Source organism: Cyclospora cayetanensis, unplaced genomic scaffold (genome assembly GCF_002999335.1).
Source record: "Cyclospora cayetanensis isolate NF1_C8 unplaced genomic scaffold, CcayRef3 CcayRef3_contig_32, whole genome shotgun sequence".
Taxonomy (NCBI): Eukaryota; Apicomplexa; class Conoidasida; order Eucoccidiorida; family Eimeriidae; genus Cyclospora; species Cyclospora cayetanensis.
In genome coordinates, this window is record NW_020312281.1 from 5,952 (window position 1) to 74,345 (window position 68,394).

General features: G+C 48.6%; 8 protein-coding genes across 8 annotated transcripts in view; 2 read left to right on the top strand and 6 right to left on the bottom strand.

Annotated features, from left to right (window-relative positions):
- The window catches only part of LOC34622222, a gene marked incomplete at its 3' end in the record, with an annotated part of 5,579 nt that extends 3,850 nt beyond the window's left edge, over positions 1–1,729 (bottom strand). The window contains exons 1-2 of the mRNA XM_026333926.1: positions 1,152–1,729; positions 176–334 (exon numbers count right to left, since the gene is read on the bottom strand). Coding sequence (XP_026189711.1) covers positions 176–334; positions 1,152–1,729 — 737 coding nt within the window. The remainder of the gene's footprint in view (positions 1–175; positions 335–1,151) is intronic.
- Positions 1,730–9,303: 7,574 nt separating this feature from the next.
- Positions 9,304–11,001, top strand: LOC34622221 (CDP-diacylglycerol--serine O-phosphatidyltransferase 2). The gene has a single exon (XM_022735395.2). It carries the CDS (start codon positions 9,304–9,306, stop codon positions 10,999–11,001), a length of 1,698 nt encoding a protein of 565 aa, XP_022590091.2.
- Positions 11,002–14,698: 3,697 nt separating this feature from the next.
- Positions 14,699–18,802, bottom strand: LOC34622220. The gene is made up of 4 exons (XM_022735394.2): positions 17,355–18,802; positions 15,837–16,247; positions 15,374–15,604; positions 14,699–15,227 (listed from the first exon to the last, which is right to left on the bottom strand). Exons 1-4 carry the CDS (start codon positions 18,800–18,802, stop codon positions 14,699–14,701), a joined length of 2,619 nt encoding a protein of 872 aa, XP_022590090.1.
- Positions 18,803–25,918: 7,116 nt separating this feature from the next.
- Positions 25,919–28,418, top strand: LOC34618671 (calcium/calmodulin-dependent protein kinase type I). The gene is made up of 8 exons (XM_022731989.2): positions 25,919–26,401; positions 26,510–26,584; positions 26,719–26,786; positions 26,908–27,013; positions 27,332–27,458; positions 27,606–27,687; positions 27,905–27,982; positions 28,091–28,418. Exons 1-8 carry the CDS (start codon positions 25,925–25,927, stop codon positions 28,416–28,418), a joined length of 1,341 nt encoding a protein of 446 aa, XP_022586781.2. The 5' UTR covers positions 25,919–25,924.
- A 942-nt stretch (positions 28,419–29,360) lies between these two features.
- LOC34618670 (serine/arginine-rich splicing factor 2) lies at positions 29,361–31,200 on the bottom strand. The gene is made up of 5 exons (XM_022731988.1): positions 31,061–31,200; positions 30,766–30,889; positions 30,554–30,594; positions 30,073–30,390; positions 29,361–29,439 (listed from the first exon to the last, which is right to left on the bottom strand). The coding sequence occupies exons 1-5, from the start codon at positions 31,198–31,200 to the stop codon at positions 29,361–29,363; spliced, it is 702 nt and encodes a 233-aa protein (XP_022586780.1).
- Positions 31,201–38,770: 7,570 nt separating this feature from the next.
- On the bottom strand, positions 38,771–40,095 carry LOC34618669. Its single transcript, XM_026333891.1, has 2 exons — positions 39,223–40,095; positions 38,771–39,061 (listed from the first exon to the last, which is right to left on the bottom strand). Exons 1-2 carry the CDS (start codon positions 40,093–40,095, stop codon positions 38,771–38,773), a joined length of 1,164 nt encoding a protein of 387 aa, XP_026189676.1.
- A 9,772-nt stretch (positions 40,096–49,867) lies between these two features.
- LOC34618668 (mitochondrial import receptor subunit TOM40-1) lies at positions 49,868–52,575 on the bottom strand. Its single transcript, XM_026333925.1, has 9 exons — positions 52,247–52,575; positions 51,888–51,987; positions 51,552–51,745; positions 51,249–51,391; positions 50,936–51,009; positions 50,657–50,726; positions 50,388–50,473; positions 50,191–50,262; positions 49,868–50,062 (listed from the first exon to the last, which is right to left on the bottom strand). Exons 1-9 carry the CDS (start codon positions 52,573–52,575, stop codon positions 49,868–49,870), a joined length of 1,263 nt encoding a protein of 420 aa, XP_026189710.1.
- A 9,131-nt stretch (positions 52,576–61,706) lies between these two features.
- Positions 61,707–64,443, bottom strand: LOC34618667. The gene is made up of 3 exons (XM_022731985.2): positions 64,415–64,443; positions 62,237–64,352; positions 61,707–61,913 (listed from the first exon to the last, which is right to left on the bottom strand). The coding sequence occupies exons 1-3, from the start codon at positions 64,441–64,443 to the stop codon at positions 61,707–61,709; spliced, it is 2,352 nt and encodes a 783-aa protein (XP_022586777.2).
- Between the last annotated feature and the right edge of the window lie 3,951 nt (positions 64,444–68,394).

Genomic DNA, 68,394 nt, shown 5'->3' on the forward strand with positions numbered 1-68,394 from the left:
AGAGCTCTTACCAAGGCATCATCTAAATCCTGCCGCACTACATACTGTAGTTAAGTTAGTAGCTTTTATTCAGTCAGCGCACTCCAAGCAAACATCCACAGCTAGAGGCATGCCTAACGAGGCTTCAGGCTAAAGGAATCCAGCACTGCATATCAGCTGAGGATCTGTGCCTCACGCGAGCTCGCCTCCCACACGGATGTCTCTCTCCGCCTCCGAGAAATGGAAGGTATCAGCGATGCGCGACAGATTGGGTGCCAGAGAATTCTGGGTACCAAACGCGACAGTCACCGCCAGAATCAGTACTACAAACACAAGAACATTCAGGCTAGCAGAACTGTATGAAAAATAAGAAAATTACTGACATGCTCTATGGAATACAATAGACTAGAAAGTTGTTATTAATCCTACAAGCTCACAGAAGTAGACACTATCAAAGTATTCATTGAAAACTCGTATAACGAAGAAATTTCGTTAAATAGCTCAGGCACTGAAAAATCTTGAGTCTGACAGAACCGTTGCAATTATGTACAATAAGTTCGTCACAGGTTCTAAAATGGGGAAAACAAGTAAGATATGTGGAAATATGGATTGCATTCTTTACAAGTGACAAAATTTGGCTGCTTGAAAAATAGAGAAAGTTATTGCTTAGCCCAGTAGAATTCGGTGATTAGCTGTAGGTCCAATACTACCAATTCCAGCCTCTCAGCAAAACTTTAGTGTGAGCCAACAACTGATAGCTGTAAAGTAATACCCCATGTTAAAAGAAAATACAGCTTCAGGGTCTTGATTATAAACAAAAGTCAATATTTATCTACCAACTCGCGTAAACGATCATCAACTTCGATAGATAGGTGCTGAGCAGCGTAGAGGAAAAGGCATTCTATGTACTGCAACGGCAACGGATCATATGTAACAGCAGCAAAAACGTGCATCGCACACAAGCCAAAAATATAGGCGAATATTGCAGAGATACTCGTATCTGTGTAAAAGCAGCACATATCGTTGAAGGGAGCTTGAGCTTACTCATGAAATGATATTGCAGCAGCTCGGTAGCTCGCCCTCTCTGGTGGAACGCCATGGCCACATCGGGATACTTCAGATCTTCTTCATCCATATGTTTGTGGCTTCCCTCGCCCGGCAGTGCCTTCGACCTGGTTGCCAGCAGACGCGAAATGAATGCCTGCATCCAGATGAGCCGCCGCGTCACCGCAGATGCTGTAACTGACGCTGTTGAGGAAGCAGAGGCTGTAGCCGCCTTCACAGTCCTCTTCCATACCCCAGCCTCCGCGTTGGTAGTGAAACATGTACCTCCAGGGTCCTGTGCAGCGTCATGGGGGGGAACTTCTTTAAATGTATTCCCGGTGCCACCAACGTCTGCAGCCAAGAATGTGCCACATTCTGGCCCCGATTTTTGCCGAACTCTTGCGGGAAAGCTCAAACGACTTGGAGCTAGTGCTTCCTTAGGATCTGCATACGTGGCTGACACGCCGATGTACCCCTCTGATGAATCTGCCATGCCATCTGGTAACGTATCAGCCTCCCGATCACTTGTGGGATTCTCTTCAGCGTCTGTGGCCACATGATCATGGGAGTGGGTTAACGTTGTGGGATCAGCAAGGACAGGTCCCTCAGAAACCCCTGAGGAGGCGTCGTAGCATTCAGGCTCCCCGATACTGCATTCATCCTCTGCACCCATCAGGGCAGAAGGTACAGCAAAGCGAGCCGCCATTCCCCTCCAACTTTGATTTGCCTACGCCAGAATGAGCCGCAACACCTGCGAGAGCCGTACTCCGGTTGTTGCGTACTGCGAAGGAGGCGATTCCCCCAAGTAATTTATCTTGTTAGGCTAGTAGAGTGTGTTGACCCAATGGCGGAAAAAGAGTGATCTAAATAGAGGGGAGAACGGCAGATTGTTAAAATTCGGAGGACTGCGGGCTGCTGACGGATCGATTAAAAAGCTCTGGTAAACCTAAAGCGTAAGAAGTCATCGATGCCAGCTGTCCCGAGCTGTGGCGCGTCGATAGGCTCAGGCGTAGGTATAACCCTTCGTTCGTTGCTTGCTGCATCGCAAAGTTCCCACTTTGCTGCAGAAGAGAGGGTTGCTAGATGGGAATGATGAATTCAATTACGCGCGCTTTATCGTGCGTGTATAGCTGGGCGATTCGATGTCTAAAGAACGGGATGCTGAGCAGCTGCAGTTGAGGGGAGAGCAGCAAAGGAACGAAAAAAGCTTGATATTTGAGAGGAAGATAATAAATCTAAAGGAAAAGTGAAAGAAGGAAGGGAGAAGAGGGATCAATCCAAGAAACTCCATAAGCTGCTCACCCCGCTAGTGCAAGAGGTGAGGCCCGCGTCATGCGTTCTTGCCTCTTAGCAAAGCGCGAAGCATGTCCATTCCAGAATGTAGATCCAAATGTATTTATGATTAGTAATACCCAATACTGTTTTACCTAGCAAGAGAGCAAACGCACTCTTGGGAGGAGTAATCGACTTACAATGATGCGTTCGTTCACTCGCATCGCCATCCCGCAAGTTGCAGTATTCCCTTAACCTTTTGCTAGAAAAAGCCAATTCAATGAAGGAACAACGTTTGCCCTTCGTCGAGCTCAGCGCTTGGTTTTTTTAGTAGGCAAGCATAGACTCTCCGAGCCGAGGGCGCCTTTCTCTGTAAGTACTAAATGTGAACTAGTTATCACCGATGGTGACATGGGACTCGTGCAAAAAACATTCTGGCATACAGCCTGTTAAAAGCATATTGACAAATGGTATGCTCGCTGAAGTGTGCGTGCTATGATCAAACAGTTATGGCTTGAAAGAATTACCAAGGTACCATTCTATTACTCAATATTTCAGTTTTGGGCCAGAGCTTGTAGCGGGGTGAACTGTAGTTGGGCATGCTTCTAATGAAACTGGTTACCAACAAGTGACAAAGCACTGCCTAGCTTGTTTTCCTGTTCATATGTCGCCTTAATTGCAGAATGGCACGAGCTTGGCTGCGCGCGTTTACACTACACGCTTCGTGCAAATAGCTATGATTATTTGGCGTACCTGGAGAGTGAAGGCACGTGCATACTAGCCTTCTCTCCCGCTTGATATCGGGAACTCTAGACGTCGCATGCACTGGAAGGAAATAGATCCTGGGGGATACAGATAGACCTAAGAAGTTTGTATCGAGTCGGCAGTTAAGTGCCTCCATACGCAAACCATAGATGGAGCTTTTCATTTGGTAGCACCACACAGTTCGGTGCAGCTGTTTCCTGCTCCTTCATTGGCTGCGTATGCATTGGGATGTCACCTGTGCCAACAACAGTTGTCGGGTTCAATCGTTATTTGATCAGTAAATAACTCGCTTTTCTCAAGCAACAGACTGACAAGAGCATGATTTGGCGATGCAAGTATACGGGGGCAGAACGCTGTTAATTTGGCAAAGGCCAGCCTGCAAGCTGATGTGAGTCCACGTGCTTCACAGCTCATACAACAGCATACTGTGTCAGCCCGTAAAATGTTCCTGGAGGGGTCGGTGAGGCTACGCTGAGCCAAAAACTATGCCAGCTGCAAGGATGGTCAAGTAAACGGAGATGCCATCAGTTGCTTGGTGGCGTACCATTCTTTGCATCCCCCATTTGAAGAGCAACGAGCGCTTGTTGTGCCACGGTTATCGGGAAGCGAAACATTGAAATGGTGGCCATATCCATGCAGAGACAGTCGCCCGCGTCGAGGTATTACTACAGTTCAAGCCTTACCACATGCCGTGACTCATCGGCTCATCCAGAGATCTCTACAGAAGCAAGCTTTGGAAAAATAAGGAATGCCAAAGCAGTGAAATCTATCGAGATCGTTCAATCAACAAAATAATATGGGGCTTCGATTCTCAAACTCCACGACATATATGAACAGCTGCTTTACAAGTGATTTATCTTCGGTTTACCCCACATGACGTCAGGTGATCGCAGGCCAGTAGCGTTTTACCGCTTTACACCTGACCGGTGGAGCTCCCGCAAATGATGGACCACTTGAGGTTTAGAAGGCAGATGAGCCCAAGTCCTACGTGTTTTGCTGGAATGCGATGGATCAAGTCGGACCTGTGGATGGTGGAACTGTGTCAACCGACCTTAGCCAACTATCGAGGTTGAATGTGGGGACAAGTTTCGAAGGAAGCAGCGGTCCCAGGCTACCCCATACAGCCCGTCAGCAATGCATCTGCTTCTATTGTGGAAAAACGGGTCATATTTTGTGGAGCTGCAAACGCATGCAAAAGGCCAGAGTTTGAACAATGAGACTGGGCGACGCGAAGGTCGACTACATGACGAACAAATCAGATGCTTCAGGGGAACGGCAAGACCCCCAAGAGGCGCAAAGGAGGCTATAGAGATTCGAGCCGCAACTGGCGACCCACCACGCATCAGTTCTGCCCTGATACGAGTGCACACTGATGGGCAAAAGCTGCTATTCTTCCTTCACACTAGATGTGGATTCGCCACCCGAAGAGAAGGCGCGGAAATGCAAGTGGCCTGTACACGGTGTAGCGCAGTCCATGAGTCCTGGGTTTGCTCACAGGTGGCAGAATGCAGGGGTTGAAAATCCTGTGGCAGCTAATTGCTAGCTGAAATCGGAATAGGGTCCTATAATCATGCACCCTCACTTATTTATTGGACCCTTGCACCATGACGAAGTCCTAGGCATGCCATGGGCAGCCTAATGAAGGGTATGCATGCGGCCACAAGTGCACGCCGTAAACTTTAGTGTACCAGGAGGCGCTGGGATGGATCAACCCGAGACACCTTAATAACGTGCATTTTCCCTCTGGTGCGCAGGGTTTTATCGGTGCCTCAACAATGAGCGGCGGATTTTTCATGTGGTTAGTTGAGCAGCTCAGTATTCCGGTCCTGAGCAAAAATCCATCTGAGTCTCTGTGCAATAGATTCGGTTTACAGACTTCGAGTGAGTATTCCACGAAGGACGATGGTGCGAATATCAAGAGGCAGTCAGAGAATGTGCTAAAGCATGACAAGCTGCTAAGAGGCCGGCCCTGCTGGTTATCCAGCAAACCGTGTTCAGCTATTCTTTGAGTCGGTATCGAACTATGTTCCACAGTATCGGCAACCAGCACAGCAGGAAGAGGATATTGAGCGGCAAGAAAAATATTTGCTGGAAAAAGGCAAAATGCAGGAAGGTTTCGGCGCCTTTAGGCCTAACCCGGTGTTGTTGCCCACAATGGAAGGGAGGTGATGCATGTGCATTAATCTTAAGTCCCTGAGCACGATCACTATTATATACTGTGAAAAACCAATTTCCCGATGCTTAAACTGGCGAATAACTTGACAAGCTTCACAAATTACCAGTCTACTCGGCATTTGATTTCACGGACGCCTTCCTACCAATTCTTCCAATGGCCGGAATGACAGGCACAAAACGACATCTCACGCTTGCTCTCAAACTCAAGTATACCTGCATTTGCTTGGACATGTTAGAAACCGCGGCTGATATGCAGCGGCAAATGAAGAATCTTCTAGAATAGGCCTAGCAAGGAGGGCTTGATGGCTGTGTACATGGAAGGAGTCATGGGTTTCAGCCGAAACGTTGAAGGGCACCTGATGACGCGGGCTATACCTCTGCGCAACCGCCGCAAAGTTGCGAAGTCCGATGGCTGTACATTATTACAGAAATTCGAGTCGCAGATATGCTTGGATTGTTGCTCCTTTAAGTGCATTACAGACTAAGATTTCGTAGGTGAACTGGACATAGTAGGCGGGTGCCCCAGCAAATTCGTTTGTAGGCCGCATTCCAGCGCTTCCGAAACGCTCTGCGGATACAGAGCAATTCCTTTCTAATACACAATGTACGTGACTCCTCTCTCTCCAAAGGGCTTCGGGTTATCCAGAGCAACAAATTATGGTTTGTTACTTTCATAGCTTTACCGGAGCTGGGCAGCGGTAACCAGTGCGGGAGAAGAAGCTCGATGACATCGAGTGGGACGTGAAGAGCCAGCCTTATTTATGTGGCCGTAGCTGAACTGTCCAACCGACAATTATTTCACTTTTTGCTACTCTTTACAAGCCAGGATATATTATCCTGGACTTGTTCTGCTGGGCTTGAATGCCTTCTGCAGCACTGTTCAGTCATGCATTTTAGGGAGGTCACCATCATGGTAGCCGGCACGCTCTCACGGTGGTCCGGAGATGCTTTATTGTGCAGCACAACGGTTTGTTTATCTGGTTGTTCAATGCATTTATGAAAATTGCGCCAGTTTTATATGCTTGAGACCCATCCGATCTCTATTATAGCCAGAATTCAGGATAGCAAAACAGTGAATCTCCACAGAGTTAAGGATGACCTACTGTGGCTCACATGAAGGCGGACTCCGTCGCTTGTACATTCCAATTTGCCTCCGCATTTCTGCTTTACGCAAACCACAAGCTCCTGTTATTCTGGGTCATTGTGGGACTTACATTACAGCAAAAAAGGCCTGCGTCACCCTTCTGGTGGCCTGGGATGCGTGCCGCGGCCGAGGAGTATGCACAGTTCTGTCTAGACTCTTTGCAGCAAACATGCACAATTCTAAATAGCTCAAGGCCGTCCGGTTCCAGAAAAAATTAGGACTGATCCGACCATGGATTCTATTGTTGGACTACTGGAGGTCAAGGATTTGGATGGCATCCACGTCAATGTCGGCAGCCTCAGCACAAACGCCCACTTCATCCCTTGCTACAGGTTTGTCACTGCTCGGGAGCTCAGTCAATATTTTTTACTCAGGCCTTCAGGCTTCTTAGACTCCACAGAAGTAACAATGCAAATAGGGAACCGAAGTTCGTTAGTGTGATATGGAGTGCCTTTATGACCCGCCAACATATTGACCGTAATATGACCTCTGCGAACCACCCAAAGGCAGATTCACAAGTGGAGTGCATCAACCGCACTTTTCTGCCGTATATGCAATGTATGCTCACAATCTCCAACTTCTCGACTTGATTTTTTTCTTTGTACTAAGCGGGTTTATAAGATGACGAAGCACTCGACAGGTTCCTCTTCCGCATCCCCAGTCTATGCTGAGTGGCCTCTCTCGCCTTCGGATCTGGACCTGATGGTCCGGGGTCAGCAGCCACCCTTAGCAGCAGAGATATTCAGAGGACAGGTGGCTAGTGCGTGAGGGTGTACGCACACATTTCAAGCGAACAAGAAAGTTATTACGGTAAGCGACGGTCGGTGCTTTGAGCCTGAAGGACGGCCTTGGTGGATCTACGAGCATTGTGAGGCGCATCCGAAGATGACCATACAGCGAGCGTTGCGGCAAAGTGGCAGGATAATTTAGCTATCCTATAACTAACCAATGGTATTCTTGCTCTATCAGCTTTACAAAACGTCAGAGGTACCGCAGAATGGTCAGTATTGGCTTCACAAAGATTTTAAAAGCTGCTTGAACTCTTCGCAGAATTTGCCTTGCAAAGCAAGTGACCCGCGCGGAGGCAGCAAGTTTACATTGAGTCGTAGAGGTGTTGCGTTCTAGGACCAATGGGCGCCAGGGACACAAAAGACGGGAGATTTCAGTGAAATGTAGCCGGAAACGTCAAGCCCATTGGTCGGTAACGAAGCGGCTAGCTGTTTTGTAGCCTGCGGGAGAATTCGCGGCTTTGCATAACTAGCATTGCAAGGTTCCGTTGACAAGCTCCTCGACTTCCTTGAAAAGTATTCTTTCTTAACGCGTGTTCTGCTTCAAATCGGCAGTTACATCTACAGCTACTGCTTGAAACGGCGCCAGGCTTTTACTGGTCAGGTACTCAGACACTCAGGATGTTGTCTCTGCATTCTTTCTTCCGGGGTTGGAAATGGACAATGCTGCGTACACCAGCTATATTTGTACACAGAGACTGCTCAGTGAGGCTTAGAGGCACTGCTTGGCTTCCGTGTGTCTTGAAATTCCTTTGCATGTTTTACTGCTTCTGTTTTATCGAAGCAGGAGGCTCACATATTTCAGAGTTCCGATGACAGCAAGCCACCGCTACACCATGATCGTGTTAAAGTAGTCTCCTGTTTGTTGTTGGCTAGTGTGTGAGCCTTTCTCCGTCCAGATTTCTCTTGACGGGTTGATGCACAGTGTTGCTATTCTCATCAGCACAGTTTCGCATATCTTCTTGCATGAACAGCGGCGAATAAATGCAACCCTTCAGCTCCTATGCAAGCGATTGGTGTCGATGGACAGAAAACGAACCCACACGAGCTTTCTTCGAGGTGGGGAGGCAGAATATGTGACAAGATACGCTACATGTGAACACTTCATTATACACTGGTTATGTAACTAGGAACTAACGGAGAACTGTTTGACATGCCTGCAATAACTTGTTTTTTCGCAAAGCACTCATAGCTCAATACAGCAACACGCAATTTTATGTGTATCTGTGCTAGACGCTATATGGAACCAGCTGTAGGTGCTTTAACTGCTACAAGGGTGCAAGTATACCCACTCAGGTGGCCCGGTTCCTTAGTATCTAGAAGAGAGGGAGGCACAGGCAAGGCGGGCTGGGCATAATTTTGGGAAACAATCACGTTCTACTCATTTTGTATCGAGTCTGTAGCTATATGTCTGGTTGCGGAAACCGTAGCTGGAGAGTTGAAATTCTTCTCACCTAATCCCTGAAAACTCAGAGAGGCGAGAGCAGGAACAAGATATAGATCCTTTTAAACACATACAATACCTGCCTCTCACGTTTGTAATGCTTTTGGTCTTCACTGTCTCGCCACGCAGACCTCAGATGGAGCGTTACAATTTGTCCCTTTCTTCAGGGTGCATCTTGCGCGAAGACTAACTTACGTGTCAGAACTGACCCAGTGAATGATAGGCACTTTTCTATCTCAAGCTATAATATCATACACAAGAAGAACACTATAAGCACACAGTAGGAAGGGTGTGCGTACACAGACCACGGTGGTTTTGTAGCTACAGTGAGACCACCTGCTTGTTCCTGCTGCCAAAGAAAACATAAGAGTGCTCAAGAAAATTCTCCCACAAGCTCAAACGTATAGTTTCCTAGCAATCTGGTTTGAAAATATTAAATGAAAGTAGCAAAAGCTCCCTTTCAAGTAGCATTCCTCTTCACCGCCGCCTGCATGCGGCGTGAGCCAGCGTCCTAGCGCTGGTCGGCTCAGTTCATTTGCAAGCGGGAAAAGATGCGGCGCGTTGCCATTTTCTGTAATTCCAAGCACCCGATTTATCAGGAGGGCCTATCGTCTCAGACATCATATAGGCACCTCCGTAATAACCAGCAGACCGCCCTGTAGTTTGAACCTCAGTATCGCACACTCAACTATATGGTAGCGCGAGGGAGTCAGAGCAGCAGCTTATTTGCTTGGCTTCGTCATGCATCTTCAATTACTGGGGGCTGCCACAACGTCGTAGACGAAGAGCCCAGGGGCTCGCGAGCACCAATGCCTGGTAAAAAAGAGCAGGCCAGTGAGGATGGCCGTGAACTGCACCAGCGGCGGCGTGTCCTAGCTGATCCCAGATATTCGGATTGTATGTCAGGGAAGTCTACGTCGGATGGGGACAGTTCCAGGGGTTCCGGTCACCCTCGACTTGCTGTGGCGGACGCTGATGCGCATACTGAAGCCTATGCCAACTCAGTGTACTGCAAGCATGCGGAGGAGTTTCCAGAAAAGTTCCGGGCTGACATTGACTACAGTATTCAGGAGAACCCGAGGCAAGTCTTATGCAGTCTTGCCATTCTTCTGACGCTCGTGATTCTGGCCAGTGGACCAAACTGGTTCTGGAAGTCTGACGGGGGTTACAGACTGTTTGAACAATCATTTGATGATCTGGGCGAACACAGGAAGCATGAGCTCAGATTTTGTGCCCTTCAGGCCATAGTGTGCTTGGCAGTGGCTATATCAGGATACTGCTTCTTGGAGAGCAGAGACGGTCTGCTTGTCCGGCCCCACCCGGGCTTTTGGCGGCTTGTTCACGGCTTATGCTTGCTATACTTTCTTTTTCTCGTCTGTCTTCTGGCCATTAACCGGGATGATGGTCGGTTTCTGCTTCGTTTGCTGGTTCCTGGATTTGGCACGAGGAAGCAGAATATCTTCTCTGGAACGTTGGTGCTGGATTGCTCTTTAAGCGCTAGCACACTTAAGCGGCAGCTAACTTCTGTGTGGTTTATCAGTCATGTTATTGGGTGGTTTTTGAAAATGTGTATTTTCCGCAGCTGGATGTTCAATTTGACATTTTCAATCCTCTTTGAGTTCTGCGAGATGTCTTTACAGTGGCTTATTCCAGAGTTCCAAGAATGCTGGTGGGACAGCATATTTATCGATGCCATATTTTCTAATCTTATGGGTATGTTATTCGGCTGCGTAGTGATGCGCTGGTGTGGGAAACGGCATTTCGATTGGTTGGGGGCCTACCCGCGGTATCAGAAGATCATGCTAAAATTCACCCCCTTTTCAAGCTGTGAGTACGAATGGTCATTCTTTCGGACGGTGCGGCACCTCTTCATGACCAGTATTCTATTGTTTTTATCCCTTCTGGCTGAAGTGAATGTTTTCCTCCTCATGACAGTCTTGGACATACCTGCGGCACACTGGATCAACCCGGCACGACTTGGGCTTCTAGGGCTCCTTGCTTTCCCTGCAGTCGCAGAGTTCGATGCGCAGCTTCACTTCAAATACGACCGCATAGGTGGTAACGTATTCCTGTTCGTCATGATCTTGACGGTGGAACTGCTGGTCGGTATTAAGTACGGGGTGGATCGGTACTTTTCCAGTTCACCTGGTGCGGATGTTGTTCTTCCCTGGATCTTGGCAGGGCTCTTTTTCGGGGCTTGGTGCTGCTGCTACTTCGCACAAATTTCCAAAGAAGGGCGCAAGGACAGTGTAGTACGAAATGAAGCAAATTCGCAACGACGGACGTTGCGAGATACAGCAGGCGCAGTTTTGCTCAAGATACCTCCACAAGCATGCTTCCTGCCACTACTGTACCTCGCAAAGCACTACTACTACGGACCGTCAACTTGATTGTTTCTCACCTTTGCCATAGTTCCTGGTGTATACCTTTACAGCGAACGGAGCCTTACTGAATTCGCCTGCAGAGCGTGGTCGTGACGTGACTAGTTCTGCTGCTTCGCATAGCCGCACATTATAGATTTGGCAGGGAATACCTAAATGCGGGCAATATGTGCCCATAATAGGGTTCATGCAACTGTGATTGTAGCACGGGCGCAATAGGCGTTGTGTATTGCATCATCCACAAAACCTGACTCATTCAAGGGTTTGTCATTTGCTTGTAGCTGGTAGCCATAGATCGCCTTCAGATTCTGTAGTCCCGTGTCATTTGTGCACATTTCCCTTCGGATATCTCACTAAACAGTGTTATGCATCGCTGATCGGTAGGAAAACTTCTGTGGCGTATTCTTGTTTTGATCACCCTTGGGGCAGGGATTAGTGAAGAATCAGCGAGGCGTCTGCTACAATTAAGTTGTTAGGAGCTACACGTCCACGGAACATAATACAATTGGTCAGGAATCACTAGTAAAAATGTCATTTAACCTATTAGCCTGCGCTGGAACGAGTTCGATAATCCGCAGAGGAACGCTTCAATGGTGCATTCGTGGCTGAAGTTTTGAAGCTAAACCAGGCCACAAAAAGGCATTCCGAAGCTGGTGTCTCCCTGTACTCAGATGCATTAATATCAATTGATGCATCTGTCTTTAACGGGTCCAATGCTGCTGCTTGCCCTTCGGAGTTCTCAGTACAGCGGGGCGACGGTTAGCATACATGTGGAAAGCTAGATATCTCTGAAGCATACACCAACAGCTTACTGTTGACTTAAACGAGATTTTTCCGGCTATTCGGGGTAAGAGAATGCGGGCATGTGGGGTCTTTCTGGATTATTGAAGGTCAGTGGCACAACGGTTGATCTTGAACCGTTTCTAACTTAAAAGTTTTTGACCTCCGGAAGTGGACGTGAATCTACTTGAACTTTTACCTGTTCATGAGCTTACGGCATTGAATGGATCCAACGATTTAGGTCAGGAGCTTCTGAATATTGCCAGTAATAATGTTACTACATCCTTGACCGTAACTTCATTTTGGTCATTTCAACGCTTCTGATAACTTCAGTTCCGCTTCAGACTTCCTTCAGCGTAATGAGTTGGCCTGAGCTGCTTAAGAAGAGCACGAACTTACGGTAGGGGGTATTGCTGATGGAGTATTCTGAGTGGTTCCTTTCGTCCTCAGCTGCCGAAACTGGCCTGTATCAGGCGGTGCCTTGGGCTATTTCAAGAGGGTGTAATCAAATTATTACCCATAGGCCCCAAATTATCCTTACGATACGGTATTCTATGTTGAGCCTGGGCTTGCCACATAGTCTTCGAGCAGCGTGTGATTTTATCAGACGCAGTACTTACAGCCTCTTCTAATAACGAGAACCAACAGGTGCTCGGACTTTGTACTCTGTCGAAAATACCCAGGATCCGGTGTAGATGTTATTGGCCTCCTTGATGAAATCTTTTTGCACTGACCTTAGCAGAGCAGATAATCTGAAACTTGCCTCAGCACACATCCCTTGAGCTGTGATTTCGTGATCGCAGCTCAGCGTCCGTTTGCGCCATGTAAATCCCACATTAGGACAAGGAGGCGCGTTGAACGGTAACGTGCTATTGGTAGAGCCACTGAATGTTATGCTGGTTGCCTGTTGCCTGGCTCATATGCTGCGTGCTTTCGCACTGCAGTAGGAAGTGCCAAAGCTTGGCATAACTCGCTGTACAGTCTTCATCAACCCACCGGCACAATGACGCTTCCTAGAATTATCTCAACTAGCTCTATGGCTGCTTTTGAGTCTTGATTGTACGTACGATTTTTTGTGCAGACAACCAATTTGGACCCTTTATAGATATTTCACTTCCATTACCGCCATGTGCAGCTCGCCACGGCTTGTTTATCGGACTTCCCATAGTGCAGCTGGGCTAGAAACACTGTGGATCTACACTGTAGGATAGCATGGCCTTGTTACACTTTATCACGGGACCGCTTACCCTAGTGCTTCGATATTTGACTCAGTTTTAAAAAAATTCAATGTCAAATGCTCCTAACTAATGAGATATAGAATGTTTTGATATGCATCCCTAGCTGAGGGTGGAAAGCTACCAGAATGCCCAGTCCCGGAAGGCTTTCACTTGCCTACACAGTAGCAAGGCATTTAAAGACCAGGTTTTCCTTCGTATTTTAATCAGGGCGAATAGAGATAAAAGCGTTACTTTCCATTGCTCAGTGCCTGTCGGCTTGCCGGGGGTTCGACAACAAAGAAAATCCCTCAGGGCAGCCCAATCCGGACGTTCCGTTTTTGTCCATCAGTAGGTTGAAATATTTAAATGATTATTAAGCTACACCCTCATAAGCAGCTAGACACATGTACTTTCTTCGATGGTTCCAACGCCGCTGCTTGTAGGATGCCTCAGTACCAGATCGACCACCACAGGCGGCAGTGCAGACAGCGGGAAAAGCGATTCGGCTGTTGTTGCCTATGCTCTGTAACAGCACCTAAGAGATATCTGAAATTATACTAATACAATACATACTCGTCAAGGCCAAGGCACGGCACCGCGCCACCCCGTCCGCCAGGCCCTGCGTTGCCTACTTGTACGTGCACGACGATAGTAGTTCGGTCAAGTACACCATTGGCACCACCTTCCTAACATGACGAAACTATAGGCAATGCATTTCCGCAGAAGCAACCGCCAAAAAGTCGCTGCTCACACAGCCGACGGGCCCGTACACTCGCTCTTCAAGGCCATCCTCCCGAGGGGAGCCGGTACCCTAGCCCGCGATTTTCACAGAAGCCAAGTGAATCGGCTGCATTGTGAACCTTCGTAGACATTTACAATGGCTCATTGATACGGACCAAACGGCCCCACTTCCCGATAGCCATATTTGTCCGCAATGCCCAGATCGCCATCGCAGCGCCTGGGAAGACTGACGATAATGAATGCAGGCAGTACCCACTCAATCAATGTTTAGTGACTTTACTTCCATATTTAAACGATTCTCTCGCGTTTATTCTCATGGCCTTTTTTTGCAGGCTAGGAACCACACAGTCGTGCCCACCGCCGCCCCCATGGCCAGCTGTGATAGTGGCCACCCAGATATCCCGAATATTCGTTTCCCTGGATTCGATTTCTATAATAAATCACCTTTCATGCCACGAATTGAACTTGACGCGCAATCTCCTGCCCCGTTGAGTAAGTGCTAAACAATTGACGCAATGACGCCACCCGGAACAATCCATATCACATTCTTGTAGTCGACGATTTCATTGTGTGAATCCAAGTGCACAGGGCCATTTTGTGTGAATATGCCTACTCAAACATATCACTTGCTCCCCGCATAGACATTTTAAAGCACGAAAGTGCGTGTGCCCACTTCTTCCCGTAAGATGCTGTAGGCCGGGTGCTCCACACGTATATAACCCTTGCTTCGTTTGCATCATGCGGACTCGTCACAAATAATAGTTTCCACCAGCAACAACTCATAAGCGCTAACTCGTCGCTCTGATCCTCAACGACACACCTATTGCGCGAACTCCAAATCTCGCAGCAGCACCGACGCTGGGACATTTGCAGAGCCGTGACTCAGCCCGAGGTGCACTCGAACTGCCGAGTGTGACGTGAAAAATAGTGAATCGGCTGCCCATATGACATGCACTGGGGGACTGGACTCACACGGCATACACCTGGAAATTGCAGAAAGGCATTACCTCTGCCTCTTGCCGATCGTTGAGTGCTCTCACTTCCTCACCTCCCTGATCAGATCTTTGGCTCTCTGGTCGGGCCGACAGTAACTGCTGCTGTTGTGCGTCTGTGGAATGTGGTTGTGTATTATGTTGCGTGGAAGCTTTGGAGTAAAGCTGCCGAATAGGCTGCTTCTCTGGCCTCCACAGGAAGATAATTTCTTCGAATGGCGATATGAGTGTGGCTCCATCACTGTATGGACCTGTACCGAGAAACTCCCTGACTGGCAACCTATCCCTTAGAGGCAGAGGATGCGCAGGAGCTACCGCAGGCGGAGGAGTGAAATCTGCCATATGCATCCAGTGATCCTTGAACGGTGCACAAGGTGGCTGGTTGTCGTATAAGGCGCACAGTGCATCAGCGTCGAAACAAGACTCTGGTGCCTTAGCCCATACGGACTCGCAGGAGAATAGCCACAACGTGTGCACCTTTTTCAAATGTTGAAACGACCCCTCCCTAACACCGCACAATGCACGAAAGAAAGCTGACACGCTGAGTCCACGCCCGGTCTGTGTACTTCGCCAACGCGCGACTGTAAGGGAAAGAGCCAATGGGGGTTCGGGGAGGTCAGGGGCTGGGTCTGGGTATAAACAATGACTCACTTCAGTGCAAGCATATTGTTCGTGTTGCTTTTCCCCGCCATAACGTGAGTTACACCAGGTTCATCAAAACGCCTATATACAGTGGCTCCTAAGCGTTGAGCCAGTTCTGCTTGCCGTTCTTCGCAATCTGCTACGAGGCTGCCAGGTGCAAAGGACTTCCTGTATCCTGTAAGGAACAGGCCTACGCCGGCCAATGTGCGTGACTGGAAACCGCTAATGATCGTCCCAACGCTGAAAACCACAAAATAGATTTACAGCACATCGTATACACCGTGTGTACACGCTGTCGGCGAAGCAACAAGCAGCGATACAAACAGCGTTGTGGCTAGTCATTCCTAACTCTAGTCAAGGTAGCTGCAGGTATGCTACATCACCACCAGGAGGATCGCACAAATCAGCACGACACAACGTTTGTCATCCATGCTGCCCACAATGCATCCGGTAGCCCTTTACTTGCCCTCACTTTGCATGCCAAGGATCTTTAAAAAACTCCTGGTGGACCTTAAGGAATATGTTAACCATGTGCTGCATGTGTCTGTCCCAATCATAGGGTCGAAACAGTTGGTGTTTCTTTGCTGCTGGCACAGGGGAAGACTTCTCCAGTGCGGTGGCACGTTGCCGTGGATTCTCTGCTATTGCAGCTATGGTTTCTTCTATTGGTAAATGGGGATAATGGGATAGCAACTCAGGTCTCGACGAGTCAAAGAAATCGTAGTGCTGAGCCTTTACCACGTGAGCCACCGGCAAGTCAGTCCAAATGTTTTGACGATCATCAAAAGCAACTACACACCGGCGATCCAGATCTCCGTACAGACATCGCACAGTTTTGTTTTCCGTCTGCTCGCCTCGGCCCGAAGACTCGCGCGCCACGATGCTGCAAAACAAGCATTTCAGGATTATATGAAGACGTTATACAGCAGTCCCTAACACATTTACCTCGGCCATGTGGGCGCGTACAGCGCGGCTGTCTTAGTGTACACGTCAACTTGATGCGCGCCAAAAAGACCGGTATATCATGTTCATCACAAAATCACCCAGAGAACACCCGACGAGACCATGTGTGATACCCAGTGCCATTACCATGGACCGGGGCGCCGTTTTGCAGCAGCTATCTCCTGTCGCCAAGCTGCATCTACCACCACGGCCTGCCAACTGGCTTGGTGGTATACTGCGTGCAAGCATGCGTATCCTGCAGCCTCCAGGATGCCAAATAACGCCTCACCACGCCCAACGGCCTACCGCATGCAGCCAGCTTTGCCCTGTTGTAACAGACGGCAGCAGCAGAACCGCGGTCCCCTGGCCTGTCAAAGCAGTTAGCCCGGCATTATGAAACTATTTCTATTGGGTGTTCGTTACGTGATTATTCCACACGGTTGCGGTGTCGGGCTGCACGGCACCGTGACCGCCTCACACGCATAACCAGTAGCGCGCTAAAATAGCATGCGCCACTACCCGACAGACTAGACCCCCTCCCTCTCCCTTCTCGAACCCATGAGCGGCACAATTCAACCCTAAAATGCCATCACCCACTGCATCAGTGTCCGCAAGAGGTCGACCAAACTCGCTCTACTCAAGCCACTGAAACGAGGCTACCGCATGCAATTTCAGTACCCCACCACTCTGGCTTCCGCACAACACATGCGGCAGGAACTGCTGAGACAAATATGTTGCGGCCTAGCCATGCCCCATAGGCCTCCACCAACGCATCATCAGCTGCAAGCTACTGCCGCATAGAATGCATTTAATTCACGCGGCGCAAAATTCCACTATTACGCAGCATCCCCTTGCCGTAAACTGAAGCTTAACCGCGGCAGCAAAACTGCAGTTGCGCCTAGCCGGGCTCGTAATCTGTACATCAATATTCCACCTGCTTGCACGGACGCGCTACGCGTCCTTTGTTGAATGCCAAACTGGCCTACATCAGCAAAAACCACCCTTTACACGAATTCCACTTGCAACAGCACCACTCATCTTATCTTACCGGTCTCCGAAGAGGGATCTGTCGGGGTCCAAGATAGCCACCACCAGGTCGGCATACTCCTGTGTCGCATTCGTGTAGATGCTGAGTTCAAAAACTGGGGCTAGGGCTTTAAGGAAGCGGCGCAGCCCTGGACGCAACTTGAGATAATAGACCTTGCGGTTGCACGGCAGTTCAAACTTGTAAGCCTCCGGCAGCCCATCCTCATCCAACCAGTCTTCCAATGCTAACCGGTACCCAGCCACGCCAACTGCCTGTGCGTGAAGCAAAGTGTTATCTAAATCAAGAAGAAGCGGCAGCTTCCCCGACAACAATGGCTGCCGCCGCAGCGCAGGCGGCAGACTAGTAGGATCCGATTTTGGCAGCTGTTGCTGCTGCTGCTGGGCCTCAATGCTGCCTTGCCCTTCTGGCTGAGGCTTCTGCAGCTCTGTCACTACGGGCACCTGCACCGGTACCGCGTCCTGCTGCTGCCCACATACCTCAGCGCGCGCCCTTGCTGCTAAGCGAGGGTCCCTCCTAGAGGTATTAAGCCCAATATTACCCTGATGCTGAAGCGATGGTGTTACAGGGCTCACGCCTTGCATTACACGTTGCGAGGCGTCTGTTGAAACGTGGGAAGCAGCACGGCTTGTTATGCCTTGCTCTAGCGGCGTACCTCCCAAGTTCCCAGCCTGCGAGGGCGGGTTATGATGCGCCCCATGAACTCCTGGTGCCTCTTCGTCAACTTCTCCTTCTTCCACTTGTGAGACCTCGCTCATCTCATCAGCCTCAAGCATGGAGCCCTGCGGTACTCCCCCATTTGGTGGCGAGATATCATACGTCACTTGCTCAGCGTCCCCAGCATCCGGAGCCCCCCTTGTGCTGGAGGTCGGTGGGAACACTGAGCCTGCAGGTCTGGGTGGTACTTCAGACAATCGCAAAAGCTTGCAAACTTCTTTGTAAGCTGCGCAGAAACGCCTAGGGCATATTTTACCCGTGTAGTAATCAATAAGCTGATCTGCATAACTGATGCAGCATACGGACGGAGGCACGCAGGCGGACAATGTGGCCCCGTCAGCCAACGTCCCGGAGACTGCTTCCACCTCTGCCCCGCCCGAACTGCCCACAACCAATGAAGGCCCCCGTGCCCCCGTTGATGGCCCTCCATGAGCACCAAGAGCCGCTCTTGGCTCGTATGGGGCAGTGCGCTCCCTACGGAGGCCTTGACCCTGCTGTCGTCGCCTATGAGGCACACTGGGATGCAGCGGCAGTGCTCCGTGTGGCGGCTCCGCCTCCCTCTCGGGCCGGGCGCGGGCCTCTCGCGGGTTAAAGTGGCGAGTATCTGACCCAGTGACTAACCCAAAGCCACCTTTCCACTGCTGTTGATGCGGTTCAGCGACTGTTGTGCGCTGGCTGCCCCGCCACCCCCCACCACCGCGGCCCCTGCCTCGGGCTCTGAAAGCATCCCTCATCTGCTCGAGCAAACCTTAAGTGCATCTATGTTTATGTTCGACCTATAAAGCATCTGAGCAACCCAAACTCTCTCCAACAGTTCCTAAGAAATGCACTTGGACCCCTGCACACTAAGCTGCCACACCACAGGCAAGCGTAAGAGCAGAGCTCGCTACAGTACCACGAAGCGCCCCAAGGGCGTCCTTACCAGACATCCACGTGTCTCTGCTGAGCCATCACTTTATGGTTACTTTATAATTTTGAAGATCATTCTCATGGACACGCGATCGATATCCAAGGGGCTGCGTGCCCCGCTTCAGTCAGGCCGGTGCACCTGCTTCCATGCATACAGCCCCGCATCCCGCGGTTGTAGGCTTCCATCTACAACTCTAGACTCGTATAGGCAACAATATTCGCGCAAGTCTACATCATATAGAGTTATATACAGTTAAATTAGTATTTTATGCTCAACAGAAGCCGAACAAGCTTGTTTGAGGCTGGATAAAACGGTGCAGAGCCACCTTGCTGCGTCCTGCTCTATCGGAATGTGGGTCGCAGTAAGGTCTGTACTTCTGCTCCATGCATGAAACACGTCGAAAATTACATCCTCTTCTGGTTGGTTGAGCGTGGATTGCTTGGTCGCCAGAGAGTCGTGTTACTTATTCCACCACAGCGCTCAGATTGTATTCAGTGTAACGCTCCATCTAGGGTCGTCGTGGGAAAGCATATAACTCCACACTTAATGCAGAGCTACTAAAAAGATGTTGGAGGCTTTCAAAAAAGCTCCGGCCTTGCCTTCCTCGCGCCACTTAGGGTTTCGACGTGAGTGGGGAAGGACAACTAGGGTTTACTAGGGTATGCAACACGTCGACGCTTTCTACTACACTAGTAAACTTTCAACCAAGAATAACTAGAGAATTGAACAACTATTTTGGCTGTTCGTATCTTTTATTTATTGTACATTGATGGTAGCCTGACGTCATAAGACTGCAGTGTCGTGCGTGTGCGCTAGATGCTGTGTTCAGCTAGCTGTGCATGCTCAGATTCCTCACAAAGGTCAGCTATGAGCACCGTAGTTGTCTTTCTCTCGGCATTTATAGAGCCAGAAGGGCGCGGGAAAGGGAAGGCGGGAGTCGTTGCGCTACGTGGAAGGTCTGCGTACGCATCCGTTTAATTCTAGATTCAAAAAGAACTTGATAGGTTATTAGGTGCAACTCAAAAAACTTCTACATTACCCTGCTCGTGCCCCTCAGAGTTTCCGGCTTACGGAAAGAGGCACAGTGAAGCTGCACGCAGCAGCCTAGGGTTGGAAGTCTTCACAGGTGCCTACACACAGCGTCTAGCGCCTATGCACATAACAGTGCACCTTCTTGTATCGAGGGAGCAGTACGTTGCAAGAAACAAGCTCTTTAAGCAAGCAAAACCACTGGTCAACTGAGCCCTATATATTTAGTATAGTGGAAGGTGCTCAAGAGTAGCCTAGCCCTCGACAGCTTCCCTCCGGTTGCAAAATAAATTGCTTCATGTTACCTATCCGTCCGTTAAGACCATCTGCATACAAGATAGCAAAGAATGCCAGCTTTATATTCACTCCTTTGACACGCAGCCATGTGGAATAAATGAGTAAAACAACTGCAGAGCCGAAAGGAAGAGACGCCTACACACGAGCCAACAACGAAAGTAGACCAAAGTATCACGGCCACTAAGGCCCGATTCCTTGAAAGGCGCTCAAATATATTGATTTCCTGCTAAAAGAAATAAGAGAACAAGTACAATGTACAATGATAGTCAAACTACACACTTTGGGCAGTGCCTCATCGCATGGTAGAGCTCTGCATGCGGATACAGCCGTTTCCTGCAGCGAAGTCGCTTTTAAGGCTCCCCAAAGCATAAAGGCGAATGCAGGGACAGCAGACCCAAGAAAACCCCAGCATAAGTTTGAGTGCAGACAGCTGAGTGATTGCCTATCCGTGACGGTGCTGGAGCAAGGGATGAAATAAACATTTTTCCCGAGACTATCTACAACGACGTGAAAGCCATCAAAATCCTTGGCCTGTGGCAATCCAAATAAAGTCCGTACTAGAGCACGCCGATTCTACCTGGACCCGCGTATCATTGCAAGAGACCCGTTTCAGGATATTCATGCACTTTAGCTGCTGGCAATCTAAGTCATACAGTGCACACTTGTCTGCCGCAGGATGCATTTCAGCCTACCAGAAGGACTGTGAGAGCCTCTTCACTGTAGTTCAATCCCACTAAGGCCAGAAAAAACACGATAGCGTGCTTTGAGCACGGTGGCGGAGGGGAGAAAAGCTGGAATGTACAAGCAAAGGAGTCCCTGGTTCGGTTTAAGCCACAGCAGATCATCCTCATCGTGCTACTGGGTCACCCTTTTGCTATTCTAATTCTAAACATTCGCAAGCAAAGGGAATGCACGGGTATCAAAGGCGCAAGATCAGTGCAAACTTGATATGCACCATGGATTATCAGAGTAAGCGATTGTGCTGCACGTAGAATCGCGTTGACGACTCCACTGCGTTCTAATTTGAACTGCAGGAGGCACCCAGACCAGAAAATAGGTTTGGGCTTATCAAAGATTTTGACACGCTTCGTAAGATACAATAATGTGGTCATGGCTGCTCTGGACATGTCAGATACACGTATAGTGTCAGCATTTCATCGTCCTCGATACCGCTGCTGGCTTTTGCTGAAGTGATGAGAATAACAAACAATAATTATGCTTTGCTGGAAAGCCCTCAGCTTGTTGTAAGAGAACCCACCACTACATCGCTGCTATTTATCCGGTGCCGGTAGTACTGGAGGAGTTTTGAAGGGGGCAATTAGGGCCCATGCGGTCAGCCTCCATGTCTGCAGGTCACAGACTGTGTTCATGGAAGTAGGACATTCAAAGAAGAAGATATAAGGGCATGCTCAGGAATATAGGTTCAGTAGCGAGATACAAGTCACAGAATGCTGCTATATCCTAATGGTTGCATAAAGGTGAAGGCCGCGGCTCGATAACGTCTATTTTCGCCTGACCTAGGTCGATTCCTGCAACTGAAAAACACGCTGAGCAACACATTTCTTCCGATGAAAAACAAATACTTCGATGCTTTCGCACATCGCTGCCCCCACAACAGCTGCAGCGCACGCCGTAGGTGGTGCGGGAACTTCTGAACCTTCCCAGAAAATAACACGACTTCTTCCATGTGCACAGCCATCCGGCCCTTATTAAAACCGGTTTCAGTTCAACTAAACCATTCATAGGTTTTAGCGGCATAGGGAATACTGGAATACTCGAGTTTGCTAGTGCGTGTATGAAATGCCATTGTCGTGTCTGTCATTTGGATGGGGAATTTCTATGGAGTATGAGAAGCCGAATGCTAAGGTGACTGTTGGTGCTTTTATTTTGTCGAGTGATTCGCCAGTACAAAGCATCGCAAACTTTTGCTTCACAGGGAGCTTGTTCAGGAGGTTAAAGGCAACACACATGCGCCACCTCCTGTCGCCTGGTAGCGCCAACATTAGACCGAAAAGGCTAATACATCCCTACACCTTGCCATTCTACAGCAACTCATGAGTGTGCCGCTCAATCTACGCTTCATGTTAGAAGGGCTTTTAATGCCGTGAAACATACCTTCGGGCTGACCCCAGGACTAGTGGAATATGATGCGCTGAATGACCAGGAGGCGGCCAACGTGCTGGCAGCTCGTCGTTGTTGAGCACATTCGACAAGTCCTAGATATCCGCGTATTCCCGCTGTTCCTTAGGGGACTGATTAGCTGAGGTGTGTAATAAGGGAGCTGTTACACAGCCAGTCAAATGAGATGCACGCTCAGAATCGTCTCCTCTCACTGCCGTGCTGGGCCGCCTGCAGGGAGACGTTGCATGAGCCAGTTGAGGTACCGACTGTTTCCCGCTCTTATAGAGGGAATGCGCATTGTTGATACAATCAGGAGCTGCTCCTCCCTTGCGGTATTCAGCGCACTAACGTTTACGCTGCGCGACTGTGGCCGCGTGAGGGCTTCCCATTGGGTCACCCATGGCGTGTTTCGAACTTCGTCATGATGCAGGGGTCCAGCATACGCTACGGACCATGCCGATAGGATCTAAATTTTTATGGATTTGAATTAGCATTAAAGTGCTTTAGCCCTGCTAATCCTTGCATTCTCCCACCCGTCAGCAGACATTCGTTCTGGCGGCTGCGCTACAGACTGCACAGCCAGATTGAGCTTCTGGCCATTTTCTCAGATAACAGACTCACTTCATGACCAGTGTCAGAAAAGCGCAGCCGTAATTCGACCGCCAAGGCGAGCTTGTATCAGCGCATAATTGATTTCTAGTGGGTCGCTATGGGCGGTTCGCTCCTGTGGCCCGCTTCACTACGCCGCGTGAGGGGCTTGCCGTTTCCCTGGGGCGTCTTCTCTGCTAGCCAAGCAGCCTGTTTCTGCCATGCTCAATTTTATTTATCCGAGACTGTGGCCTAGGGCTGGGTAACCCAGTTTAACTCTCCGTAGACTCTAGAATCCACCTCGCGCCTCCTATTTCAGCTGCATACGCTTGGGTTGCGCCCATTTGCTCCTGAGACCTCAAGTTGTCAATTATTTGCGGGGTTCCATCGTGGACTTTTAATATGCTCAGTTGATATTCTTTCTGCGACCACATGAAGCAACAATGGGTGGCCCCAAAATATAACCACCGTGAAAGTAGCTCCGTTCGTCTGCGTCGTGGCTTTTGCGAATCGAAGCTTCATAGTCTCGTTATGCCGAAGAGTTGGTAAATCCCTCCGATCTAGTTTGCTCAAGCTGCCCAGAGCTTGCTCTTGAGCTCATCCAAGCATCAGCCACTGGGAGAGTGTTTGTATCAAGGCCTGAACTGTGGTAATCTCTGCATGGAGACGAATGCCTCTTCATGAATATAGCCACCATTGGTGTGCTTCACTGTCCAATAAGCACGTTACAACAAGTGCTCCCTTTCCTTTATCTAGCGATCAAAAACGAGTTACGTCCCCAACCGCTGGTGCAGTCTTAGAGTGCTTGCCCATCCTTACGGCCGTCAAGCTCTTCTGGTCGGCATAGCCACATCACCGCATCCACACCCAGTTAATTCGCTAAAGTGTCGTGTTGACTTATCAATACCGCCTTTACACCCGCTAACAGGCCGGCCGCTGCCGCCCCTACAACTGTTGTGCCGCCGTACACTTTGATCGCCAGAGAGTTTCATTATCCTGAGCTCTTGCCAGCGAGAACAACATGAAATACCACATGGATTGGTTTGCTGACAACTTTTGTAGGAAATCCTATCACTCCACTGCATTCACAACCACTGGACGAGTGGAGCACAGCTGCATCGAACCAAGCTATGCTACAGAAGGTCACGCTCCATTTAAGGTCGCTCTAGGAGGACTTTCAACTACCGAGTCGATACAGACTCAATAGAAGTATTCAAGTGCTTCCCAAAACAGCTTCCATCTCCCCCTGCTTGAGTCCCTAAAAGTTTCTACGAAAGGCAAGTGCGACAACTAGGGTGAGAGCAGGTGCACCCTTGAAGGATCCCGAGCATTCACAGCTTGCACATAGCATCTTGCGCACACTCGCATAAGAGTGCAACTACTTCCACGCCAAAATTTAAAAGAACTTCCTATCATTTGAACATACATGTGATTGCAAATGTGATCCCAGTGGACCCGATAGAAAAACAAAACGTTCAGTTTGCCTGGTATCCGCTTCTTTTCATAACGCATGCACTTTTGCGAATGGAATGGATGAATAACACTAGGCGCCTAAATAGTACGACCGCCACTGTTGAGACTTAATTCTTTGTTACTTTCAAACTAATAAAGAAACTGGTTCCTAGAACACGAACGATACCTTGGGCAAAGGTAGTGTGCTGGATGAGCTTACTGCATATTTAAATTTCAGGGAGTACTATTTAAGACAGTGTGTCGTACAGAAAAGCCAACAATACTTGCAGTAAACAAGATATATGAACAGAGAAAAACTTAAATCTGACCGATTTTCCGACTAGTATGTTTAGTGTAGTTGAGAGGAATCAAGAGTAAATTAGCCGCTTACACTTCTCAGGGGGCTCCTAGGGGTAGGCATAGTGTGAGTTGGAAGCCTGAGGGGTTGGATGGGAAACATCGTGGGAGGACAGCCAATAACCTGTTAGCTTTTGTGTTCGGCTTTAGGAAAAGTCTTCCTAGGGAGACTCTATTCGGATCTCTACAACATGAGTTTCCTTTTGGAATACTGGAAAAGCATTACCCTCAAATCCTCTTCTTTGTCCAAGGTTAACTACCCACTATTATATTACAGCGAAGCTATTCAGTTACTTCGTAGAATATCCTGGCAAGTTCTGGGCCAGTACAGCGCCAGCTGTATAATTTGATGTAAGCCCGCTAGAATTCTTGTCCCCCCAGCGTGTCCCAGGGGATCCAATCACTCAACAGCGCACCAAAAAACAGTCCAAATCTTTAAGATAGATTGATTTTGATATCTCACGAGCATTCAATTTGTGTCTGGGCTTGAGAGAATTGAGCACAGTGGCTAGCCACTGTGCTGACCCCCAACACAGACCACTTGTGCTGTCGTTGTTCTTGCAGTGCACTTCCAGTACATTCAGCCCACACCTATACTATTTCAAAATAAATCGTAGCACAGCTACATTCGGGATCAAACTAAGTTGTTTTTTTGCTCGTCAGTGACTGAAAAGCTATGTGGCCTTGTACGTACTGAACCTTTCATTCGCATGCGCCACCGCGGGGCTGAACTTGCGAACAGCCCATTTCCTGGGTGAGGAAAACGATCCAGCACAAAAGATGATTCCCAGCTTATTGGTGTTTTATGAAAGGAGTCGTTTCTCCCCTAGAGAGACGCATGTAACATGCGCTATGCTACTTGGCAACCCCGGTTTACATTAGAGGGCCCCAGCATCGGGTTGTCCCTTATTGATACCGTGGTGCTACTGTGGCAAGTTCTTCGCGAGTTTGGCAACGCATTGTACTAGTGGAGCTCAGCAACCTGCGTTGATACGGTGTATGGCAGCCCCAGCTTCAAGGGGCCCAGCCCTGCTCGGAATGCCGCAAATCAAGCCACTCTATTCTCCATTTTCTGTGTGTCAGCACCTTTGTTGCTGCATCAATGGGGAATTCCTGCTCCCCTAGCTGCATCCCTGCCATACCAGCAAGCCGACGCGGAGTCGATGATATTCGCCGGTACTACAAGATCGGCCGGATAATTGGATGCGGATCGTTTGGCCAGGTTAGAGAATGCGTCGACCGAGAAACAGGGCAGGTTTATGCAGTGAAGGTCATGGAACGGCGGATGAGCGGCAAGGAGAAGATGACTCCTGGGCGTCCTTCGAACGAAGCCATGATTCGCTCAGAGGTTGACATCCTTAAGTCATTGAATCACGAAAACATAGTGGCGTTTGTGAAGTTTTTCCAGGACAAGCATTTCTTCTATGCCATTCTTGAAAGATGCGATGGCGGCGAGCTCTTCCACCAGATTGTTAGCCGCAGACAGTTCACGGAGGAGGATGCTTCTTTCCTCTGCAGGCAGATGGCCTCAGCACTTGCATATCTGCATGCCCAAGGGGTTGTTCATCGCGATGTGAAGGTAGGGAGCGTTGCAAGGTTCAATGTGCATAGGCTTTGCTGGTGGAGCTTAAAGCCGTGACGTGTTTGGTAGAAAATAGTCGGAAGCTCCTCTGTTGTGTATGGTCAGGCCGAGAACTTTCTTTTCAAAGGCAAAGGGATAGACTCAACTATCAAGCTTATTGATTTTGGAATGTCTGCTCGAGTGAGCATCTGCTCTTGATGTTTCGTAGGGCCCTGTATAGCTTGTTTCCACCAGTCACTTTTGGACATGCTATATCATCCACGATGAATGTGTCCAACCACACACAAAAACATTTGGAGTGTTTGTTGCTGCAGTTGCCAGAGTGCGGCTACCTTACGGATCTGTGTGGCAGTCCGCACTACATATCGCCCGAGCTTATTAGGTGTGAACCCCTTTTTCTACCCCAGGTTCTGTTCGTAGGTTACTTCGTAGTGAATTTGGAGCTGTGATATTATTCTCGACGAACACGTGCTGGTGACTTTTTTGTATAATTTCCCTTTCAGCAAGCGGTATGACCAGGGGGCGGATATGTGGGCATTTGGTGTAATGATATACTTAATGCTCTTCGGCAGATATCCATTTGAGGGCAGCAAGGCCAGTGCGATTGCGGTGAGTGTAGTAGATAATGTTGCTTAAAGACTGAACTTGGAGTAAATTCTGAATGCATTTTGGTAGGCTTTAGAGCTAATTCGATAGCGGCTTCAAAGCACACAGCTACCTTAGAATGAATACTTTATGTTGTGCGGGGAAAAGCTGCCCAAGTGGAATCATTGGTGCTAGCGTAGGCTAATGAGCGGATGGTAGTGCCAGTTTAAAGGATAAGCAAGTAAGGCCTTACTTTTTCTTTGTGTACTATTGTGCAGCAAGATGTGCTTGCCATTAGTTAAATTAGCTTCGGCGCTGCTGTTCATGTGCTCTGTGCTACAGAGGGAGGTTCAAAACAAGCAGCTAAACTGGTCCAAGGCCGCCTGCCCATTTTTGACAGAAGCAGCCATTGACTTCTTGAGCCGTTTGCTGGACAGGAATGAGAAAACGCGACTAACTGCAGCGCAAGGTGAGACTTGGGGGCTTCTGAGCCTTTTTTCCTCCAGACATGGGGAAGAACAGTGCAATGGCACGCATTATCGTAGATGTAGCAGCATGGCTATTTTGGAATCTGCCGTGATTGAACCTGACAATGATGCATGCCCTGCCATCTCAGCATTAGCGCATCCATGGATCTGCCAACCATCCTCAGACAAGGCGCAATCTGTGATAGATAAAGATAAACTGGAGGTAGCCAGGTGAGCCCAAGTGACTGTTTTTAGACTCCTAGTGCCAGTGGGGCAAGGAGGGTCTCCGATGGTTCCCCTGTCGTCACGTGTTACAGAACTAATACGAAGAAGTCTCTTCTCTGGCGATCGATGCGCAGCAAGCTGTCATGTATCCATCAATAGAGCTCGTTTTGACCATCCTGGTGGCTGGTCATATCGTGTTCATAATTTGTTGCGGTTGATGCAGACGGCTTTCTATTGACTGCGATCGCCAAGGCAGTCAAACGTTCACGAGGAAAACTTTTAAGATCGATAAGCTGCCAAAGCCTGCATAATTGTTGCCGTCATCGGGAGTGAGGAAGCAGGGTCTCTGCAGCTTCAGCAGCCGTTAACCGTGACGTCTCACTGCTGCGCCCACGGACGGTCACCGCAGCGATTCTGCTAGCCCATCTCACAGGGTGTTGATCATAGTAGTATTGACAGAAAGAGAATATGACTTGGAATGCATATCCAATGATCTACCGAGCAGGCTAGTCACCGAGGACAAAGTGGCTTGCGATGCCTGTGCTGCAGCCAAAGCCCTGCGGATATTGGGAACATGTGGATACCGCACATGCGGCGGCTGTAGAACTCTGGTGGCTAAACTGGAGCTCAGCGAGAACTTTGGAACCTGGCATTTAAATAACGCCCGGCAAAGTCCAAGACGCTGGGGTGGAAGTGCCAGTGAATGCAATTGGCTCCACTACTGCTGTTTGGGGTAGCAATGCGTTGTACGAGGCCTGCCATAGCTGTTGCCTTCGTTAACAATGATATGCGTTTGGCGTCTCCACGATGCATGGGAACTACCCATGCAAATTTCCCAGCGTATCAGCTCGTATGCTGTGGCGGCGCAAGTGGTGTCGCTAGGACTTGGGTAGCCCAGGAGTGTACAGCCTGGCGCTCCATAAATTCGGTAACAAGCGGCGGAAGCCTTTTCCCGCAGACCAAATGATCTCTTGTCCTGTTTGTTTCACACCTTGTTACTTTCCTTCCCACTTCCTTCTGCACTAGGCCTCATTTGCTTGATATTGGGGAGGGTCGGTTTCGAATAGCAAGGCCACAAAATAATGGCTCCTTTTGCAGAGACTAACAACATTCCTTGTCCTTTACCTGCGAGTGCCCGGGCACGTGAAGATCTCGCAAGTTTTTCTCTCCTGCAAGTGTGCTTATTCTTACGGGCTCGGTCGCTTCCGAGTCTCGCAGTCGCATGGCGGCTGACCGACGGAACCCACAGACCAGTAGAAGGGCATGACAGCTAAATTACGATCAAGCGCAAATAATACTGGAGCGTGAAACTCTTGGGGGCAGCCAGTGTTCAATGCAGAGGCAACGTTACTACTGTTAATACAAAGGAACCTGAACTGGAAGGCTGGCCAGTGCAGCAAAAACAACCAACCAAAGTGGAAATACTCTGCCAAATCTTTTAAGAGCATTGCTGTAGACAATGCAAAGACCGGCCTCTGGTGCCAGTAGGAATAAACACCGCCATCCACTGCAAGTGACATGCCCCATATTGCGTAGGGACTAAGCGAGCGGGAGCTGACCCGTATGGGAGACAGTCGGACCTCGGACCGAGATGTCATCTCTGCCGTGTAGCCCGGACCTGCTCATCCTTCTCGTATGCGCATGAGAACACATTAATCCATGTGCTCCCATAATTGTATTTAGTGTGAGCCTGATGGGGGCCGTCTGCTATAGTCTTCGTTGCCGTCCTTGTCGTGATGGCGGGAGTAGCGTCCTTCCCTGCGTCACAGTCCCACACACGCTGGTGTGTGAAGATCTCCCAATCAAATTTGCTCTACCTCTAAAAGGACACCATGCTCAAAGATGCGTTCGCCCATGAGGCGCGATACGACAACATGCATGCAATGACCAGCTGCACCTGACAACCATCCTCTTCATTGAAGATAAAGTATTCAAAGCGACGAGAGTACTTTTCAGCAACCGTCTTATTTGTCTCCTCGCAACCTAAGCTCTCGGCGAAACAGTACTGTGGTCTACATAGATAAAAGCTTGTGCGCGGATCCGCTCACATCCAATTGAAGACCTCCACTTCACCCTGCAGCTCTTAATGGCTGCTTTCAATCATTCACCTTAGCACTCTTTCAGCTTTTGGATGAATTACGGGAGTCTTTTTTCTTCGGTGGGATCGAAGGCCCATATCAGACTCATCTTTGGCCGTTTAGACTTTCGGTTCATTGTAGCCATTGAAGTAATCATTGAGGTCACGAAATGACTGCCAAGTCAGCGCACAACTGCGATGGTCGTGCGGTGCTACCACAAAATGGCCGTACGTGGAAAGCATGATCGGCTATCAAACATGATACCGAAATGAAGCCTCCCATTGCTTGTGCCTTGATCAAATGATGTGCTCACTCTTGAGGATAGCGATAGCGGTCTCCGCGGTAGCCATCGTACGGCCGCGACCTGCTTCTGCTGCGGCCTGCGCGTGGACGTCGGTCATCGTCTATGCCACGATATTCTCGCCGCCTATCATCTGTCCCGCCGTAGCCGTCATCATAACCCTCGCGAGTTCTCCTACCGTATGAATCTCCGTTCGCACGATAGCCGCCGTCATATCCCGGACGACTGCGCTCGTAGTGACTCGACCGGCCATCATGACGACCTCCACCATATCCGTCACGACCTGCGGGCGGACCGCGGTTTGCAGGTGAGCTGCCTCGGAAGTACTTGCTGCAAGACGCCCACACAAGGCAATAAAACACAGTTGAATGATCCAGTGCCAGACGAGTGAACCTTCAAAATAGTTTGAAGAGGGCCAACGAGTTGTAAACCGGAGAGCTACTCTATTGGAAAATTAATCCTGATAAGCCAGGTATTTCTGCCATTCTCCTACCCATTCTGACGCTCTGCAAGGATTTTCCGCATAGTATGCGGCTGAGAAGACACGCAGCTCGCAATACACAAAAGAGCCTCTCATTACGACCATGCAGTCTATAAATAGCCTCACAGCTCACACACAGAAAGTGCCTCTGAAACTTCTCCTAAGGGGTGCCAATTGTACAGCAGAAGCCAGGTGCCTTCCGTTTACACTGTTCATCAGCTTACAGATTTACGCCGGTCCTGCGCGATGATCACTGAAAGTTCATTGCCGTCCAGTACAAACCTATCAAACTCACGCACTGCATCCTGGGCGTCCTTTTCATCAAAGTATTCGACAAAACCGAAGCCCCTGCAACGCACCGCGCAAGACACTGCATCGCCCTTTATTATGAAGATAGTCACATCTTCATGTACACGGCGTGGAGAGTTTATCCTCTGGCAGCTTCAACTAGACGTAGGCTGTCACTAGGTGCATGCTCTAGCTGCAACTAACATGGTTGTTCGTGCCTTTGAAGCGTACCGTGGTTCTCTAGTCGTGTGATCAATAGGCAGATATACGTCTTTCACGCGCCCGACCCGTTCGAAGACCGATCGGACCTTTTCAGGCGATGTTTCATAGCGCAGGTTGCGCACAAGAAGCGAGGTGCTACGATTTGCCATGGTGCACACAATAGAAAAAAAATGACAGAAACCTCAAAAGATACCGCCCCCACGAATGTGAATGGCCTGAAGGTTGAAGTGCTCCACCCAGCAGTTCCTATAGGTTATCGAACTTCGCAAATTTCCTCAGGAAACTAGTTTAGGCGTATGGTATTTGCGGAACTGCGACGCATGGGGTGGGGGCTCCCGACGATGCTGGGACGGAATCATGCCGCCTCGGCAACCTGTGAGCCATATACTCAAGTGTCCGACGGAACACCAAGCGCGCAAAGGGTAGCCACAAATTTCGAGCTCCAATACACAGGAATATGTAAAAGAGCAAAGACGCATTGCAGCTAATGAGCTTGATCGCTGGTCGCAGGTCACATGCAATCTGTGGTACCCATTTATTTGTGTGGCTGATGGTGCAGCCGCACGTGCACCCCGTCGATGAATAGTTCTTTACAAGTTGCTTTCTTTATGCCGATAACAAGAATGATAATGCCCATAGAATGTTATGTATCCCGGGGCGAGGTAGAGGGACTTTACAAGATGTAACTATTTGTTTCTCGACTAGAGAATGCTGGCCACATGGTGTAAGCCCCTTGAACAAAATCCAAAAAATAAACGTTGGCTAAACACCCGAAGCGCATCAGGATTTGGGCTAGGGTTGGGGCCTTGCTTATGAAAATGGCCTTTTCCTTACACTTGTGTCTTGGTAGGGGACATGAAACGACATTACCTAAGGAACTGTGCGGAGCTGTGTGCAAAGCCAAACTACAATTAGGCAGTTCCCTCTCTGCAACAACTACAATTTAACTGCAGCAGTAGACATAGTTCTATGTAAAAGATCGTCCGCAACATAGACCCACCTTCTAACGTCAGTCTACCAAGTGTATGCACGGATGCTGGTACCACATAGCTTGTCCCGCTACAGCACGAGTTTACGTGTAAGCCTTCCGATTATCTATTTATTAAAGCTAACTACAGCAAAAGCTTTCATGGATAGTGGAGTAGCAGTGTCATGGGAGCGGTATTCGAGAGCAACAAGCCACCGCATAATCCAAGGCTCCGGTCCAAATTTTTACCTGCGCCATGTACACTGAGAAAATGTGTCTAGCTTTTAATCAGACAATAATTCTTGAAGCCCTTTTGATTCCTTAGGGCCTTCAACGAGGTGAACGTATCCAAATAAGTAAGTCCATGGAATATAATTGGAATATTCGTTTGCATGCTTGATTGGTAGCGAATAATTTGCTGCCTAACAAGCCTCGTTTCCATTGGATCTTAAATGGATGATCTAAAGGCTAGTTACGCCGTTACTCGATGCCTCTGGACATCTTGGTCAATTTTGTAGCCTAAGATACACCTGCGCTGCTTTCCTACACCATGTGCATTTAGCCATTGGCTCGTTTAAGTGAGAACTCGATCTTGCTGTTCGTATATTCTGTTTGTTGTAGAGTATAGCAAGCCTTATACTATAATATTGAACGCTGTTTGTCCACGTTTTAGGTAGCAATGCTCAGCTGGGCGCGAATGCTCTGAGTGCTCAGAGCATGCGACACCGTGCATCTTAGGTGCCCTCTCCCCTTATGCCGGAGGAGTATAGAGTGAGGGCACAAGGAGGAGAGACTTTTATCGAAAAAGCAACTAACGACCTTCTCTGATCTCTTGTATTGGTTTCAACGCTAAAGATTTCCTTGTGTAGACAACAAGTGGAGCCCTACAAATGGCAAAATATCCCAAGAGTGATCTCCATATAAAAGCTGCTGTACTAGGCCCTAGGGTTTCTTGCAATCAAAGAATCGGTGCTTGCGCTTACTTACAATCCTTGCAGGCATTGTGCATCTTAAGAAGGTGAATTGCACTCCTCGTAAGACTTTTATTTCATTAGCGCTCAGTGAAGCGGAGATACCAGGATACAATGTTTTCCTCGCTGAGGCTGCAGTAAGAGTCGCTCAGATCTCTTCAAACACTTGTACGCTTACCGATCTGTAGCAAGTAATGGTGGCACACGGCGGGATATGCAAGATCATGCAAGCAGAATGGTGCTCTTTTTGCTGCTACAAAGGCCTATGGCAGACTAAATGCTGAAGTAGGTAATAACCGAGCTGTCGCCGTGCTTTCCTTACTATGGGTAGCAACGACTCATCTCATGATCATCACCCTAAAGATTGGCGCTAATATGGCCCACACCGAGCCGTTCCACCTCCCAAAATAGGAAAGCCTTCACTACTTATCTTCGGGTGCTGCTGGAGATCAAATAGGCCCCAATCCCAAACAAGGGACTTCGTGCAGCATGGACGTACTATATGCCTGTTTCCTGTGGATACAAGCCGTATAAGCTGGCCTGCAAGAGCTACATCTGTAGACTGCTGACAGGGAGGTGTCGCACAGCCTGACAATGAGCTGCTGGGGCATCTTGCGCGTGTTTAGGGTACATTTGTGACTGCATTACAGGATTTTCATCTCGCAACTCCACGAAATCATGTGCAATATCACGAATGGAGTACTTGCACCCATGGAGGAGGAGATTGCAGGCGCTTGCAAAGAGACCAGCGTCCTCTTTGCTATAACACCAGACAAAATGGCGGTGTCTGTTTGCTCTTCATTCTTCACAAGAGCCTTTCACTTTCATTCACCGATTGAATAATTCGATGAAGTAGGGAAAATTGACGAGAGGTTTACATCACGTGTCTTGTCGTGTGATTTGGCAGGCGTTTGGGAACCAAGCAGCGGTTCTCAATTCCGGAACAGCTTCCCTAACAGCATGCAAGCCATAGGCAGACAGCTGGGGAGTGGTTTGCTCGGCAAGGATTCCAGCGAGATGATGCGAACGTTTAGCACTGATCTCCCTTACAGTTGGGTAGGCACTCAAAGTGTAACTCACGAGCTAGACCCCCATTTGCCGAGGGCAAGCAATCCGGGTTGGCGAATTCCTGTTTTGCATTTATCTTGCTGCTTTCCATTTTTGTTTTTATCTCGGATGCTTCTCTCGCTTACGATATCATAGGGCATCCGGGACAGCCCCACTGCCTTATAGTTGGCAGCGAAACGGTCCACAAGAAAGCTAGTAGAAAGTAAGTTCGTGATACATTCAGGGAGAAGCAATACAGATTCAGAATCGAAGAAAAAGGGCACTTTCTGTACACAGCCACCCTCTAAGGGCAGAGCAGCTTTACGGGAGCTACTAAATATTCGTAGAGCACTTCGTTCTTAGGTCATGTAGCTTAATGCTGGGTTAGAAACTGAAGCAGATTTGTAAGCCTCTTGGTGTAGAGAATGTAGCTTAGAAGGCACAAACAAAGTTTGCGACGCGTTGCAGAGGAGCTGCATATGCTGCCAGTGGTACATTCGCACAAAAGCGCAGATGGCAACTGCAATGGGTGATAACTCACCCAGCTCGTTGGCCAGATATTTATTCTAGAGCACATTCAAGTATTCTAGAGGGAAAAGAATGACAAAACCGTGTACGGAGTATCGACACTCAATGCTGTTTGCACTTTGATGGAGTGTGTGTACTTTTGAGGCGAAACACAACAGCTTGCACCACATTGCAGTAGAGCTGCAGATGCCAGTGGTGCAGTCCCGTTGCAAAGCAGTTCGCTGCAGTAGTGGCACTTTTCAGGGCCTCGTGGTTCGCATCCATGAAGAATCACTGGGTCCATGCTATTGTTTCTCTTGAAAAAACGTAAATTCCTCTTGAGCGGCTTTGCAGGATAAGAGCTCAGGTGATTTCTCTCTTGTCACAAGGTGACGCATCCTAAGCTCCCCCCTAGAAGATAAAGAGTATAAATGCTTTCAGAATGAACTAACAAACTCTATAGCCAATTTGAACCATGCCCAAAATAAACATCATGCAAGATATATTTCACACCAAATGCAAAGTCAACTGAGAGCATGCACTCGCCTGCACTAGCCCTGCCAACAGAAGGTTCAACTATCATTAAGCAAAATAAGCATGAAGGCGAACAAAATACACTGAAGTCAGTGGTCAAAATCTGGCACCTGCAGAATATGTGATTCGTGCTGACCTCCGGTAGTGACTTCCGGAGGCCTTGTTGGGCACCCCGTTCAAACAAAGCATTACCAGTTTGGAAGGCCATGTACTTGTGCACCTGCGTGCTCTTTGACCTTAGGACAGGACAGGGTCACTTTAGCTGTGAGCAAAGATGGAGTCAAACACAATGATGAGAGTAATATTGAATATGGAGGTGTGGGGCGAATCAGCAGCCAGAGATCATTCATCAGACTTTCAAGGAATTGTTGCGAACTGGATGTTTTACCCGGAAGATAGGCCCGCAACTTCTGCCTATCTTTCACTGTCTGGAAAGTATACATGCAATTAGTTGCAAGTTGGCATCCAAAGCCCCTCTGCAGGAAAACGAAACAGCAAGGGGCTCAGCATAGCAAAGAGTCTAATAATGCTTCGTGTAGTAGCGCCGTCGTCCTGTCTACGGCGCAGCTGCTAATAGCTTGCTAGGACCTTGTACCCGTCACTGTGCTCAACGATTAGCTAGACTCGGGGTACCCTGATCCAATAAGGGCAGTGCTTAGGGGGAAACAGCAATAAGTCCCTTAATCAAAGCGTTCTACCCTCAGTACATACTAACGCAGTGCCACTGTGATTGTGTGTAACACTGTTAGAGCATGGGTAATCTACCAAATAGGCCACCCCTGTACCGCTCCATCTAAGGCCTCCGTAGGTAGGCAGGTAACACCAATCCCATTTTAGCGGGAGGAACATGAGCATGTACTTTGCGCAAAGAGGCACTGTGGAGCAAAACCAGTAAGTACAAGTGAGGGAGTCCTCGTTGTGGCCTCAACCAATGCAGGCCATCCAGAACGTGGTAGTGCTTCATCCATTTGCCGTTCTTGTTCAGGAGGTTAAAGGCAACACATATGCGCCACCTCCTGTCGCCTGGTAGAGCCAACATTAGATCGAAAAAGGCTAATACATCCCTACACCTTGCCATTCTACAGCAACTCATGAGTGTGCCGCTCAATCTACGCTTCATGTTGGGAGCGCTTTTAATGCCGTGAAGCATACCTTCGGGCTGACCCCAGGACTAGTGGAATATGATGCGCTGAATGACCAGGAGGCGGCCAACGTGCTGGCAGCTCGTCGTTGTTGAGCACATTCGACAAGTCCTAGATATCCGCGTATTCCCGCTGTTCCTTAGGGGACTGATTAGCTGAAGTGTGTAATAAGGGAGCTGTTACACAGCCAGTCAAATGAGATGCATGCTCAGAATCGTCTCCTCTCACTGCCGTGCTGGGCCGCCTGCAGGGAGACGTTGCATGAGCCGATTGAGGTACCGACTGTTTCCCGCTCTTACAGAGGGAATGCGCATTGTTGATACGATCAGGAGCTGCTCCCCCCTTGCGTTGTTCAGCGCACTAACGTTTACGCTGCGCGACTGTGGCCGCGTGAGGGCTTCCCATTGGGTCACCCATGGCGTGTTTCGAACTTCGTCATGATGCAGGGGTCCAGCATAGGCTACGGACCATGCCGATAGGATCTAAATTTTTTGGATTGTAATTGGTATTAAAGTGCTTTAGCCCTGCTAATCCTTGCATTCTCCCACCCGTCAGCAGACATTCGTTCTGGCGGCTGCGCTACAGACTGCACAGCCAGATTGAACTTCTGGCCATTTTCTCAGATAACAGACTCACTTCATGACCAGTGTCAGAAAAGCACAGCTGTTTTCGACCGCCAAGGCGAGCTTGTATCAGCGCATAATTGATTTCTAGTGGGTCGCCAGCTGTGGTTCGCCGTCGGTCAAGTTCCTTGGCTTTTGGTATACTCCGATAGTTCCGGAGTATATGACCCGATTGGCCAGAACACCATCAGGTGCACTGCTTAAGAGCTGGCTAGGATGCTTAAAACATGGTTTCCTTCTGGGTTTCTTCTCTTGCTCATCTCAAACCGCGAGCTAAGGCCGGTTGACACGGTCCAGACAATCCCTAGGCTGAAAATCTCGAGTTTGCCGCTCTATTGTAAGTAGAGACGTTGAGGTTGCTCTCGTTTCCTCTTAAAATTTCCAGTTTTCCATTGTTAGCGGATGATCCGCTGCTGGAGTGCTCCCATCTGCTGATTCGTTCCCCATCCTGCGACCACCTAACGTCATGACTCTTGAATGGACCTGACAAATCACTGCTGAAGCACCTGTTCTTCCAAGTTGTGGCTTTTACAAACCAAAGTCTCACATCTCTCAAAATTATGGTTTACTCGTAGAATCCACTGCGAAAGTTTTCCTAGTTTTTGCACAGTTTGCTGTTGAACTTTCATCATCACCCCTTTGGTTGGGGATCGTGTCAAGGCTCTAGCTGCAATAATTCCCGCTAGCAGAAGGTTCTCTATGCAAGAGTAGATCCGTAGATAAATGGATCCTTTTCCTCCTCCAAGACATTTCGCAGGGACTAGTTTTGTGTCTTCAATGTGGGGGCTTAAAACGAGGTATACCTCGAAAGCGCTCATGCAATTATCGAGCACATGCTTATTCTCACGCAGTCATAGTTGCTTGCTCAGCATAGCTTAAACTGCATATCCATAAACATTTTATCAGCAACCCAATCATCTTACACTACAACGCGTGGGCCACCGTGTTTCAGGGAGAGTAGACCGGCCTCGGCCACACTAACGGGCGTTGCGCCCCCATCAGCGTTGCTCACCAATTTTGATTCAGACCGCTGGCATAGGAGGTCAGAGTGTTGAGCTAAAATATGACTTGGTCGAAAGCAGAGGACAATTGTAGGGAAGCTTGTCATCCTACTGCATCCACAGCCAGTGGATTGGCGGAGAACCGCTGCAAAGAACTAAGCTGTGCCACTAACTCTAATGTTCCATTCACAGTCACTGTAGGAGGACACTCAAATCCCGACTCATCATAGAGATTATGCAACGTTGAAGTGGTTTTTGTTCAGTAAAGCTCACTCTTGCCCCTGTGTGCACCCTGCATGGCTTAAACGTGAGGGTAGAGGGACGGATAGCGTACACATTGCAGCACCTCTTGAAACCTCCAGGAATTCAAACCTAGCTGCACATAGCATCAAGCGCCAACGCACACACCATCAGTTCTTATTGCTTTGGGCTACCATTCCTTACTTATTAAAGTTAATATACAGCCAGACTAAATATTCCACACTGTAGTGATTATGCACCAAATATAATGTGGCAAAAATTGGCCAAGTGTTGCTTAGCCTGCTATAACATGGGGTTATATTCGATAACGAGCTTGTTTCATACCCGTGAGCCTGGCAGATTTTGCGTTACAAATGTGTTCCTAGTTAACACCCATGACCTTTCGACGGTAGAATAAAACCTCCAAATAAAGCAGTTAAAAGCACGGCTAGGATAGAGATGTGGCTGGCAGAGAGGGAGCTTAGATGGCGCGGAATAGCCATGGTTTAGAGTAGGTGAGACACGGACAGGCAACCCACTGTACACATCACTGGAAGCATCTTCCCAAATGCACTACCTCACACGAGTGCCATGTCTACTATTTTCACTACAGCCAAGCATCTGTATTGTAAATATCAAGCCATAAGTGATTAAAGGATTATGCAAAGGACGGTCGGAACACGACTTCTAAATAACTCGGCCGCAAAAGCGCAACCATTGCAGAAGTTCTGCCTCAGAGCGCTGCTGTGCATTGCTTTTCTGGCCGTCTGAAGTGTCCTGCCACTGCTTCTCAAGTGCGGTAGCAGCCGCATCTGCAAAGGCCCCCCACAGCGCATTCTGTAGGGCACCCGTCAGTAGAATCTCCCGTCCAAGGCAGCAGAGTTCCTCCCTGCTTGCTGCGCCTGCTGCTGCAGAAAATGCAGCTAAGACATAGTCTGCGCTGTGGTGCAGTCCTAGTCGTTCCAAACCAATATAACCCTGAGCAGGCAAACGCCAAGAACTCCACAGCGGACAGGCCCAAATGTGTGAAGTAGTAGCGTGTTCAATGACATAGACAAGCAAAAAACATACGGCACTCCTGATAACAAAGCCACAAGAAGTGACAATGGCAGGTGCGGAGTGAATGCGCGGATACTAACCAGTGCTAGGTCAAGTGAACTGCACGGCAGTCGAGAAGACAGTGCACGGAAGACGTCGGCGTTGAGAAGGTTCAATACGATATCTCTATCCTGCTGTAGTGCCCCGCGCTCTCCCTTGCTGGTGTATGCAACACGGTCAGATTCGCTCTTGTGTCTGCAATGCTTCTGGGGAGGCGGAAGTTTTAGGGCCTCAGAAATGCTTGCTAAGGGCCAAAGCAATGAAATGCTATCCCTTGGATCTCTATTTTCGGCTCCTTGATCTCTTCTACTCAATCTCCACAGTTGCTTTTTTGTCGCTTTAAGCAGCTCTCGTGCTGTTGTCGGGCAAATTCCCAGCGGCTCCGCTGTTGCACCCAGAAGAAGAAGTACTCGCCGCAGGTCGCTGAAGGTTGCAGAGCTCCTCTGGAACTGCAACGATACTAATAATGCATCTTGAAGTGCACGGGCCGCAGGCCCTGCATCAGGATCAGTTAGTAGATCAGCTTCCTTCATGGCTAAAAGCACAGTTGCAGCACTTTTAAAGTTTTCGAAGGTGCTCGGCCATCGTGATGCAAAAGAATCCCGTTTATCCGGTTGGATAATCTCCTGCAGCAAATGCGGGGAGGTATCCGCTCTGCTTTCAACTTTGAAGGCTGCGCAAAATCGCCGTGCTGCTGCTGAAGCGAGAGCTGGTGTGAGCTCGCCTGCCCTAGCGAAAGCTGCCGCTACAGGGCCCAGCATAAGCAGGGAAAGCTCGCCCTTTACAGTGCAGCGCAACACTTCTTCGCGCTGAGTTGCCCAGAAGGCCTTCCCGAAGGATTCGCTTTGTTCTCCCGAGGCCTGTAGCAATCGCCCCTCGGAATGAAGAAGTGTTTTTGGTCGAGAGACATGCATTACAATTTTCCTTCAATCTGGACCCTAGTCTTGTTATTGGATCTGAATACTGGAAGGCACAAGATGAAATACTCACCTCCAATACCCGATTCGCCACTGAGGTTGGATCAGGGAGATGGCGTGTGGGATCCTCACCGGACGCGCTTCTGTGTTGCTTCTGGATTCGCCCACAGTGATAGTCACACCTTGATGTTGTAGCGCTAGAATACAGGGTGGTGCCACGCTGTTGTATTCTCCGTGCAGTTGGAGGCCCATGCGACCTGCGGAGTGCCGACGTGGAATTAGGAGTATTTCTGATAATCCGAGTAGGTAAGAGTATGACGCACATTTGTCGCTCCTTGCACCTTGAAGGTATTCGCAAAGTTGACATTATGCGATTAGCTCTTACTACCCTTGCTTCAGCACCTGCAAGGGCATCAGTTGCTGGTGCTGCCCGAAGAACCATCCATTGGAACGGCAAAGCCTGAGCCATTAGGAAAATCTGAGCTGAAAGCCAACCCGCTGCTGATACCGCATTTCTTGGAGCATCAGCTTTAGAGGCCAAATAAAAGCGCGAGACTGCAAGCGTGTAGGTCGGGTCCGCGGGGTACCAGAGAGAGCAGTTAGACTGCTTATGAGCGAGATGAGTTCGGTCACATCATCCTACAATATTGTTTTTTTTAAGGAAGAAGATCGATATAGAAGAAAAAAAGTATTACCGAAGTATTTGGGTGTGAGGCAAAGGCCACGAAATGGCAACCGTGGGGAAGGGCGCCGAAGGCAGCCATGGCCGATGACCACAGTGTTGTGTACTTTGCGGCATATAGCATAAAACCACTGCTAATATTTCCGAGGACATGCCTCCCATCCAACCAAAACAAACCCGCTATGATGCAAGAATTACCGACAGGTGCCGCTCCCGTTCACTACGAAGGGCTTTACAGATCGACTGAATAGAAACAAAAGTACACCAACCCAAAGCAAACAGTGAGTAAAGTGCAAAGAAGTACAGTGGAAAGACGCATGTATGTATATATGTATGAATATATGTCTGTATGTACGTGTCAAAGGATTCTTGTGCGTAGTTTTACCCAAAACCGGGGCAGTACAACCAGGAAGGCTAAAAATGCACCTTCACGAAGAAGGCGAAACAAAGAAGGAAGAAACCCAATAGCTGAATCAAGAACTGTCACAGATGGAATGGATCGAAAAGCTTCAGGAGTCCTCGTTCTCTAGCGTGGTGCCTATCTAAAGAGAAATACGTCGAGTACTTTTTGCCGCGGAATCAAGTTGCTTGGAAAGGCGTGTTGTGAAGGGAGATGATTTGGTCTTCTCCATACGCTTTTCAGTAAGTGTAATTACTTGAAGCTAATTATGTGGGAATTGCTTCTGGGCCTTTACTTATCGTAAATACTTGTTAGGCTCTCTTGAAATATGCGCATTCATCCACGTGGACTAGTAAGATGGCTTCTGGATCCCTCAACTGCTCAGCATGGCTGCTGACAGCGGACCATCAGACCCAGGTCCGGATCCGAGAGGGTCTCCTTTGGGTATACCAGGAATGGGGGAGAGCAACGGACAGACGACTCTTTTTGCTCAACCATAGACCCACTCTGGGAGAGAACGAACATCAAGCCAGTAAATTGGCCTGTGTTATCATGGAGATACAACTGCCTTAGAAGAGCGCGATTGTTGTGCTATAGCTGTGCATCTGCATAGGGTTGTTTCGATGTGGTCATGTTGTGGCCAATCCATAGGCATTTTTTTGGTAATAGTACTCCTAGGGAGTCCAGAAAGCTTCTCTACATGATCTATGAATACTTAAGCGACCTGCCGAAGCATGAGGGAACTGGAGCAAGGGATAAAGTGGGCATCATGCAAGGTCCGTCGACAACGAAGGAGATGCTCATGCGACCCTTGGCCTCCGGCAGTACAAATGAAATGTCCGTGATCGGGTCGGTCCAAATCCTCTTAAAAACAGGAAAGCCTCGAAATAGCCGGTTTATGGGGAACTGCGCAGTTTAACTGCTGTGGATCTGGGAATGACAATGCACACTTCTTTGCCCGGGGGGCTTTCCCAAGACATCAAACGGATTGTGAGAGGTTTTCCATGGCGGTCTGAGTCTCACCTTGAGCCGGAAGAACATGAGCATGTACTTTCCGCAAAAAAACAATGGGGAGCACAGCCACGATGTAAAAAAAGGGAGTCCCTGTTGTGGCTTCAACCAATGTAGGCCATCCTGAACGTGGTAGTGCTTCACCCATTTGCCATCCTCGAAGTTGTGTGTTTTCAAGTAAACTTCACTTTACAGTCGTACTGTTGGAGACACTTGAGTCAGCAAACAACACTAGGCATACCGAACTCCTGAAACTCTCTGTCAGCTTCATCAAGATTGGTGCTCTATCTGGACCGTAGCATGAGGCCCATCTAAGTGCTGCCTGTATGTTTCACGCTCACAACACCGCATGAAGCTGCTCCTCCTGGAAATATCTGCTCGGTTAGGATCAACGGAGCTAAATAACAAGCAATAATTTATTTTCTTCCAGGAGCCCTACCCTGTTGGAGAGAATAGCATCCTTTTTTTCATCACTAGAATCGGTTGTTAGGAGAAAAAATAGGGCTAGTAATCGAGCACCGCAAGTGCCGAATATGCTGTAATGGGTTTGCTAAGCGTCCTTGCCGCGGCCACAGCCTTCTCTGTCCAGGTCACGGACTGAGTTGGCTCCAGAAGAGCACTGAAAAAAGCAGAGCCCAGAGCAAACCTAGTCCCGGACTTCGGTAAAAAGATGCAAGATCCAGAACGTCACAGCATCCTTGTCGGCGCGTAAAGGCCAAGCTGTGATTGCCGAATTTTGCTGGATTTGGCTCGGTTCCTGCAGCCCAAACGCTAAATTCCACAAACACAAATTGTTTTAATGAAAAACACTTCCGTGCCTTTAAATACCACTACTTTCTCTGCAACAGTTGAAGCTCAGGCCATAAATGCTGTAGGTGCTCTTGAGCGCTTCGGCGCGGTGCTCTGACGTTGTCCATGTACACAGTCATCTACTCCTGAGCACGCCGATAAGCATTCCCGTAAACGTGCCGTTGCAGTTCACCCTGAGCATTCATAGGTTCAACCGGAATACTAGTCTCTTCGATTATGCCAGTTTTTGTGTGAAACACCGTTTTGTGGCTGTCATTTGGATGAATTGGGATTTGTCAGAAGGCGTCTGTGGAGCCGAATGCCGAGTGGACAGTTGATCTGTATAGCTTGTCGAGTGTTTCGCCACAGTGTGAAGCATCCCACACTTCTGCTGCATAAAAAGTTTGTTTTGAGGCTGAGGATAAGGCACTGCGGCCATCTTGCTTCTTTCAGGGGCACGAGCACGGGGGTATCTCTAAAGTTGCTGGTGGATCGCTGCGCTTTGCCTTTTTTAAGCAAAGCATGAGTGTCCCGCTCAATCTACTCTTCATGCTATAGGGGTTCCCGACACAATGGAATACAGCTCGAGAGTGACCCAGAAATAAGCTCAATACGGTGGGCTAGAGGACTAGCAGATTGCCAGTCTGCTGGCAGCTCCTCATTGTTTAGCACACCCGCCAGCTCCCCCTTAGAACTTACGAGTTTATACTATTCGTCGGTTGAAAGATCAGCCGTATTTCCTACTAGTGCATCCTCTGTCGGACTGCTTAGATGATATGGATGCTCAAACGCGTACTCGCATTTTGCTATGCCGGACTGCCCGCACGGAGAGTCTGCCTAATTTAGTTAACTACCAACTCTACCCACCGCTTGTAGGTGGCATGGGCGTTGTCAAATGGACCAGTTGTAGCTCTTTTTGAGCACTTCCTTGCATAGTGTGCCTGCGCTTACTACAGCTGTAGCTACATGCACTTATCCCGTTGGATCAGCCATGGCATTCGTAAGGCTAAGTCATGGTGCACTGATGTAGCACACAAGTCATCGAACATTCTAACATGACCCAAGTCCAATTAGAAGTAGCACTAAATATTACTTAGCCTTGCCCAATCCATGCATTCTGCTGCTCATCAGCAAATCTGGGTGTTGGAGACTGCGCTAACGTCCAAATAGGTTGATTGAACCTCTACGCCTTTTCTTCATGAAACAGCTCCACTTCGCAAGCAGTTCCAAGTAAGGCTATCAACTCGTGAACATTGTATAAACTCGCACCAGCGCAGAATTAAGTTATGGTGGGTCCCCAACTGCGGTACTAGCCTTTGTTATGGGCCTTAGTGCGCCGCAGCCGTATTGATTGAAAGGGCAGTACAGTCATGCCTCAAACCATCTGGACTTAAAGGCGAGCTCCAAGGAATAAGACATATAAAACTATGGGTCATCAGTGCCTACAGTCTACCGCAGCCTCCAGTCCTAAAGCAAGTAGGCGCAGACGTATAGTCGTTTGTTTTTATGAGCAAAAGGGATTGCACATGGCTAGAGTGATCGTGGGAAAGATCGTTAGTCCGTACTTTGTTATAATAGCGTGTCATTATTTCCCCAGATGTAAGCCTAACGAGAGAATTTAGCCTAACTATGGGGCTGAAGGATGAGCAAGTAAACCAGCTTAGCTTCAATCAGTTTCATGTGGCCAAAGCGGCACTCAAATCCACGGAGCCACTAGGGAAGTTAATACTACAGAGCTCCTACCACGCTTGCATGCAAAAGTGCACACAGAACCAATATTCCATTTTCGAACAATCCTTTAGTGCCAATTTTGCACGGTAGTGGGTGATCATTTGAAATATGATGCTGGTTTTAGATACGAGCTTCTTGTTCTTGGCTCTCGAGTCTGACTTGCAGGCGGGCAGCAACCGGCCTCAAGAGCATGAAAGCGTGGGAACAAAGAAAACTCGCGAGGGCGTTTTTATAAAGCTCCTGCAATGATAATAATGAAAGAAATTCGATCGAGGTTCGTTGAGTTATACACTGCTTCGCTTTGTAGGAAGGATGAGCGAAGGTGTCTTCGGGTTAGGGTCTCCAAAATCGAATACTGAGAATACATTGGACGCCTCAACCCCCAATGCTGTCGAGATGGGATGGTACAGCATTATACAACAGCGCTAAGCATTGTGCCCAGAGAACTTTGCCATGGGGGCCTAGGGGCTGTTCAAAGAGTTGGCAGGACAGGAATATTTACATGGCGTGTACATTTGCTGAATTTTGAGGTGCATGCGAGTCTCGCAGAGCCCTTTAATGATTTTTGCGGCCTCAGGATCTGCTGTAACGTAGGTTTCAGGAAAATCATTCGAAGCATGGCGGTCTTTGTCATTTTGTTGATGCGCCTTCTCTGTTCCTTCTGCTCAGCGCAGCTCCGTTGTTCAGAGTCTTCGACTTTTTGTATGAGCTTGCATCTCCAGACCTCATGACCAATCTCCCACAACATAAACGGTCTTTTTGTTGGGGAGCCATCTGGAAGCTTCGAGGAGTGTGGAATTCCTCGGGCTTTTTTCTTTGATCCGTGGTACACTGTAAGCGGGGCCGGCTGACACAGCTATAGGCTTTAAATTTCAATCTAGCTCATTTGTTTTTGAGCCAAAGACGCAAGTGCTCAGCTCATTTGCCGTGATTTCTCAAATAGTGTAGAAATATCGGAGATTCTACCATTCAGGGGTCTTCGCAGAGTCACTGAGCACCCCGCTCGCAGCTGACCTGACACCTCAGATAGACCTGAGATAGCCCATCTGTCGAGCTGATCAAGCCTCATGTCTCTCGGTAAACCAAACTGTCAGTATATTCCCATAGTCAACCTTTACAGCTGTGCCAAAGCTGCTGTCTAGCTGCTCTCAGCATAAACCAATAAATCAAGACTTGTAGGAATACTTGAGCCGCAATAATTCATGCAGGCTGACGACGTCCCTTACATTAATAGAGCTGCCACTTCAATTGAAGTGCATCTATCTTGAGTGGACATGCCGCACAAAGTATTCACGTCTCTTCGTCTGGTGGGAAGTTTATTAGATCCTCAAATATTTGTGCTTTTTAATGGCCCTCATACATATCTAGTTGGCACAACTTTGTCGGCACAACCTTCTACATAGCAGCTGGCTAATTATGCCGTAGTTAGCAGCTGTTGCGCTACTACATTTAGAGTGGCTTGCAAACCCGCTTCTGGCGCGTTACGCCACCATCAACTTCTACAGGCCCGAACGTGTATTTTAAAACTTTTGCCTTCAATTTTTTTGATACTTGAAATTACCATGATACTTGATCAAAGCCAAGCAACGTGCAGAGGAGAGCCTGACGTCCCTATGCACCCACAGCAGGTAGATGGGCGAGAAATAGTTTTACCGCACTAGGCAGTGCTATTACACGCAAGGCTCTACCAAAGGCTTTTGCAGGTAGACCCTGACGAACAACATAGTGCAAGCTTAATAGAGATCTATTGAGTACACACAAGAGCGTTCTTCTTCTCCTGCTTGCATTCCTCAGGGTTTTGACGTGAGGGAAGAGCCAGCTTTGGCTCCCATTGCTGCACACTATAAGCACTCCGGGCATTCATAGATAGAAATTTATAGCATCAAGCGCACTCACACGCAGCATTCATTCCTAATGTATTGAACAAACGCTACTCTGCAACAAACAAGATATGTGAACAGACAAAGCAAATAGTTCTCTACTAATCCTACGAAGGGTATCTTGGCTCGAAGGTGCTGTCACGCTTTTATGTTTTTCTTCTTAAAACTCTATCGTACTACCTTTCTTTGGTTGTCTATAACGGTACACTTCATTTAGAAAACTTCTACTACACTACTTCGTTGTGGTTCATGTGTAAATAAGTATTTATGGTGCGATTTGACTACTCGTTTAGTGTCCTTGCTGCACGGCTGTATTGGTACGGTATTTTGAGGAATTTGCTTTGTGCCTGGGCAAGTGTCGGTTATATGTGCAACTGTGTGCAACTCCTGGGAGCCATCAAAGGGTACAGCAACCTACCTGCCAGCCTACCTCTTCAATTTTCGTGCCAAAGTTCTATGGAGTCGACTGAAGGAGAGGGGAGAGTGTCTTGGAGGAGGTACTTACTAGCTGCCTGTGATGCTTTCATATTGTTTGTGTTTTGGGGATCCTTCTAAGGAGAGAGACCTACAAAAGAAATGCTAAGCGTACGCTCAGCTCACAAAGTTCCCAGTCGAAAAGAAGCAGGTTATCCAAGAATTCACACCGTTGGATTCATTGAGGATTCTGGGCATGAGCATATAGCCACACTCAGCAGTTTAGCTCCACATTCTAGAAAAGATGTACATTTTGAGCATGTGAGCCGTCAGTGTAGCGTAAGAAGCAGAATATGCGGGCGGCCAAATAATCACAGTTTTCATCAAATATCAATTGATTGGGACCAATGAACTGATATATACCGGAGCGTACCTTTGCCAACTATTAGTGCTCGAACTACGCCGCTTCATTCCCGGTAGGCTACCCCTCACCACAAGAATGCGCGCATTTAACAATGCAATATTCGTGAGAGCACATCTAGAGTTAGGTCTTTGGCCAGTTATTCTTCAGACACGTATTCAGTGCTCATGTTTTCGGGGACAGCGTGCCCTCAATGCAGTGGCCAAGCCACACATCCACGGCAAGTACTGGTCACATGTAATAAGGTTTGCTAAATAATGGCTACGTAAACTAGAGATTCTTGTAGCATACTCGTTCAAGGGCGGACGTAACATACATTCGTAGATAGCATGGTCTACTTTTAAGCACGGTACTCAATACGATTGAGTGCCAGCTCGGTATGCCTGTGGTATGCAATTACTGGGCCTTAGGTTTTGCTTCCTTCCCTCGTGCCGGAAGCCTGTGGAAGAAACTGAAATTAGTGCTGCCTTCGATTCTGAAGACTTTTGGGGGGCAATCTTTGCATGTGAAACTCCAGATACGGTTTGCAGGAAATAAGTTACGCAGCTTGTGTGCTGACAAAACAATAATCAACTGGGGGAAATCTGAGCAAAACCAGTTTCTCCAAGGTAAAGCATGCAGTACTTTATTAAAAAGGTCGGTAAAAGATTACACTTCTGTGGAGGAATCAAAGTACCGAATTCGAAGACAGAAGTACGCATATCCAAATCCAGGAACACGAATTTGTTGAACCAGCTCATAAGAATGCGTGAGTATTGCAAGACAAGGCATTTTAACCTAATGCCGAACTACTGCGGCATCCTTTAGAGATGTTGCCTCTTCCTTTTCCTCCCTCATAATTCTCGTTACACGCCTCCTTTTTACCAGTTTACATGCCCATCCCACCATTTCCCGAAACGCACTTACGCCACTTCTGCTCTAAGATGCCAACAAAAAGTAGTTGCACACGCGACAAAGCAATGATGTGTAGAAAGCCCACATCGATGCGAAGAATAAAGGGACACTACATAATCCGCGTTTTGCTCTGTGGCACAGCAAGAGATACACCTTGGGTACTAGACAGCAGATTCGGATAAGCTCAGGGACCGCCACTCGTTTCCTTCAAACACTCCGGCACAAGTAAGATCACGAACTGGAGGAAAGCTAGGAGTTAACAGTTTACCAACGAATTTCCACCGGGTGCAATGTGCGATTTGGCCTCTGCTTTGGCAAGATGGTCGTCCAGGGCTACGTTGAGCAGACCAGTGCTGTGCACCTCAGTGGGGTTCCCTTCCCTCGACGATCACTGCAAAAATGCGTTCCGCTAGCCAACAGAAAGCTGCATCGTCCTTATTTTTAGGAGATTTTCTATTTCAGATACAGCACCAACCGGGTTGAGATTGGTTCTAGCGATCTCGATTCGAGCTACCCCACTGAAGACCAGAACTTCTCGTTCCATCAAGCCTGCTTTCACCTTCCATTTCAACTTTCAGTTTGCTGCATTGATATTATTCCGCCTCGAATTTGGGTGACTTCTTAAATCGCGTCCTATTCGGTTCGTTGCACAATGGACCAGCCACAGCAACCAAATTTAAGTAGCCATCCTGGCCAGGGCCCATACCACTCAGAAGAATCTTCTGGTGCGCACTCATTTGCTGCCCCAGTGCATCAGGGGAGTCAGCAAGGTCATGATGCTGAACCGATTCCACAGCTCCCGAAAGAGCCGTGCTTTGCCCGGCCCCCTCGCCGCCTACACAGTATTGGTAAGCTTTTTCGTAGGGTGCTTGCCGGGGTTACTGCCGCTCTTGCTTTGATGAATTCAACGATGAATGACACGCACTTGGCTTCCCAGAAGGTTCCCATCGCACCTCCGCGCACAGAGCCCACCAATTTTGTCGTAGAGAGTAGAGGGAGCCAGGTAAATCTCCCCTCACATACAACTCGCACGCCTTTACCTTAGTACTCTTTTGTGTTATTTATCTGCACGCCCTTGCTATCCCTATATTCTCATAGGGACTAGGGCACGAATTGTTCCGAACTGCTGAACGAAGTACGCTTTGTCAACAAGGGCTTCGAATATGTGTCTCCTCTCAAGGAAAAGTTTACGCAGGCATAAAAGCGCACACCTCACGGTGCTCAGTGGACTACTAGTACACATTTGCGCCATGGAGGGTATAGTACCTAATGGACTACAGCAGTAACACGAAGTATGTCTTAGCCGGCTTTACGAATAATAAGCTAAGCTGCTTCGCGATAAATACCTGTATTTCGTTATGCCCAAGGTGGTGCCTGAACGTATATTCGGGAATTAACACTTTTCCTTAATTATTTCGAGGCATAAAGCACTCTGCCAAAATGCACAGATCGCCCATCTTTCAAAAGAATGGCTGCGGCGGGAATCCTCCTTTTCAGCCAAACATCTAGACATCGAGTGATGTTGGCATGCCAGGAAAGCGGTAGCATTAATTAGCTTGAGACTGCGATGCCTCCGGAGGAGGCACGACGTGCATTAGAAAACCAAATTTATACGTTCCCCGCCAGTAGTCTATCAGTCCGCTTACGCCAAATCCGTTGTAGTCTTGCGCAAAGACTGATATGCGCCCACAGCTGTCAATCAAGCCCTGTACTCGGGCCTGTCGGAACAGATATTCCCATCCCTGCATATTATTAAGGGCACAAAGAGACCCATATGAACACCACTGATGTGATGGCGCACTTTTTTCGTAGCCACATACTGGAAGGGTTCTTATCTTAGCCTTTGCGAGGGGGGTTAAAATCAGCTTACCATCCTCAAAGCTGACTCTGTATCTGGATGACTATATTCATATTCGGTTGCCATCGAGAGCCTATCAGTGACCTGCATATAGCACACACCAACCTCTATCAGTAGCCTGTTCCATCACGGAACAACACCTGGGGGTTTTACCCAAAGTTTTTCCGCTAGTATGTGGCTCCTCCCTGATGCTTTTACCTACGCCATACCTTTCTTGAATATTGCACTTTGCAACTGTGAGTCAGTTTAGTCAGACCAGTAGGCGACTTAAAATCTGGCTGCTGACTTAGCTGGCCTAGGACACCCGTCAAACACGCAAAATGCAACCAAAGCCCTTTGAACAAATATGCAGCACTTAAGACTTCGTCAGAACTAATACACAGGAGCGCAATAATGGTGTTCCTCTTAATCCTGCACTCCGTGCGTGGCCACTGCCCCCGCGCCTGGTTGAGGCAAGCCAAGGGGAGCTGTGGCTCACATGAGACAACAGATTGCTTGTCAATGTTATAGCGGCTTCCTACCGCCAGCATGGAGGCACCGTTCGCGCTCTGAACAGATATGATTACAGACGATAGCACATAACCCGTGATCGCTAATGAGATGCATTGAAACGCGCTAGCAGAAGGCTGCGGCATACCCTAACCGCTATATCACAAGCGCAATCAAGCTGCAAGAGGGAGTGAAAGATGACTGAGGCACAGAACAAAGACTCCAAAGCAATTCGGTGCATAATGAGGCGCGGGAAATTGCTTGCCACGTAAGTAATCTCGCAGCCGGCCTGCAGCCGTGGTGTCAGTACTTGGGAAAACATTCCGTCCAAAATCCAACAAGCTGCATGCAAGCGCAGATGCATCTAGTCAGCGGACAAATTACGATTTTTGGCGTAGGATAGCAATTTTCATTTGACACACAATGGCATAAGCAACAAGAATTGCATATGAGGTGCTGTTGGTATACACGCGAAGGGATTCGGCCTTTAGAGTACCAATATAAGCCTACAGAAGTGCAAGCACACCAACTCAATCAAGATTACAAATACTAATCGCATTGCGTGAGATAGGAGCACCCACACTGCCACGCAAGCTTTAGCGAGGAGGCCCAGTCTCTGCCTGTATTGTCGAGGGAAAGCTCATAAAAATTCCGCTGTTCGTCTTTCAGCGATGAATTGAAATTGAATTTCACATCCGCACTCGGACATATTGTCTTGATCACCCTGAATTGCAAAGCAGCAATGCAAACAATAACGATCGTACTACCCAATACTGAAGCATGTGCTGCTCCACCGAGAGCTGTTCAGTTCTTGTTGCCGGAGGCCCAAGGGCACGCAACGGCAACACAGCAGCTGCTGTTCCCTACGACACTGTCTTCCTCACCTGCCTTGAAGCGATCCATCAGTGCCCAATTTAGCCATCGCGAAAAAATGTGGAGGCGGCTGGGCGTTTTCTCCTGCATTTGGATCAGGCGGCGCTGAAATGGCAACTGTGGGGCCAAACTGATATGAGTACCCAGACTCCCGCAACTGAGTGCCAAGGCAGAAGCTGTGGCACGTCTGAAGGTATTTGTTGACCTGAAATGAAAATTCACGCACCAGGATTCCGATACCTCCATGCTGCGCCATGGAAAGTAGCAGGAGCAACATAAAGGGTAATGCAACAGTAACTCAACTGCAGACGCGGATGATTGATGCGTTCGACACCAAGAAAGCAGACCTGCTTAGCGCCTTCCAAACGAAACCCGTCAAAGGTGTCCTGACCAGAAATATTCATCCACTCCCGAGAGAAATGTTCAAATGAGATGGGCTGTGTCAGCCTGCGGCAACTCCCAGCAGTTTGCACACTGTTGAACTTGAAGGCAAAATAATTGCGGAATGTGTACTAAATCAAGAACACACGACCCTTCATCATTGTGACGGTACATATCTAGAAAAAATATCTCAGGGAAGATATATTACTGTATGCATTTCCAACAGGGGTGGTTGAGCAAATAGTGTGCGAAAAAAGAAGGGAGCGAGCTGCATTAGTGCGTGCATCATGGGGATGGGGTAGCGGTTAGTTGGTTCCAAGCTAACTCCTGTTTCTTTGGTGTATCTGTTGGCTGCTCATTCTCCCTTTTAAATGCATCCGTCCGCGCCTTCTCGAGCTGGTCTGTACGCGTAGAAGCTTCATCGCTCGGTGGTACTGCCGCCTCAGAGGCCCCGCCAAAGAATCCAAAGGATGGAACGCTGAAGAAGCCGGAGCCCTTCTCTGCGCAATGAGCAACCGAAGAGCTATCTGTTCTCCCAACTGCAACAGCTGAAGATACAGAATTAGGGAGAAGATCAGCGGCCGACCCTCCATGCCGCCGAGGGCGCCCGTCTGATGAATGCCCGCCACATCGTAAGAAAGAAAAGAAGGGCATTGTCGGAGGGGCAGGGAAGGAGAGATTTCGTTAGTTTTGCTGGTACTTCATGGTTTTGTTTTCAAACACAGCTTTTGGCAGCCCCGGAACTGGTGGGGCACTCGGTGGGGCTGGGGCCCGGTAGCATGCTAGGCAGAAATGACTAAACCTTATGCTTCATATCTTGAGTGCTTTACCTGGACTAAAACAACAATAGCATCACCGTTTTAATCCAGAGCCGCTGGTACCTGTCTTCAAAGTAAAGCTTCCATCTTCAATAGCGGACCGCTACAACTCACTGCACCAGAAATACATGAACAATGCCCCGCTTCAGTTCATCATTCTGCCGAGACGACAAGCAAACCAGAAGAAAAGGTCATATCATTAAGTACGGTTGCTTTCGTTTCAGCACCAGTGGCCAAATATGAAGAATTATCCACCCAGAAGGCACTGGGCAGCCAAAGACGCGTATTACAACGCTCCATGTAAGGTCCGTAGGGAGACACTTGCCCCAGACTCGACATACACTTAGAAGAAAGCTGTCCAATGCCTGTAAGAAGAGCTGTCTGTCCATTCTGCCTGCATCCTGCAGTTCAATTCGCGGGGAGAGGGAAAGCCAGGGTGTGCGTAGCTGCACAGTCCAAGCACGCCAAGCTTTTAAGGTGTAAGGATTCGTCCAAGGTCTCATTACGGTGACACTTAGCTTCAGACTCAGTGAAAGCCTAGTAGAAGGCTACCGAGCTTTTCTGGATTAAAGTCCTGCGTTCGCCTGCCTGCAACCCTCACTTTCGAGGTCAGGGGAGAGGGGTAGCTAGCGTGAGCATAGCTGCACTCTCTAGGCATTCCGAGCATTCCATGATAGCTACACATAGCATATAGGATACACACACACACTACACACACGCACACAAGTGTGTTCAGTGCTCTGCAAGAAATAGGGTATACGAACAGTCAAAGCAATTAGACAATTCTTGAATTCATTACTACAGAGATATGACTGGTATACTAGAAAGTAATAAAAGTGTAGGTAAGCCAGTTACTTATATCTCCCCCCAATGCAGAACATACTCCCTCGTTGCGTACCTGTACTTAGAGACCAACTGCGTGCATGACTGCACAAGAAGTCCCACACTATCTCCACTGTCCAGGCAGGTACAAGCACTAAAAGAGTGCAGGAGCAAAAAGCAAAAGTGTGCAATAACAACCACAGTGAAGTCAGGGGAAAGAGAAGCACACACCAGCGAACAACAAACGGGGTTACACCAACATTCTTTGGGCGGTGCTAGGGCTCGTTCTCGTCGGAGCGCTGACATATGTGAGTCTCCTATGAGAAAACAAACACGCGAATTGTGCAAGGGCAATCGAAGTTTGCCGTAGTTCCGCTCTGCTCTTCATGAAGCTATGCCTGTATGCAAAACACCCAGTGCATGCAGCATAGTCGATGTGCAATTTCCGAAGAAACACGAGTAAGAATGTAGATGCAAGATACTTGAGAGTGTCTGCACAAAATTATGAGTGTAGAGGACACCTTTATCGTGATAGTTGCACAGTTTTCAAGCAAAACCCACAGGTGAAGGTAGCTATATCAGGCAGACCCTGACTTGTGGCAGGAATACAGTATGGCTCTTTTAGACAGCAACTCGTTTCCATGAACGGTGCTTATGCATTCCCCAATTATTCTCTTGCACGTAGCTACACATACAGGAGTTTCTCTGTCAATTACTGAGCTTGGCATTACCCAACACTTTTCTCCCAGAAGCTCCCGTGTGGTGTCCTCGAAGCCTTGTTGTCCGAGAATCAAGCCCCTTGACGGATCCCTGTGGACCCTCCGCCTTCACGCGTGTCATATGCTTGTGCATCAGAGTCTGTGAACATTTCTGAGATATTGAAACTACTTTGGGGTACCAGACCTGATAATTCTCGGGCACCTACTGCTTTCAGAAATCGACAAAGAGACACCATCGATTCGTGCGAGATTGTAAACGCTTCTAGCCAGCTGACCACAAGCCCTTTCGTCTGGTCACCCTGGTTTCGTACCTATAGCCTGCTGATCTTTTAGAGTCAAACCTCTAGGCTCGAAACGCACAGCCGACCGCCGCCTATCATAATTCCGTGCTTGTCTCTCTCGAGGTGCGTGCTTACATTTGCGTGTGCTAGGCAATTATTCTGCAAGTCTCTCCACGGCATAGCGAGGGTGCTGACAGCGGATCAGCAGACTCAGGCCCTGGTTGGAGAGGGCCTTCTCAGCATAGCCCAGGGGGTACGGGGGAGCAACGGCTAGATGAGTGTTCTGCTCAGTACAAGGAAGAAAATGAAGTCAATCAATTGGATTTTGTAAGCACAGAAAGACAACTCTTTCAAAAGAGTACGGTTGGTACGCCGTGCCTGTCCCGCTGCCTCAGGATGCTTCGAAGTGTTCATTTTATGGTCAATATGTATGCATAGCATAAATGCACGCCTTAACGTACAACACAACTTGCGGTTCCTCTCCTTAGTGTTACTTCTGGTGGATTCATAAAGCTTATATATACATGCGATCAGAATGATTGAGCGACCTCCCGAGCCATGACAGAGCTGGGGCAAGGAATGAGATAGAAAGGTATGCTCAGTCTGCCGATACCCACGCAGATGCTACCCCAAGCCTTGACTGATCGCAATCCGACAAGGTATAGGGTAAAATTGGTTTGCTTTTTCCTGATATCTAAAGGCCTTGCAAAAAAGGCGGGAGTCTGGGCGTGACAAGCGCATACTCCTCTGCTGCGGGACACATCCCAGGCCACCAGGGGCACAATTAGAGCTTCTCCACTGTATTGTGATTCCCATTATGGCCAGAAAGACCGTTGCACTGTGCTTTACGCACAATAGCACTAAATGTCAAAGTCGGGATACACAAGCCACAGAGTTTTCGCTTTGTTTTGAACACCAGCAGGCTATCTTCAGCGTGGTAATGCTTCCCCCTTTTGCCATTATGGATTTTGGCAGCAGCAACGGATGCATTAGTGTCAGAAGCAAAAGGGGAACACAATTTTGAAAAATCTAGAGATCTATTACAGGAAAAAGCGGTTGGGCTTTAAGATAGTGAGCTGACACAGCGTCGTGATAGCCCTTCCATGATTCCATCGGCGATGCTCCTAGTGTACTTCAGTCTCAATCCGTACTCGAGGGGGCGGCCGAGCCAACGAACAGCGCTAAGCTTTATAGGTTGCAACGTGGACTTGTGGCTGGTTTGGACAGTAATGTGACGTCCTAATAAATAGTGCCGGCATTTTTGCGCGCCCCATCATGCTGTATAGCGTTTCCTTCGCCGCACTGAAAGCGCTACTTGATTTGGGTAAAGCGACGAGAGTAACGAGCAATATTTCACTTAGGAAGGACCCATAGCCAATTGGATGCGAATATCGCCCACCGCTACGTCACTTGCTTCGCTATTCGGAGCAATGGCGCTAATAATCGGACAGCGCAATCATCGGAGGAATAGTGAAGCAGCCCATAAGCGGCCTTGTTTCCGCATAGGCCTCCTCCATCAAGATCACAACCTGTGTTCTCTCTAGTATATAAGTCAAAGGAGAAGAGATCTTAGCAATGCGAAAAATTAAATTGCGGCAATATAATGCAAGTCCTAGAACTTCTCAACGTCCTCACTGCTGGGTGAAGGTAAAGGCAACTTGTTGATAGCTTCGAGTTTTTTGCCGCAGCTAGCTCAGTGTATGCAGCCATAACAGGGAATCCAAAGAATTAAACTTTTCACGCCACAAAATACTTACGTACATTCACATACTACCGCTTTCCCCGCAATAGCTGAAGCGCTTACCTAAGGTGCGGTAGCCTCGCTTGAGCGTTTCAACTGAATACTGAGATGTCTCCCATGTACAGTTAACCACCCCCACTTGATAAGCCTATAACCCATCCGCATTAAGTAGTGTTTAGAGCTCGGCTGTACCAAGTCCAAGTGGCATAGGAAATACGCAGATATGCGTGTGAGACTGTGGAACGCCGTTTTGAGTCTCTGTTATGGGCAAACGGGGACTTGCAAGAAGGCATTCGCGCAGTCGAGTGCCGCGTAAGCTGTTGTTTTCTGAAGTTTGTCTAGTGCTTTTTAAGAATGAGTAGACTGTAGAGCTGTCTAATTTGTCAAGAGTTCGCCAATGTGAGAGACTAAAAATTTGTGCCCCAGGAATATTGCTCAGAGGATAGGGCTAACGCATATCCGCCACCGCCTGACCCTTGTCAGCACCAACACTGAGCAGCTGTTCAGTAACTGCGCATGGCCCTTTTCAACGATTCATCTGCCTGCAGGTCACTATCCTCTTTGTGCTGTGGAGGCTTCCGATACCTCATAACACAGCTTGGGGCTGACCCACGCTGTTGCATGGTACGGTACGTTGGACGACCAGGTGGTCGGCGTGCTGACAACTCGTAATTCTTCAGCGAATTCGCGAGCTTCTTGGTATTCGCTCGTTCCTGCTCTTTCCGAATCCAACGTCCAATATAATTTCCTAACCAAGAACCCGTTTCACAGCCACCAACAGGGATGCAGGCGCAGAGGGGTCTCCTCTTAGTACTCTACTGGGAACCCGCAGAACGACTGTGCCTCACCTTGCTCAGCTGCCAATTTCACCTCGCTCACAGCCAATGAGACTCTCTATATTAAGGAGACTTAAAATAGCCTCTTATACCGCTTTCAGGTACACGGACCTCTACAACGTGTAGCTGTGCCCGCATGAGCCCCTTCCGCTGAGCACCCCATAAAGATGCGTAGAAGTACGGCAAGGAGCTTTGGTCCACCACAGAAGTCGCATAGCATGCTTATATGCTTCAATTATATCTGAAGCGACAGTTGTCTGCGGTAGTCTTGCCCATGCTTACGTTCTGCTGACCGTTAGCAAATCTGACTCTGAGACTGCGCAAACAAGTGGACAGGCACACTGTACTTCTGCCCCATTTCCGCTAATAACAGCTCCGCTTCGCATCCATTGCTAGGCTCTGTGAGCAATTCTTGACAATCAATGTGAACGTATATCAGTTCAGCAGATAATTGACCTACGAGGGGTCCCCAACTGCGGCTCGATCCTCTCTAGCCCCCTGCACTGCGCCACAGCGTGCCAGGGGTCTTGCTCTTTTCCTTATGCGTCTTTTTTGGCTGCCAAGCTTCCTGCTTCTGCTGAGACTTGTCCCTTTATTGAAGTTTCTAGGCCTTTAGCATGCATTTGCAGTTTGGAAATTTATGACTCAATCTCCCGCAAAAGAAGCAAATGCGCTCTTGTGGGGCTGTATGTGCCTCTTTCGGAGCGTGGGCACTCTCTGGCATTTTCCGTCGCTCGCTATAGACAGTAGGCTAGCGCAAGTGGACGGATCCTTAGCATACAGGCTCTAAACTCCGATTTGGCTCTACCTCAGGCCAAAGACAAATTGGTTGAGCTCTATTCCTCTTGATCCTTTATATAGGCCCTCAGTTGCGGAAGTCTCACTGTTTATTTGCTTGTGTAGTCGCTGAGTCACTGCCCATCTTATGATTTTCTGATATGATTGTAGGCATAGACCTGAGGTATAATATTAATTACCCAGCTGTTCGCCTACACTGTGGCTCTTGCATTCTAAGCCTTCATATCCCTCAAATTACCAAAATATTTGTATATTCTTCTGTTTTAGCTGTATCAGAGGTCGCTGTTGAGCTGATCGGGGGATTAACCAACAAGTCAGGGCTTGTATAAAGCCTTGTATTGTATGTATCGCTGCAAGGAGACGAGTTCGAATACAATATAAGAGCCACCATTGTTGTGCCTTCCCTTCAATAAACAAGTTGCAAGAAATATTCATTCCTTTTCGCCTAGAGGGTACACAGCGAGGCGCGTACCCATCCGGTTGATGAAATCTTCTAGTATTTGCCTTTTACAACGCCGCCATACTTTGTTGGTCGGCACAGCCTCATTAATGCATTCATGATCATCATTGAATCAAAGATCATAGTCCGTTAAGTGTTGTGGGGAAGCATGCATCCCGCAGCATCTACAGTGAGTGGACGAGCCGGTTAAGGGCTGCATTTCATCATCATGCACCAACCATAACGCTTTATCTAGAGGTGTTTATAGGTAGATTAGGTCGGGAGTGCGTGATAGAATGCCATTAAGCCTTTTAAATGAGCTGCCTCCGTTTCCTGCCCCCACAGAATACGGTTCCTGTATTGGGGCAGAGAGATACATAGGGTGCGTGTAGCTGCACCCTGGACGCAGTAGCAGTATTCAGAGCTAGGTCCACATAGCATCTGGCTCCCACGCACTTATTACTGTGTCTTGCTATACCAAGAAAAAGTCACTGTGCAATGAATAATATATGGAGACAGACCAACCAATTAGTCCATTCCATGTTATTTCTTTGTTAAATGTAACTTATACTGCAGGAAGTGCGTCAGTGTAGCTTAGCCTGTCACAGGGAGGTTAGACCACACTCTCCGTAGGAATTCCACTGGGTGTACTTCGGTTTAAGGGATAGGATTATGAGTTTTGCTGAGCTTGAAGTTCAGCGTTAAAGTTTATGTACTTGCAGTTGCCCGTGAACTCCTTCAATGGGAGTGCAAAAGGCTGCTTATTCCGCCCTGTGATATTTATTCGAAGGAAAGTGTTGTATTGAGTTGCTTGTGAGCATAGTATTTGTGACGATACCAAAAGAAAGTGTATTCCTCTGGCTTTACCAAGTCGTGGCTGGTCCACTGGCTGCTTGCCTATTGACGCTTTGTTACCCAGTCCTCTGTGCTGGAGCTGATGTATGCTTTAGTCTCTTATCTAAGCACATTCACACTGACCATCATTTACGCCCCCAACCAACCCACGAAGGCCTGCCATGAACAGCCGCAAAAGAAGCCTATTAAGAGGGATCAGGCATTAAGGCCCCTTCCCCTTAGAACAAAAAAATGCGGGAAAGATAGCGATCCGGATTGGAGTACCAACCCCTCAAAAATAGGTTCCGTCCAAATGCCACAGGGCAACGCCGGTGAACCAAGGGCAAGCAGCTTGTGAAGCTACAAAAACCTTCCTGAGCATCATCAATACACTGTTCGTCGATTACAGCCCGGAAATACTCCGTAAGCTTCAAAGACTTCAAGTAAGCTACTGATCTGCACACATGACTTCTGTGCCAGTAGGATGCTTATTACAGACCCCAGCGTCCCTATCTTTAGACCCCACCTTCGCGTAACCTGTAGAGAAGCCGAACGGGCACCAGCACGGACCGAGGCTTCAAACATTTGAAACGCACTGACAATGAATTGGCCTGTGGTGTTGATGCTGACGGGTGAGCTGATGGTGCCTACAGCCCCGGCAGCTCAAATTGCGTGAAAGGCCCACAAACGATTCTCTTTAGCTTGAGTGCACAACGTTCGTGATCATACTGATTACCCGAGGTGCTGAATTAAGCTACAGCTTTAGGATTTGACGTTCATGTGCCCGCAAGGCTCTATGTCGTCCTTATCAAACCGTAATTCCCAGCTCCCACTCAGTTCTGAAATTTTGCAGAGGAAAACGTTTTAAATGTATCTTTATGGCATTTAAGCATTACTCCAAAGTAATTCCCCTTTTGCATTTACGTTGGCCCTGCCACTTTGGCATGAATTATGTTGACGAGTTAAATGCGTCCACCAGCCCCCTCATTGGTCAATATGAAGTGCGCTGGGGCATGCTCCCCTTGGACGGAGCATTGGCTTTAAAGTTCTTCCACTGAAGGAGTCGTCCGCAACTACTTAATTTGTGCCCCTTTTAGGGTCGCACTCTTTGTTGGAGCTTGTTTTCTGAATATGCTGCCCAGTAGGTGTTTGTTCCAGCAGCAGCTAGCACGCAGAATCTTTGCAGTGCTTCCACCTGGCATGTACGAGCAACATTTACGCACAGACCAAGCAAACCTCTGGGCCTCTCATCTAGCAAGGATTTTCGCTTGATCCGCTTTTCACGTATGGATCCAGTGGCCAGCCGAACGCAGTGGCCACTATGCGGTATGGCAAGAAATTTTTTGCTGGTTTGCCCTGTACGGACATATGATCTGGTGCGTAGTCCCAGCAAAAGCTGCAAGGGGGTGCATTTTTACCTACATGTGAACTGCAACACTGATTAACCCTAGCAGCACCGATTGCGAGAAGAGGGGTTATTCACCCACTCGTCAAATTCGTGACTGGAACCCATCATTGACGCAAGTTTTCTTTCGAGTGGATCCTGTTCGAAAATCCAGAAAATTGTCAACCACGCAGCTTGTCAGAGCTGCACTGTCCTGCTCCCTTGCACGCCCTTTCTCCTAACCATCTATGCCTAAAGTTGAGAGCCGCATAAGAATCACAATCGTCCCTACCGCGGAAGGCAGTCAATCGCAATCGGCGGCGCCCCATGTACTCGACTTCCACGAAGCGTACATGTGACTAGTACACGTCGGATACGTCAAGACACTTGTTTAAGACAAAGAGTTCTAGGGTGTTCGAGGAGCATCAATCCGACCCATGTAAGTGAGCACAATGAGGAAGAGATCTTTAACCGTATTTGATGCGCTCTCTCTGTGGTCTTCGCCAAGGGGGCTTCTGCAACGGTGATTCCAAGGCTTGCATGCACCGTCTGCTACCTCGTAATTGGCTCATACGCGTCCTGATAATCATCGCGTCCGTTTGCGCACACCCTATCGTCCTGAGCTATGCACTGGATGGCGCGACTTCCCAATCCTAGGGCCAACTGATATACCTTTTGCCTCCGGGCCCCCAACAGAGTGACTTTTGAGCAGGCCCGTAAAAAATTAGGCGTTAGCATTTAAGGGCTTGGCTTGTCAAGCCACTAAGAGGAATCAGTGAAGTTAAGGAGACCGCATGCTCCTTTTCTTTTCACACAAACTGGGCTGCTGGACCCGGAAGGTCTGAAGTTTAACCCGTGGGCACTCTTGAACCAATCCGACTACAGGCAGCCGGGACCTGTGGATAATTTTCTCTGTGACTGGCTGCTACACCCATGATATTAAAAAGTCGCCCCCATTTTGGTCTCTTCGGCATCAAAAAATCTCTGCTGGCTAGTTCAAAGCGGACTACGCAGCCGGTATTCCGTGCTGATTGAAGCAGCGCGAGTGCTGATTGAAGCAGCGCGAACCACACTATCGAAATGCCTGTGGCGTGCGCATTTGCACTGAGAGCTCTAAGATTCTTGTGGCTCCTGGTCGGCACGCCCCGCAAAATCTCCACGCATCATGTCATAAACTTCCTGGCGGTGCCAACCCCAAAACAAGGCGGTGCCTAGGGAGCCCGTAGCCGCAGCTACCATGGCTCCTCCCATGAGTAGGTGACCCGAGGCAAGCGCTGCGATACCGAGCCCCACCTTGATTCCTGCCCATAGCCCGCTGACCTAAGACGCACAGAAGTCGCAAAAAGCGCATCACTGACGCTAGTTCCAGCAGCCTTCTCTTGACACCCATGCTCTAGACGCAGTACACTCGGGAAGCTTTCTCGTATAACGCAAGGTTCTCATGCATGCTGTGACAACAGATCTCGGCTCGAAATAGCTTTGAGACAAGAACATATATAGGTGGCCAGAGACACTGAAAGTTGCACTCCCCCGTGGGTGCATACCCTCTCTTGTTGATTGCTATGTCCAGCTAGAGCACTGCCCTCGAGGCGGCATAAGGGGAAGCGCAGGCGTCAGAATAAATGAGCACTTCGACGTCTCACCTCCGGACCACCAGTGTTAACAAGTTCCGCAACGTGGTATCGCGCCTCAGAGATTGAAGGGGAGGAAATCAGCGCTACAGAGTGGTGTACCAGGTTGGCACTTCGGTTTCTCAGATGCCCTGCAACGAAATGAGGATTCAGCTTTCCCAAGAGCCTGACATGGGTGCTTCCACCGTCCTCTGGCTGCTGCTGTGAAGCTGCCTCTAGTGCTACATGGTCACCGGCGTCTGCTGAAATACGCCTTTTCGAGGCCCCGCATGCTCCAAAGAAAGGAGCAAGCAGGGCATCCATTTTCGTGTCGGCTCCCACAACTGCAGTATATGCTGCGCCTGCTGCCCGCTGTACTGCCTTAATCGATCGGCGTGAGGCCGCTGATAGTGCGCACTGAAAGGAAGACCATACAGTCTGTCTCGGCTGCTGAGTGACGTATTGTGCTGCTGTGGCTACCTCCGAGCTTACCTGTGCTGCGTCTCCTTCACGCAATTCCAGATGCATTCCTTGCCTAGTAAAAACTGCCACACCCGTGTCTTCCCCCACTTTATTCTGATTCTGCTGTACCGGCGAAGACCGAGCATTCGGTAATTGGACCGTTGCTTCACTAAGGGGAAAACGCTCCGCTGCGCACGCCGCACGCGCCTCCAGCAGATGCAGCGAGTGAATGCGCAATGCGTCGCTCTTGCCGCACTCTGTGTGGCTGTCTGAAGCCTCTAAAATGTTTCCACAACCACTGGTCTGGCCTATCTCTGATAAAAAGTTTGTATTTTTACCACTTGAGACCGTGTTCTCCCTTTTATGAAGGCCTCCTAAGGCCATATCATGTGCCGTATAAGAAGTGCCATCCGCATGAACTCCAGCTTGACCTAGCCCCTCAGCGCCTTCTGGAAGCACGCCTAAAGGACCAGTCGATCCCCCCAAAATTTTCGTCGCGGACAGGGAGCTCTCTTCTCCAATATCCATGCGTGGGGGGTGGTACGTCTGCAACAATTTGCCTCCAGCAGCGCGGCAATCAGCACCCTCTGGTCCGCTACCCTGCAGTATGGAAAAAGGATCTGCAATTGCAGAAATCCCGTTCTGCTCGCCGCATCGTTCATTGCTTGGAGAACAAACCCACCGAGGTGCGAGAGGCATGAATATGTGATCGTGCTCATGATCCGCCTTTCTCCCCTCATCAGCCTCTCCAGTCCCCAGAATAGCACGACTGCCATTCGCGCTTGCGTTCAGTGCTCCCGCTACACTGCCTGATTCTACAGCTTTGTCGCCTATTATTAACGCGATAGCCTCCCGCAGTCTCTCCTTTGTCGAACAGATCGGGTCTCTATTGGAGCTCTTCAAATTCATGTAGCCTACTGCTGCAAGCAGCGGCACTCTTGCGGCCTCCAAAAACACGGAGAAGTCAGTTGCTGCAACTGTTGAGGCAGTTGCTGACGCAACAGCGGTTGCTGTGGCTTTCGCAGCGCTCCATACCCTAGCAGCCACAGAAACGCTTCTTTGAAGTGGAGATGTAGCATGAGGGCAGGTGGGAGCAGGCAGGCTGCCAAGTGTGTCGTTTGCGAGTGCCGGTGTAGCCCTTGCATCTAGTAAGGCATCGTCTCCTTTGCAAGAAGCAACCGAGGCATCAATAAACGCCAGAGCAGCAGAAACATCATTTCGTGAGTGTGCTCTAGCAACAATAAGGAGGTCGGACAAGCTCGAGCTTGGAAGCAAATACCTTTTTTCGGCCTCTTCCTCTTCTGCTCTACACGCAAGCAGCACTGCAGCGCGAACAGGCGCAGATGGTGATAATGACTGAGATAAATCCGCTTCAGTTAGCATCCAACAAGGCACCTCGACGGCAAACTTTTCTGGATCACCCGAAAACAAAGAATTTGATTCCCCTATACATGAAACATCGCCTGCGCCAAGCTCTGCTGCGTACGCCCTGGAAAGACAGCTTCTCATGCAATCCCTCTCTAGCTGTATGAAAGCGCACACGTTCATTGATAATGCTTCGAAATCGGCGCCCCTCGGAAAAAGCCCCTTCAAGGTAGACACTGTAATTGCAATAGCCCTGGGTGCGCTCAATCGTTTACGAGACAAATTGCTTCTATTCCGCGTGCCGTAACCCCCAAAACTGACGCTCAAGCAGTGATGTATGAAGGTTCAAGGCTTTTATAAAGTATCATTAGCTCCACGGGCTGCTCAGTTCCACCATCCGGGGGCAAAACCATCCTATCTGTTGGTTAGCAAGTAGCAGCCTGCAGGCTCTGGGGGCTACAGCTTGGTGGATTGGTGTACAGTAGAAGCAAAAGTAGAAGAGCGTCACCCAATCAAAATAACGGAAGCCCTTAGAAGATGACTGGTGGGCGCAGGTGGGATGGTGGGTGAACTATGGATGAGGGATATATCCACCCAGGCTATGAGAGGGACGGAACAAATACGTTACAGTTGAACGCTGCCTCCAGCCCCTCTAGTTAATACACCGAACGAGGCAAGGCAAAAAAGGTCAAAGATTATAGTATATAAAACGGTACTCCTGTTGTGAAATGAAGAGTCTGTCGCCCATTGTGGAGATACACCCCGACCACTGCAATGATCGGATGTCGTCGTCGGGTGGTCACTGAGGCATTGCGGCCGGTTCACCGCAGAGTTCGAAGGACCTTTATACTGTTGCCTTAGGTGGCAGTAGCCTTGAGTGCTATGCTATAGGAGTGCCTGTATTGGCGAAGGAAGATACTATAGTTGGTGAAACGTGTGGACCGTGATACCACTGGTCTCGTAACACACTTCAGCACATCGACGTAGCACTGCAAACCGAAGTGATTGAGCCCTTGATAATGTTTTTGTTTGTATGTAAACTTTGAAACACACGAATTGAATTGTGGAAAAAGCAGGTTTACTGCTCGTTGCACGGATACCAGTAGTACTGTTGTGGGAAAGGAGATGCATGGTGGGCAGACCTACACGTAGGCAGACACCATTACACTAGTTTTGTGAATTCATCATCACGTTAAAACTAATCAGCTTGATTAGTTTTAATCTATCTTGTATTCGCAACAAAAAAGCTTTGGGTCCCCACTGCAAGGAAATAGTTGTGTACCAGGCTAAGCTACGCTTAAGAACATTGTACTAAACAGTGAGATTCCACTAAGAACCGGTAAACGGTTCTTTATTTCGTTCTTCGGTGTGTATCTTACGTATTGTAGAGTAGCATAAGATTAGTGCAAGAGGCGCAATAATGTGAATGTGGCACTAGACCTACATGCGATAAGTAACTGTATGGGATTGTTTGGAGACCTTAAAGAAGCACTTACGCTCACCCTACCTGTTTCTCCCCCCTCAATTCAAGAGCTCCTGGGTGCAGGAATAAGGTAGCTAGGGACTTTTCCAAAAAACCTTTTTTATCTTGCTATAAAGCTTGTGCTGAGTAACCCATGTTGTGTACACTTCTTCCCCGGCTCATCTAGTCGCTGTGGATACTGTGAGATGCAGGCCTCCCACAAAAGGTATCGGACTTCGACAAAGTCACTCACGTTTTTTGTATTTTGGTTCTTGTTGGCATAGTCTGGGGTTAATTTGCCATCTGGCTAAAGACCCAGACTGCGGCTAAAAGCCTGCTGGAGCAGCAGAAATCCGCTTGCAAGCACCTGTAAACGCAGTAGCTCCACAGTTGCTAGAAGGTCATGATTTGCCAGCCACTAGGATGCTCATGGATGCGTCGATTAGGTCATGCCACGGAAAAGTATGACCGGCAATTTGAATTGGCATATTGTCGAGGAGTTGATCAGCCGATTGGGGATATATCTCGCTGTATACCCTCTGGATAAAAATTCCGAGTGCCCCATACAGCATGACTATGGTAAGGAGAGGTATTAAAAATGAAGCTCTATATAAGTAGAGGACGTCATCTGCTTGGAGAAAATATTGCCGCTCAAGCCTTTACGCAAGCCTTGACCTATCGCGCATGGCTCATCTCAACAGAAAGCATAGCAGGGGTTGGAGAGCCCAACTATAAGGATCTACGAACACCTTGGTATTTCGAGAGATATCAAACCTTAGTTGCCACGAGGCAGGGTGTAGGCAAACAACTGGGTTATTAATATTATACCTCAGGTCTATGCCTACAATCACATCAGATCATCGTAGGATGGGCAGTGCCTCAGCGACTACACAAACAAATAAACAGTGAGACTTCCGCAACTGAGGGCCAATCTAAAGGATCAAGAGGAACCGAGCTCAACCAGTGCGTCTTTGGCCTTTAAGGTAGAGCCAAATCGGAGTTTAGAGCCTGTAAATGCTGAGGCTCCGTCCACCTGCGCTAGCCTACTGTCTATAGCCAGCGATAGGAAATGCTCGAGAAGGCCCACGCACCGAAAAAGTCACACACAGCCCCACAAGAGCGCACTTGCTTTTATCGTGGGAGGTTGAGTCATAAATTCCCAAACTGCAAATGCATGCTAAAGGCCCAGGAACTCCAATAAAGGGACAATACTCAGCAGAAGCAGGAAGCTTGGCAGCCAAAAAAGACGCATAAGGAAAAGAGCAAGACCCCTGGCACGCTGTGGCGCAGTGCAGGGGGCTAGAGAGGATCGAGCCCCAGTTGAGGATCCCTTGTAGGTCAGTTATATATTGAAACTCTCGGAACTGTCCGCTGACTATGCCGCGCATGCAGGTGACCCGTGTGGAGGTGGACAATACATCGGAAGCCGTAAAAATGCTAGATTATAGGACAGTTGAGCTCTGAGACCAGACTACAGGAAAGGGTTTGGTCAAGCGTGTTGAGGAACACCAGTTTCAATGGCTCACGGGGGAGCAGGTGCGGAAGTGGCTGCCTGTGGGAGAACACGTGGCTATGTTTAGCTAGCAACACTGGCCACTATGGACAATAATTGTCGTGTTCCTTGCTGATTGTCCTTCCACAGAGCATGCCCTGCCCGATTCAGCTACTTGCATTTACAGATATTGCATGCAAAGCCCCCTGTTATATTGTTAAGATGCCATCTACACTCAGACTTATGCTTAGGTACTAACGCGCTTGTTGCCTTTAGGTTCTTCCTTGAGCTACTTAGAGGCTTTAAAGTTGATTGTGCTGCATACGCCAGCCGTACTTGCCTGCAAACATTGCTCGACGAAGCACAGAGGCACTTCGGAGCTAAAACATATTTGGATTCCTTGTACACATTTTACTGCCCAGTTTTCTGGCAGCAGAAAGCTCAAGCATTCCAGCATCCCCACAGCAGCGAGCCACCGCACCGCCTCAAGCGTGGTCGTTTAATTCCTTCCTCATCTTCGGATAGTGCGTGTGCATTCTACCAGTCAAATTCACATTAGCGGTTGAATCAGACTTTTGCTGTCCTCTTTTGCAGTGTTTTCGCTGTTCTGTCTGCCTGGAGAGTGATGATAGTGCAGGAGCTTTTTCGCTGTCCTGCATTCAGTTGGTCCGGATGTGCCGGTACACGACACGAAGAAGTATGCTTTACGATAGGTGGTAAGACGCAGCGGACTAAGTCCAAACATTTTCTGCTACTATTTTATACTTGACGAAGAATCGGTGAGAAAATGAATACTTGGCTGTCTACCGGAATACCTCATTTATTGCAAGCTAGCATTCGCTTGAATGCAAAAATATGCAACGCTATGTGCGTATGTGTATACCAGCTGCTATGTCTAAGTCGCTGTGAATGCATGGAGCGCTTTGAAGAAACAGCTACGCGCAGATATGCTGTCTCTCCCCTCTCATTTGTGAAATCTCTGAGGGTCGCGGGGAGGGAAAGGCAATTGTTTTTAGGAACGATTAATTATTTTCCATCAAGTTCTTATGGAGTGTGAAGTTACATGTCTATTCGCGGAGACTAAATGGGGCCTTCTAGAGTGAATCGCGTTCAGGTAGAGTGCCCAAGGCCCATGATGGTTCTCCTCGGAGTTATTCGGCAATTATATATTCGGGAACAAAGCTCATTGGACATGGGAAACCCCGGTTTATGGCGCTTACACATTGTGAGAAGGTATCACAAATGAGATGGTACCCACAACAAAAGTCGCTTCAAGCGTACCCATTTCTTCACACTTGTGCCTGCTTTTTTTTAATTTCTGCATTGCAGCTGTGCATATATATTGGTGGAAAGCCAGATATTTAAGGCGATACAGCTGGTGAGAAATGGAACTTTGCTGGTCCCTAATTA

What these genes read in the sequence shown, in the direction of transcription:
- LOC34618670 (XM_022731988.1), bottom strand. Translation starts at nt 31,200, where the DNA reads ATGGCAAATCGTAGCACCTCGCTTCTTGTGCGCAACCTGCGCTATGAA. An exon ending in CACACGACTAGAGAACCACG is followed by an intron (nt 30,890 to 31,060) that starts GTACGCTTCAAA and finishes GGTGCGTTGCAG; the next exon opens with GGGCTTCGGTTTTGTCGAAT. An exon ending in CTTGCAGAGCGTCAGAATGG is followed by an intron (nt 30,391 to 30,553) that starts GTAGGAGAATGG and finishes GGCGTCTTGCAG; the next exon opens with CAAGTACTTCCGAGGCAGCT.
- LOC34618668 (XM_026333925.1), bottom strand. Translation starts at nt 52,575, where the DNA reads ATGCCCTTCTTTTCTTTCTTACGATGTGGCGGGCATTCATCAGACGGG. An exon ending in GCTAAAGCTTGCGTGGCAGT is followed by an intron (nt 51,010 to 51,248) that starts GTGGGTGCTCCT and finishes GCTTGCATGCAG; the next exon opens with CTTGTTGGATTTTGGACGGA. An exon ending in AAGTGCAATATTCAAGAAAG is followed by an intron (nt 50,263 to 50,387) that starts GTATGGCGTAGG and finishes TGCTATATGCAG; the next exon opens with GTCACTGATAGGCTCTCGAT.
- LOC34618671 (XM_022731989.2), top strand. Translation starts at nt 25,925, where the DNA reads ATGGGGAATTCCTGCTCCCCTAGCTGCATCCCTGCCATACCAGCAAGC. An exon ending in ATATCGCCCGAGCTTATTAG is followed by an intron (nt 26,787 to 26,907) that starts GTGTGAACCCCT and finishes TTTCCCTTTCAG; the next exon opens with CAAGCGGTATGACCAGGGGG. An exon ending in GCAAGGCCAGTGCGATTGCG is followed by an intron (nt 27,014 to 27,331) that starts GTGAGTGTAGTA and finishes TCTGTGCTACAG; the next exon opens with AGGGAGGTTCAAAACAAGCA.
- LOC34618669 (XM_026333891.1), bottom strand. Translation starts at nt 40,095, where the DNA reads ATGCATGTCTCTCGACCAAAAACACTTCTTCATTCCGAGGGGCGATTG. An exon ending in GTTCACTTGACCTAGCACTG is followed by an intron (nt 39,062 to 39,222) that starts GTTAGTATCCGC and finishes TTGCCTGCTCAG; the next exon opens with GGTTATATTGGTTTGGAACG.
- LOC34622221 (XM_022735395.2), top strand. Translation starts at nt 9,304, where the DNA reads ATGGTAGCGCGAGGGAGTCAGAGCAGCAGCTTATTTGCTTGGCTTCGT.
- LOC34618667 (XM_022731985.2), bottom strand. Translation starts at nt 64,443, where the DNA reads ATGGTTTTGCCCCCGGATGGTGGAACTGA. An exon ending in CCCCCGGATGGTGGAACTGA is followed by an intron (nt 64,353 to 64,414) that starts GCAGCCCGTGGA and finishes TCACTGCTTGAG; the next exon opens with CGTCAGTTTTGGGGGTTACG. An exon ending in TTAACACTGGTGGTCCGGAG is followed by an intron (nt 61,914 to 62,236) that starts GTGAGACGTCGA and finishes TGTGCGTCTTAG; the next exon opens with GTCAGCGGGCTATGGGCAGG.
- LOC34622220 (XM_022735394.2), bottom strand. Translation starts at nt 18,802, where the DNA reads ATGAGGGATGCTTTCAGAGCCCGAGGCAGGGGCCGCGGTGGTGGGGGG. An exon ending in AAAGATCCTTGGCATGCAAA is followed by an intron (nt 15,605 to 15,836) that starts GTGAGGGCAAGT and finishes TGTGGTTTTCAG; the next exon opens with CGTTGGGACGATCATTAGCG. An exon ending in AACAATATGCTTGCACTGAA is followed by an intron (nt 15,228 to 15,373) that starts GTGAGTCATTGT and finishes GTGCGGTGTTAG; the next exon opens with GGAGGGGTCGTTTCAACATT.